Below are 72,089 nucleotides of genomic sequence, written 5' to 3' on the forward strand. Positions count from 1 at the left end.
ATAATTATCACAGGACTAAGTTCTGACAGTAAAGTCTCTAAAAGTCACAGTGTGCCACTGAGACACATACAGGTGTTTTGTTTTGCTTTTTAATATAAAGTACTGTGCAAAGGATTGAGAAAATTAGAATTTAAAAAGCTGTTTATCTGGCCAGTAAGTGTTAATTTGTTCAGAAAAACACTAATATTAGAATAAATACAAATAACATTATTTCAAGTGTGATTTTATGTTTGTCAGTGTGTTTCTTTAAGCATTTCCATATTTCAGGTATTTACAATAATATTTTTAGTTATAATCCAATCCTGGTTTGGCTTAATGAATGCTTTACTGTGCCTGGTTAATAAATAGCAATAGTGCAGTTTTAGTATGAATATTACATAATATGAATAAATATGCATGTGTGCAGGGACAAATGTGTAGGATTGGAGTTAACATTACTATCTGACGTCAACCAACAAGCAAACAGCAGCAGTTTACAAATACAATTCTTAATTCTTGTGGATTTCTGACAATTATAGAGAGTCCAAGGCTTATTTATCACTGTTTCACACAAAAACCATAAAACCAGGAGAAAAATGACAATTGAGTTGGTTTCATTTGAAAGGTGAGTGCCACCTCTTTAACATGCACACAAAGCAAAGAGATAAAAATAGTCAAAACAGCCCAGAGAGGAAAAAGCTCTGCAACTGTATTATTGAAAACACACAATATATCAACAAAAATAACATTTCCTAGAAGTAAAGAATAGAGATATGGAATGAACTGACAACAGTGGTGATGTTCAGTATTATTACTTTGTGATGGATGATGTTGGGTCCACTCAGTAAAGCAGCTAAACTGACTATGAAACTGACTCATCTGTCTCCTTAACATAACCTCACAGCACATCATAACATTCTTTCAGCATCTTTGAGATGTCCATCACCAAAGACGATGTATAAATGTGTAAAATTCTTTCTTACACACTGAAAACTGGAATATTTTCTTTAATTATCAAGTTTGTGATGAAGTTCAGGTTCTTTTGTTTTCTGTCAGAATTCACAGCCGGCCTTGGCATGTAATTACAGTGGAATGCAGAGTGGCTGGGAGAATCCACTGTGGGGTCTAAAGGGTTAATGATTAATAATTAACTGGGTGCAGCCAAAGACAGATTGCTTGGCCTATCTCAAAAAATGACTGAATTTAAATATGTACCTTTTTAAAAAAAAAAAAAAACATACATTTTATTGGTTTTCAGAAATGACAGTGTGTATTCATGAGCAGTGAGCTACCATGTCACCATGAAACAAATAAATGTAACTCCCGACTCCAAACAAGACCATGCTCAAAAAGAGAATAAGGAACAGTTCAAAGAGAGAGAGAGAAAAAATTCCACATTCTTCACAATTCACTAAAACTGGGCAGTGCTGATCCCATTCATTGCACTTCACTTCATTAGATTCTCACATACACTACATACCATCTGGGCTTAGAGGGGATTTCCATTGTAAAGAGTACTGACCTTTTAAGATAGTATCTATGAGTTCAGGAGGCAGATGTTCTATGAATGGTCTGCAAATTTTCATAAATGACAGGTCGTTGCTCCTGAGTGCTGCAGTTAGTCATCCATGAGGAAGTCTCCTAAATATGTCCCTACACTACTGAATAAAAGAAAGGGGCATGTCTCTCAGCCAGTTATTAAGAATACATTTCCAAGCTAGGAGTAGCAGTTTGTCGAGCACTTTGTGATGTTAGACATCCCCAAGCTTGTGTGGCACTTCACACAGAGAGATGAAGTACTACAAAAATATGTACTTTAACATAAGCATGGACATACGCATAGTCACTGCCCTATAATAAACAACTCATAGCCTATCTGTAACTCAATTAAATGAATTTTTAATAACTACTATTGTCACACTGTTATGAATCACTTGATTCAGGCTTTCTGGCGATACTTAATTACCAGTAGGTAGAACAGTCATTGTTCGGGTTACGTGTTGAACACAGGTGGTATGGTTCAGAGGGAACAGCAAAAGGCGGTTAGCTTTTTCCAGAATGTACAACAGTTGTTTTTAAAATTAAAGTGAAAAGGTGGGTCTATTACAACAATTTTTATGTTCTGTTCATTTAATTAGTCGTTCACAGGTGGTTAGTTGGCCAACTCCATCATATGAGCTGCAACAAACGAATTTACTACACTGGTGCTGTCTAAAATCATGTTACTACCAGGGCATGAAACTGACACTCAAAATTAAGCTCCAAATGCAGGTTGACTTTTTGGTCAACACTAAACTCAACTCAGAGATAAAGGTTGACACAGCATAAATGTCTAGATCTTGTCTTGTCGTTGATTAAAAAATAAACAAGATGATATAAAATCTGTTTTTGGGATACTTTTAGGGTGATAAAGTTGTGTGAGTTAATTTAACACCTATAATATCTGTAAACTTTAGTCATAAAATCTCCAATTTCCCAGCTTCACCAGAGGTAAACCATGATTATTAGAGCTAGACCATCAATTTGGGCCACAAACGTCAAAACTCAGGTCACAATATGTGGAAAAAACCCACCACAACAATAAAGCTGACGTCTGATGGCATCCCTATAGGATTCTAGTTGTTTGTTAGCACTAAGCTAACAGTGATTTGCATGAACATTTTCTGACAAGGCTAAATTTAGCTTCTTATTGGAGTTTTCCTTTCCACCTTACCTGGTACAGCAGTTACATTGTGGCAAATATAGGCACCAGAATGTAACTGCTGCAGTGTGTATGGTGGGACAAAGAAATAAAAAAAAAAGTAGTTCTAGATTAAACACATTTAAAGATTCTTAAGGACATCTGATGTTTTACCAAAAGCTTTCAACAGACACATTAGCATATATTTTACCCTGTAGCAGTTTCACAATGACTCTTTCAGTAAGAAGTCCTGATATAGAGCAGGTGCCAAAATTTTCCATTTCTAACAAATTTCTAAATATGTCCCTACACTACTGAATAAAAGAAAGGGGCATGTCTCTCAGCCAGTTATTAAGAATACATTTCCAAGCTAGGAGTAGCAGTTTGTCGAGCACTTTGTGATGTTAGACATCCTCAAGCTTGTGTGGCACTTCACACAGAGAGGTGAAGTACTACAAAAATATGTACCTTTAACATAAGCATGGACATGGCATAGTCACTGCCCTATGATCAGGCTGCCACTCTTTTTCACTCAGAGATCCAAAAGGCCTAGAGTCACGTTCTTTCACACTAAATTGTTCCCACCTATTGGAAATTAAAATGTGATTGGTTGATTCCTCTGTCACTTCGTATTTATGATGATAATTTCATGTGTTTGGCCTAATCTTAAGCTTTTGAAGTCCTAACCAATATAAGACCTCACTTATAAATATCTACCTAGTCAAGTCAAGTCAAAGTTTATTTATACAGCACTTTTTACAACAGGCGTCGTCACAAAACAACTTTACAGAAAAATTAAAACTCCCCAAGAGAACACTAGAGGCGACAGTGGCAAAGGGAAACTCCCTAAGAGCAAGAAGAGGAAGAAACCTTGAGAGTAAGAGAATAAGGTTTTACTATTAGTACAGAATATTAAAAATAAAGAAATTATTGTCCGTTATTGAACAGAAGTGTTTGGATTAAGCAATGATAACTAAAAACTAGATACCACAGATAACTAATTAACCTAGATACCACAGAGAAAAACAACTCATGATAGGCAAATTTTCTGCTTTGCATTTCAATTTAACTCTCTTTTTTTAAATCTAAAGGGGCCCTGATGTTCCTGGGGGTCCCCTTTTAAGCTTTGCATATTGCATAGCAGTGCTTAATTCACTTTAAGAGTAGCCTTTGTTCAAGTACTTTGTATGCTGTTTTTTAAGTACTCTGTTTTTTAGTAAAGTCTGGTTGAATATGATACAGATGAGACAGTCCTGTGAGAACATTTTATCACTGAAATTCACTTAGTGTAATCAGCATAAACATAACTATATCAGTGAAAGGAACTATTGCCTGCTCATTTTAATATATTTAAATTGAGATAATGTTAGAACAGAGGCAATATTTTGTAGATAGTTGGTGGAAGTAATGGGAGGAATTCAAGCCCACCTATTTGCTGTTAGTGATAATGTAAAAGTAGCAACAGATCAAAGACAGACTACATAAGAGGTCCTGCGCTTGTAAATAGAGGTATTCTAGCAGACTGGCCTCTGATCAATGATTTTGTTTTTGCATCAACATTAAAACCTCAGCCTGGTCTAACAAATGGCTGAAGTCTGATTGAGAGGTAAGGTTAGCTTTCATAACATTTCTGCATCTTTCCTCGCTAAGCTTCAAATTATTTTTTTTAACAAATTTGACATGCAATTCACAACTTTCTCTCTCATTTCCATGTTTTACTCTCAAGACCAGTGCAACTAATAGTGTCAATACATAAAACAGCTCCACAAGAGTGAAGCTTTAGTAGACTTATCTTCAAGGACACAAGCGTCAACATTAGTTTTTAATGTTACTAATGAAATATTACCTTCCTAGTTTAATAGAAAGGCTGAACGATCTTGAAAGAACATCATCTGTGTACTTAAAGTGGCACTCTTTAACCATTACTACATCTGCAGTAAACATGTTTACAGTGGTGTCGCAGTTGCCTCAAGAGTAAGATTTTTCTGCTTGTTGGCTGAGAAATACCCTTCTGATGATTTATCTTGGAGGTGGGAGGAACATTTCAAAAACTACAATTGCTTTAGGGATTTTTATAGGGTTGGGCTGTTTAAAATGTGACTAGCTGGCTAATGCAGATGGAACCAGACAGCTAACATTGCTGCTAGAAAGCCAAACATCACGTCTAAGTTTATTAGTTATCACTATATCAGTGGTACACCACTTTACTGTTGCTGGGGAATTGATTTTTTTGTGTAGTGCATGCTGGATATTGTAGTGACAGAATGGTGATGGATGAAAACACAAAAAAGACACAAAATTATGATTCTGTACAACTGTTGAGGCCGAGAGATACAATGCTGCTCTATAGAACGGGACATAACATGACAAATGACATATTAAATGCTAGTTTGAAGACAGAATGCACCACAGCTGCAAGGCTACTGTAAAAGAGGTCTATATCAAAAGTTTCTGGGTGACACAGATCTCCACTGAAAAAACTGAAGAAGCAAACACTGAACACCAAACGTATCTTGGCTGACCAACTACATTTGTGTTAAGATGAAAAAATTGTATACATAAATTAACTAAACTCTTAGATGTCTGGAGTTATTACTGTTGTTTTTCCTCTACTATTTAAATGTAATTACACAATGAACTACATTTATACTCTATATCAGCAGGTTCAACTCTGCACTTTAGACTTGAAACAGACAATATTTCTTTGATTAGACGTCAAGAAATGGCAAAAATGTATGAGATCTATTACCAAATATGGTTAGAATCTACACTTCCAACTGATTATGTCCACTTGTTTCAATGAGGTCCCATCACAAGTGGCTGTGCAGTGTCTGATGGGACTGCCACACAAAATTTGGTGAGCTAAACGTCATGCAAATTAATCCAGTCAATGCAATGCATTTGCATAATTACTGTCAACAACTCAACGTAGGTAAGTGCAGGGCACAACCTAACACATTTTGTTTTTTTGCTAAATAATTTTAAAGGTATCTGAGCAAGATTAATATTTTTATACAATCAACCCTCACATCTCTGTTACAAATGAAAAAGCACCTGCTGATTATGAACAATTCAGCAGAGAGCAGAATGAATGCAAATGTTACTATTTACCCCATAGGGTATGTTACTATTTACCCCATAGGGCCTGGTTGTAACTGTTAAATTAGGATAAATCAATTCAAACAATTAATTCAATACAATTTTATAAGAGATTTCCAACCTAAATACACAAAGAAAAAGCAAACAAATAAATATGATCAGTGAAAAGAGCCTGTCAAATGTGGCAAATTTGTTTTTGACTAAGTAGAACAGTATATAACTGCACAATAGATTTGAAATATATGTTGTTTCTATACAATATAGTGGGTTTTTGATGAATCTGGGCATAAAATCTTCCAAAAATGAACTGTTTTTAATTTCAAAATAGTGCTGAAACCAAGAGCACAACTAAAAATATTACAGAGAAGGTTGCTACAATTGCAAGGGCTCATCAATGGACAGACCTCTCAAACCTGAATCTGTCCACTTTATTAAACTTGTTGAAATCTAATTTAATGATGCACATCAGACATTTTTGGATCACTTGCAGATTTTAGACAGACAGAATTTAGACTCAGCCTGGATTAATTTTAGTGATGCACTAAAATGGAAATTCTTGAACAAAACCAAAATTCAGCACACACTTTGCCAAAAAAATGAAAGAAAGGGTTCTGCTATATATAATTTGCCATTTTATTTATGTTTTTTGAATTCAGGTAATACTGCTGATGATGTTTGAAAAGTGTCACCATTTTGGGACAGAGGACTGAGAGAACTAGAGGGAGTTTAATTTTAAATAGCCTGTTAAATAATACAAATAATTAAAGCTTTAAAATTACGCCAACGTAATACTTCATGGTTTCCCAAAAGCATGTAAAGTTGAATTCCAGAGCTCCCCCGCTATAACAAAGGAAAACATCTCATCTTTAAATATATAAAGAATATGGACGTGGAATTGGAACTCTCAACTAGCAGTCTGAAGTTTCTCCTGCAGAGGATGCTGTTAATATGCAAGTCACTTTAGTATTTGTCCTTTAGAGAAGAAACAGCCACAAAAGTCACCAGAACATTTCAAAACTACAGTTAAAGAAGTCTTTTACCAAAAGATATTCAGCTACTCAGTACTATTTATGTGTTTTCCATTAAATGGCCAGTTAACCACCAGCATAAATAAATCAGTTAATGCTGAAAAAGCATGTCAAAGCTAAAGAGTGCGTATTCATGACCATTTCATGTTACACCTTTTTTAGTGGCATTAAACTCTTCAGACACCTGGTTACTATCACTACCACTGTGAATGATTCTGACTTTGTAAGTGTCTCTACAACAGAGCATTTCAAATCAAACCACTCTGAATGTCTTTTTTCACGGTTAGCCGAAAACCGAAAGTGCCACTTTCGAACATTTTCGGCCAAGAATCTTTAGTGGTCAAAATTCTGAAGCATCCCTACTTAATTTCAATTGTATTTTACATATAACGCCCTCATAGCACTTACAGTGTGGCACCCCTGGTAACCATGAGCAAAACAGGCTGATCCTTTTGATCTTTCATTCAAAATATTAACAAAGATCTAGCCTTTTTTTGAAGTACAATGATGGAAAAAAAACAAATCTTATCAGGAAATAAATATTTTTCTCAACTCTATGTGTGTCACAATTCTTGGCACCCCTTCATTTAACATTTGTACAGCCTCCAGCTCTGAGTCTTCTCCTATATTACTTAATGAGGCTGGAGAACACATGGCAAAGGATCTGAGACCATTCATCCATACAAACCCTTCAGATTCCAAGGACCATACTTGTGGACTCTCCTCTTCAGCTCATCCCACAGTTTTTCTATGGGGACTGGGGTGGTCATGGCAAAACCTTAATTCTGTGGTCACTGAACCTTTTCCTGTTGATTTTGAGGTAAGCTTTGGATCATCGTCCTGCTGGAAGATCCAAAGTATGACCCAGTTTAAGCTTCCTGGCTGAGGCAGTCCAGGTATCTGAATAAGTTGTCCAGGTCCTTTGGAAGAAAAACAGCCCCACAACATCACAGATCCACCACCACACTTCACAGTGGAGATTAAGTACTTTTCTCTTTGTGTCCACGCCAAACTCATCACTGGTGCTTGTTGCCAAAACCTCTATTTCAGGGTCATCTGACCATAAGACATGGTCCCACTGAAAGTTCCAGTAACATTTGGCAAACTGTAAGCGTTTGAGTTTGTTGGTCTTTGACAGCAGAGGCTTTCTTTTGGCAACCCTCTCAAACAACTCATGGTTATGTAGGTAGTATTTGATTATAGTTTTGGAGACGTTGTGACCCCAAGACCTAACTAATGTCTGCAAGTCCCCATCTGTGATCCTTTGAGATTCTTTGTCAACTCAAACTATTCTCCTCACTGTGCGTAGGGTCAGTATAGACATACATCTTCTTCCTGGCAGATTCTTGACAGCTCCAGTTGTTTTAAACTTCTCATAAATTATTGCTCTGATAGTGTAAATGGGCATTTTCAACTGTTTAGCTTTTGTGCAGCTTAGCCACCATTTGTCGCATGTCACTGCTGTTTGCTCTGCTGTTTTGCTGTTTATTCATAGTGATGGATGACTGAAGGCTTTTGGCCTATTTGTGTTTCTTTTTTATGAGTTTATTTGCAGTTTGTATATTCATAAGATACACATATTCACAATAAATGCTGAGAGAGTCCTTCTCTCATCAGCTACACTATAATTAGGAGGAAAATAAGTTTCAATTAGAGCCTTGTTCCTATTGTCATACATAAAAGTGTCTATCACATGTTCTCTGCCACTCAGAAAACAGCAAGGCCTGTTTGGTTTCAACCAGCAAGAACTCAAGAGATACTGCACAAGCAGGAAATTAGCAAATCGATTTTACATAAATTCTGCAGCACGCTGCATAATTAGACTCTGCATACACTTTGATATACATGCTGAAAGGGGAAATCTAAAGGATTATCGGGTACGTGGAGAAAAGAAAAAATTGTTTAAAAAAAAATTGCTAAAGGAAAAAAAAAGTGCCTGTGGAAAAGAGCGCCGCAATCAAATCAACAACAAAAGCCCAACCTGTAGCCTTGTGTCTAAATGGTGCAGGGAAATTGGACAGCCCGTGCAATTTCGCTGTTCTTTAATGGGCCAGACGACAGTCCAGATGAATCCTGCGTCTGATTTCCAACATGTTTAAGAGAAAAACAGTGTTGAAAGCGAAAAGGCTTAAGACCTTGAGAGCTAGCCCTGTGGAAAGCAGGGGACCTGCAGCATATTAACCCAATCTGAGCGTGTGCTGCGCTCCTCATAGTGGGAAGCTGTTGAATTAATTAGAGGCGATTCTCAGAAAGGCAGGGAGAGGTCAGAATGTCCAGGCCTGCAGTCCAGTGGATTCTCACTGTATAAAGCAGTTTGCAAGTTTTCCTTTTTCCTTGATAGCAGGTTAGGGGTGGACGATGCTATCGTTATTGTGATGAATTACATGTCAATATGCTTTTCTAAGTATATCAAGGATATGACCAGTTCTTCTAGAACACTGAACAACTGCATAAGAGCAATCATAGAGAGCCTGTAAACAACAACCACCAGTGTACGGTACCTGTATAACTGAATCAGTACAGTAAGGCCTCTCACAATTATTACATAATTGCCTAATCGCAATTATTTGAGGCGATCGCAATTATTTAAGCTGACTGCAATCATTTTCCATAGTCGTTAGATTTCACACTCAAATTATACAGCAATAAACAAAATGTGAATTGGGTGCATAGGTTGAGACAAATAAACATATATTTAAAAAAAAGCGCATATACTGAGACGTGGGGCTTATGGAAACAAACAAAGTTCTAACCTTTAACTTGGTGCTCTAACATGTTTATAGGACAACACAAAGTAATGTTAGTTTATGTACTTGTTAGTTAGCACACCTTTTTTAATGGGTTTAGCATGTATACTAGCAAAATGAGTGTGTTCTGCTTATATTTTCATTCTTGTAAGAGCATGAAGCCTTACACATACTACACACACTTCTGTGTAACTGTACACATTGTTGTACTGATTTGCCTTTACAACCAGTATTAGCTGCTAAGTAAATAAGGTGACCAAGACCTATTTAACCAAGAAATGGTTCTATGTAGACCTCATAGTTCTAAATAGAACCATTTCCTTTTCTAAATAACCCTTGAAGAACCATCATCCATCCAGGCTATGGGTTCAAAACACCAGTAAAATAGGCCAAAACTGATATATACCAGCAAGCTAATAAACACCCATTTCACAGCCTCAGTATTCTCTTTATCTGTCACAAAAACCACTTGAACACGCACGATAGGGTAACGAGTTCCACCTCATACAAAACTATCGCCTCACTTGCACTTGAAAGCAGCATACTACATACTGTATACACTTTAATGCTAAAAAAACAAAAAGTTCACGTTAAAATTCTCTCGTAAGGGCAGAAAAGTTTGACTGCAATTCTGAAATGAACCACTAGAGGCGTATGTGTAAGGAGCTGATGGTGCAGGTCTGAAAGTGCGGTACAGCAGGTCTGCATTTGGATACTACTAAAATTTTCATGATCGTGACTGCCCTAAGTACAGTACTTGTATAAATCAGCCTTACTGCATAACAGTAAACAGTACAACAAGACTCTGTACTAATTCTGAGACTTAAATAACCAAGATGTATTGAGAAAAACAGACAGCTTTAAAGCATTCTTCTCAGGTCAATGACTTTACCACTTTGAGTGGGCAGTTTCTGACATATAATCCTGAACATGTGCCAGGCATATATTTCATGCAGAGTTTAATAAAGAACCATTTGCTTTGTAAAGCCGTTTTCCCACAGCCCTTTCAAAAACAAGAAATGACTCAAGTAAACTTACGGTTCTAGTTCTAGTTTATTTCCCACCTGCTCAAGAGACAGCTGGAACCATTTATAACAACCATGATTAATGCTTTGATTGTCTTTTTGGACATTTTATGTCACACTAAAGCATCTAATTTGGCTAATTAGCTGCTTGCGAGTTAGCTTACCTGATTAGCTGATATGAAATGATATGCTGATGTCAGCTGATACTCACATAAATATCTATATTTTAATGTGTAGAATCAAACAAAGCTTCAATTTTTCTCTGTGAGAGTAAAGCATGAGCAAACACACTTAACCTATAGTATAAATGCTAATAGTGTTAGCTTCTTATAGCTTATATCACCTTATGTGGAACTCTACAAATTAGTCATTCTCAAAAATATCAATCATCACACAAACCTAGTTTGCAGTCTGGTACACTTATTGGTTATACATTAGCGCTTGGCAAATTCATCTTCATCTGGAAGAGCTCTACGTGCTTCTGACAGCTGGAAAACAGGAAAACTGTAAAATCCACTACTTAGGTATGTTTGACATTACAGCTGCAAACACAACAAGATTTTACTGTTATTGTCAATGTTTTGTCTGTTATGTTTGAATGTAAATTGTGCCCTAAATTAAGCTGGAAGTACGGCCACTGTGAGTAACAAGCAGTTGTTTGGATGCTAGTCCATTATGATATCATCTTTTTTTATTAATTTATTTTTGACCCACTGCTTAACGTTTTTCCTTTTTCATTTTTCTCTTTTTTTGATTCATTATGTCCAATCCAACTTCTTTGCCAAACCTCAGAAAAAAACAAAATATTTTACCATACATACTCTTGAGATTGTGTATCTCATTAAAATGTATCTCGCGTTTCACATGAAAATGTCTTCTAGTATTGTAAGGTTATATTTCTGCCATTTCGTCTACCCTTAAGGCAGGTGGTCCTAATCCACTCGGTGTGGTGTGGGGCATGCTAGTGTGCGAGTGTGTGTGTGTGTGTGCAGTTTAAGCATCTCAACAGCTGTACTGTTTCACAGTTTTACATCCAAATCCAATGTTACAATCCGGTCCTTCAATATGTCAGAGCTTTGCCCACTGCTGCTATGATCCGCCATGCTCCATTTGCCAAGGTAAAAGGGTGATGTGTGTGTGTGTGTGAGAGAGAGAGAGAGAGAGAGAATGGGTCTGTATGCCTCTGCATAGTCCCTGGCAGCGCTTCAGAACATAATCCTGTAATACCCATGTACCTATGCAATAGGCCATAACTTATATCTAATAAATCATAATTATAAGGGCTGTACCAATACATGTATTTTCCAGTTCGATATGATTGGATTTCTGATATCTAAGATTTGATTTCTGATATTTTTATATGGCAAAAATGTCTATGTTTGTACAGAATCTACAGCTCTACAGCTCAATATTGTTCAATATAAGACACAAAAATCAAAGTTATTTGAGCATTAGCGCGTTCATAGCATAAGTCCCGTCCCCTCTACAGCCTCTACTTTTCCAGGGATAAATGGCAGCGTGCTGGCTAGTGAGCCCTCTATCCGGAGCACATTAAGGCTGCACATGATGATAGAGTTTAGCATATGCTCGGGCATAAAGCAGCTTAAAAAACTTGGTCATATAGAATCTAACACAGGGTCACCTAAACGCTGACTGACAAAAAAGGAGAAAGCGGTTTGCTCTCCTGTACTGCTCAACACTGAAACACTTAAACAGCCTCAACAACCTGGTCAGGGTTGCCAGATTGGGCATCCCTTGGGATATAATTTTATGCTACTTTCTATCACAATACTTCCTCATTTTGTTTTCCATTACTTTGTAGTATTTCAAGTTTTATTAATAGTGTTGTAGTCAAGATCAATAGAGGCAGGTCTGAGACAAGACCGAGACCTGGACACAACTAGTCCAGGTCAAGACCAAGATTTTGCAGGAGTCAAGTCTGAGAAAAGACTGAAACCAGATCATTTATAGCCTAAAAATATTATAAATTATTATTATTGTCTTAGTCTAACTTTGCATTGTACCATTTGGAAGCAAATGATGGTTATTCTCTGTCCCTTCTTCTCTACAACTTATTTATAACCACCACTGGAAGTCAAATGAACATAAACCACAGAACATGAATGCGTTTTTATCATTAAATGAAAACATAGCAATAATAACATTTTGATCTGCACTGATAGGATGTTTGAATTTCGGAACCAATGAACATCAACAGACAAATAATAGCTAGTTAAGCCATCATGGAAAGAATCAATTAGATCCTCAACCAGCAGAATATTTTCTATTTAAACATGTAGAGAAAAGATGTTTTATTCTGTTTGAAGGTTTTGTTGATATTCAATAATGACAGAAAAATGGTTCTTTCCTAATTACCTCAGACGGAGACATCACACTCGTCTGATCTCTCAAACAATTTCCGAGTCCACCTTAACACCAGTCCAGTACAAATGATGTTGAGACTCAGACAAAACAGAGACTGTTCATTTATGCTCTCAAATACTGCTCTATCATTCATTAAATAAATAATAATAACAATGATGATAACAATATTAATAATAACCATAATAATAAGAATAAATAATACACATCTTTAGCTAACCTTATTCTTCTAGAATAATAGTCAAGATAATTTTCAATAGAATATTCAAAAATGAAAATATTCGATAGTTACAGCACTAAATTCCATGATTAAATGTGGGTGTGTTCACATGTCTAAACACATGATCCGTGTGTGTGTGTGTGTGTGTGTGTGTGTGTGTGTGTGTGAGTGTGCACACATCTTGGGTGTGTGTCTGTGCACTGGTGAAAGTCTTTCCTGCGTTGGCATGAGCCACTATGCCCTACTGACTGCCAGCTGTCACATAGAGAGAGAGGCAGAGAGAAAGTGGGGGGAGAGAGAGAGGGAGCAACGTGAGAGGGATGGAGAGGTGGATGGGAACGGAAGAGAAAAATGGAGGTGGGGGGATATGTGTGTGTGTGCGTGTGTGTGTGTGTGTGTGTGTCTGTGTGTGTGTCAGTGTGAGGACACACACCCTAAGGCTCCGTGTCTCTCTCCTCTCCGTCTTCTCTCCCTGATGACACAAGCAACATGGCTGCCCGGCAGAGGCTGACAAAAGAGAGGGATGCAGTGAGAGAGACGAAATGAGCATCAGTGTTCATACAGCAAAAAGAGCGAGGAGGGTTGGCGAGGGGGGGGGTATGTCTATGAGCTTGAGGAGGAGATTTATTTCCTGCTCCACTGTCCTCAATAAAAAACCACCAGAGAGACTTTTTTTTCAAAAAATGGGAGAAAAAAGTTCCGCAAGTACTGAGCAACTCCCCATTGTAGTCAGACACAAAAGAAAACTCATCCTCTGCCCTGTTTAATTTCTCATCTGGTACAATGGCATTCAGAAACTGAGGGAAATAAATATTATCCTATATTAAATAAATGTCTCAGTATTAAATATTCCATTCAAATCCATGTCATTTCTGTTTCCTTCTCTGTTCTGATTCATTCATTTGCATCACCAATTTAGTGGAAAACCAAATTTTCCGCTCTTTTTTGAAGTAAGTGTTAAATGCACCACTCAGTCCATATACTTCATTTAAGCTGCCAAAGCAGCCCATTTTCAAGCCATTTTTGTGATGTCACACTTTCTGCTTTGACACACATCCACCTTTTCAGCCTACAGCAGTTTAGCCCCGCCCACTTACTTCACAACACAGGCCAGACAGTCAAAACAGAGGTCATTTATATATGAATCTTAAAGGCACAGTAACAAAAACACTCTGCTTTTCTAAGATATGAGGATTTGAAGACTTCTCTGGTGGAAAAGAACATTTTGTAATGCTGGTTGTGCTTCGGACCCCCTCCCTGGGCAGATGAATCAGATGATCGCGAGGGTGTTGGAAGAGTATTCAAAGAGAACTCAAAATTTGGTGACGTGGCCTCCATGTTTTCTACAGTCAGTGACAGATGATGTTTAATGAAAACTGTTTGTCAAAGTATCCCGAGCCCATGCGGTGATATCCATCACAGAAACACGTTGGTTTTTAATGCACCATCTGAGGTCAGTGCTTTTGCGGCCTTGCCCTTTGCCGCACAGACATTTCTCCTAATTCTCCTAATGTTTTGATCATATTATGCACCATAGGGTGAAATACCTAAAATCCTTGTAACTGCTCATTGAGGAGTTAGTGTTGTTCTTCAAGTGTTGGATTATTTTTGGCACACCTTGACACACCCTTGCTCGTAAAGGACTAGACCTTTCCTGGATGCTCTTTTATATATATATGTATTTTAAACATTTCATAGTCTTAAACTACTGTCCCTGTCCCAAAGTTTTGGAACGCATCACACGCAATTCAGAATGAACGTATTCATAAAAAACAAAGTTTAAAAGTTAAAACAAACCTATCTTTTCTTATCTTTGTACTGTTTTTGTTTTAATACAGTCACAGTGGATTTACATGCCACTGCTTTCTTTTTTAATTTTCATTTAATGTACTGTGCTAATTTTTTTGGAACTGGGTTTGTACTATACTGGACAACAATCAAAAAATATTATAGAGGTGATAAAGATAAACTGCTGATTAAATTTATGTAAAAAGGCCAATCACAACTGATTCACATCTGTAGTCCTACAGGTGTTCACCATCTATAAAAAGGGGTCACTTCTGTTCACAATGGGCAGTCTGTAACAGGCCCAGCACTGTGTAGAAGCAAGAGAGGACATTAGCTGTGATGTGGACAAGCATATGTGGCTAATAATGTTGGTTTTTAATGCAGCACCATCTGAGAGGACGAAGGTCAGTTAGACTAAGCATTTACTGCACACTCTTAAAAAAATGTTTCTTCAAGGGTTCTTTAGTAAAGACAATGGTTCTACATAAAACCATAAACACTCAAAGAACTATTTGTATGTGTAAAGGGTTTTTTGCATTGTGAAATGGTTCTTCAGATTGATGGAGAATGTGTTGTATATAGTTTCATATAGAACCTTTCTGAAAAGTGTTCTATGTAGCACCAAAAAAGGTTCTGCTATTGTTAAAATGTCAAGCTTGTAACAATAGAAGAACGCTTTTTGCTGCTAAATAGAACCATTTTCAAAAAGGTCCTATATAGAATCATATACAACACATTCTCCATTAATCTGAAGAACAATCTGACCATGCAAACAACCACTTAAGCATAAAACGGTTCTACATAGAACTCATGGTTCTAAATAGAATCATTGCCTTTACTAAAGAACCCTTGAAGAACCATAATTTGTAAAAGTGTAACAGTGAGCGGCTAGATTGTGTAAAGTATTTTATACTTTTTTGTTTTTTATCACTTTATTTGTTTCTATACAGTAATAATATACCTGTTTTGTACTGTTTTCTGATGTAATGAGTTTTTGAAAAAAAAATGTTTATATTATCAAGCAAATTATGATTAATTAAATAAAATATTAAACAAAACTACACAGCAAATAACTCTCTTTACTATTTCACAGATTTACATAAAGTAGTGAATCTACCTCAATGTCAACTGTTGTTGGTGTTCTTTATAGGTGACTGTGCTCTGATCGACATTAACACTAATGTTGATGTTTTTGATGGAGTTTATTATGGAATGCAGTGTTCTGGTAGCTCTAGAGCATTCAACAGCAGAACTGTTATGCCAAGCTGCCTGTTTCCACAGAGAATTAAGAATTTAGAAAAAAGTGACCTTGGCACTGACAACCGCTTATAAGCGATTGTAAAAAACTGTATTTTTTGGATGCTTGAGATTGTGCAGTACAATACACTGAAATATATTTTCAGTAAAATCAAAGAGAAAAGAACAGATTCCACTCTGATTCTGTTTTTACACATTTGCACATTCAAAATCTCTCTAAAGTATTAGCAGATATTACAGCAGACATATAGCACTGCAGGCTGCAACTATCCAATATTTTCAGTTTAGAATATTCTACTGAATATTAATGTAAAGCTTAAGATAAGTTTCACTTTATTGACTGACTAATCTTTATTTTTTTTATTGATATCTCATGTTTCGTCATTTGTTTTCTTTATATTTATGCTTTTTGAAAGAATAATTCCACTATTTTAGGAAATTTCTGCATAATTCAATCATTAAGATGTAAACAAAGCAATTCAGAGTGTGTCGGATGTGAAATGGTTCATTGCATAAAAACTTACTGACTCATATTTACTTTATAATGGTAGTGAAAGGAACTGGGGGCTGGTTGCATCATTTGTACGTGAGTTCAAACGTGGGCTAGTTTTACGTGTTACTAAATCAAAATAGGTTGCACCACACAAACTAGTTTTTATGTTAAGCTTATAGTGACAAAATATTAAACCCTCCCTCTTAGCAGATATTAGTGTTGGGGAAACTAATTAAAACCACATAAAAGGCACAAAAATGACCAAAAACTTTTTTTATTTTGGTTAACTAAGATAACAATGTTATTCTGTGATTTTGCTTACAGCTGTAACCACTGCCCTGGTTTTAACCCCGATCATGAAGCTAACACCCACAGCTCTAGCTCAGTAAGACTCAGCAGCTGCCGAAATGTTTATGGTGTCACAAGAAAGTAAGAATAAACAGACAATGGCTACAGAAAATCAGTTTTATCCAGTTCAACTAGTACACATCATTCTAATCTATTCTGGGTGTGTTTTTAAGTTTTAATACTTATTTTTGTTTTACTGTGGGACTGCATTTTGAACTAATCCATTAGAATGGTCCATATAGACTGTATGTATGGAAAAAGGAGACTGTAGACAATCATTTCTCCAATTCAGGAATAAGTGATAGGTAAGACTGTCATATAAAGCTGATTTACACAGTGATAGATTTATTTATTCAGATTGTAAACACAAAAGAACAATGGATTCTACCAGAAATCTTATAAAGATGTGTTTCAAGGCAATTTACTGCACACTCCCATCAACCCAAAAAAAGATTTCACCTGAGATATTCAGTAAAACATTTGTGCTTTCTGAACATGAAAAAGGTGAGAATAACGAACAGTGATGACAAACAGGGGGCTGGAGTCTTTGTCAGCAGAGGGATTTGTAGCAGGGAAGTCAGCTGTTTTTTAAATATTTATACAATGTCACACTTACCTACTGAGACTGTTCAAAAAAACTGTACACTGGATGCAACAGTGTGTCAGCTTAGATTTGGGTTAGACCTCCTTCCACCTTCTGTAATGGACAAGCTATGACTGATGACATGGTGTCTAATTGTTGTCTGAACTTTACTGGAAATTTCTGTTTTATATGTGAGCCAAGGACTGTTTGGGACTCTCTGACACAGTCTATCCCTCTACTGACAAATCAGGCCTGTGAATTGGCATCATCATTTGTTACAGTGCTGCCTTTCCAGAGTCTAGAAAGAAGAAAAAGAAAAATGTTTCTAAATATTTTGGATGAAATCTTTTTGGCTGGTTGAGATTGTGCTGTACATACTAGCTAGGACACAAGACGAGATTCCATTCTGTAATTTTCTCACATTTGGGCACATTCTAAATCTTTGTCCTGTAAAGTATCACTAGATATTACAGCACAAACACTTAAGAAGGCTGAATAGGTACAAACTGAAAGCTGGATGTTTTTTTTTGGTCAGTGTTCAGTGAGCGACAAAGAATTTTCTCAATTTATTGCAAGTTGTAGCGTTGGAAAAGTTTGCCTTTTAAACCAACCCCTGCAATTTGCAGGTAAAATGCTAGGTAACTTCTAGCCTTCGTAACTTCAGAATGGTTTAACCTACAGACATGGTACACATATCAGACCATTCAGCAGACCCAATCTAGCTAGTGTGATGTCATCGAGCTGTGATGTCAGCATCACTGAGTAATTCGGCCCAAGAAAACCACCCAAAATTCTGATATTATTACTCTGCTTTTCGGCCTCATATTCCAAAAATGGGTTAAATCAGTGGCATGATTCACAAATCAGATCACTCATCAGTCACAATCTAGAGTGATTTCATCCACCTGTGACCATCCATCAGCCCGAAATCGAGCTCCAAAATCACCCAAAACCCACTCCTGCCATCACTAGCCAGAATGAACGAAACCAGCTCTAACATCCCATAACCCATAAATACAGCACAAACACACAACCAGATCACTGTAAAACCTGCTATTAGCTCTTCATATGGCGACAAAAGGGTTAATTTAGTGTTCTGAGGGGGTTAGACCACTTTGCAAAGAAGGTGTGTTCTTTTAGCCAGCAAGTTTCTGTTTAGTACTATGCGTTTTGAGAATATGACTTATGAATGGACAAATGTGTTCAAGCAAGAGAAAAACTGTAAAAGGCAGCATTCCAATCAAGCTTCACTGTCATTAAATTGAGAGTGAAAGACAGACAGATAAAAAAAAGAGAGAGAGAATGAGTTGGTGCAAAGTTGATGAAAGAGTGAGAGACACAAATCCAAGCAAGGGAAATTTGCATGTGTCCTATATGTTCACAAACCCACACAGCTGTGTTTAACGTTCAAAGATGAGCCACGAGACGAGGTAATTAGGCCTGTGCGTTTGTAGCTTTGTCTTTACAAAGAGCCCGCTGATTGACCCTTAGTCTTTCGGCGTCAGCCGTTCCGAACGTTTCCTGCTATAATTAGGATAGACTTTTGGCACGAGGACAAGGATCCACTATTTAAACGTCGTCCTGCGCTTCGTTATTTGCCTTTCCAATGATGGCAGCCGAGAGAGAAAGAGAAAGGGGGGTGGGGGTGCAAATGAACGGCTTTATATACAGTACAACTGAAAGGGTATCAGATATATGCAGCTCTATATGATGTCAATTTGACAGTAAATATTTCATATTACGACGGTCCATTTAAAGTAGATCTCATTCAGAGGCCACATTAACAGTCCCTCATTTAGAAGACAGACTCAATGCAGGAAAATAATAAAAATACTGACTGTCATATGGAGTGGACATAAATGATGCATGCATCACAATAATGACAGAGAGAGAGAGAGAGAGAGAGAGAGAGAGAGAGATGTGGGGCATATAGGAGAAAACAAGAGTCAGAGAGACAGATGCTGCTTGTGCTGAGAGATCGTGACAGACCGAGAGAGAGAGAGCATGAGAGAGAAAGAGAGAGAGAAAGAGAGAACATACTAAGGATTCACTATAAGAGTGAGAAAGAAAGAGTGAGAAAGAGCAAGAGCAAAAGAGAGGGAAACAGAGATAGGTGAGAGAAAGAGAGCAAGGGTGAAAGAAAGGGACAGTGAGAAAGACAGAAAAGGGAAAACAGGAAAGAAAGAGGAGGATAGAGCAGGACAGAGATAGAGAGAGGGAAAGAACAAGAGACAGAAGGAGAGAGAGGGAGGGGGGAGAGGGACTGTATATATGGGATGTATAGGAAAATGAAAGAGATTCTGTGTTGGGAGAGAGAGAGAGAGAGAGAGAGAGAGGGGAATTGGTCACGTGCAGTCATGTTGCATGTTTACAGCTAAGAGAGAGTCCCTCGGTGTTGGAGGAGCTGAAAACATGATGCAGTCTTCTGGGAGGAGAACTAAAGTGAGATGTGCAGAGAAAGGACATATACAGGTGAAGAACAACAAGCTGAAACAGAGAGACTATTCCATCAGGGGAAAAAGCCACACACTGCTGAGGGAAAAAAGAAGGGACAGAAGGAGAGACAGATGCAAAGAGAGAGAGAGAGAAGGAGAGAGAGACACTACTTAATGAAAAAACAAACCCATCCTTAACTATCGGCACGAAAAGCTCAAATCCAGCATTGGGATAGGAGCAGGTGTTCTTTCCACATTTTGATATAAATGTGCCATTCAATTAGTGACAAAAATGATTCAGTCATTTCCATTTCTATAAATATTCATAATGAAAATATGACAGAACACTTCAAGCCTAACCACTTCTGTTGAGCCTGTGTGCTAAAGAGAGAGAGAATGGCAGAAATTTCCTGCTGTTTACTGTTTAGTTCTGCTCTCAGGGTGTGAGCAGTGGTCACAGTGGACCCCAGATACATGCTATGGACACACTGATCCTTTGTTGTGTGCAGCCCAACATACAGCACAAATCTACACTGCCGAAAAAAGAAAAAAGGATATTTGTCTTTTTGAGATATTTTTCATTTTTTGAAAAAATGTAAATATTTGATATTGTGTGAAAATTTCATGATGAATGGACTAACAGAAAAGGCACAAAACTCCATAGAATAAAATCTTTTTACATTAGCTTGCACTGAACATTCAGAGTGTTTTTTCCTTCTCCTATAAAGTTACCATTTTGAAGATACAAGATATTTGTCTGACATCTTAACAAATATTTAACAATTTTGGATATTTTTACTTGTTTTAAGTCATTTTGTCTAGTGAATTGTCTTGGTCTGCTCACAAAACAGGCATTATTTTAAATAACCTAAATTATCTGTATTAAAGCAAAATTATCTGCCATAGAATATGACAGTTTCTCTACATAACATTGTTAAAACAAGAAAAAACATCTAGAAATAAGGTGAATAACCATATAACCAATAACTAATAACAACACTTACATCTAATAAAAGGAAATATTAGATATACTGACTAGGTTTAAGATGTTTAAAATTGCCATGATCTCACTTTTACAGTTTATTGGATCTACATCTGGCAGATTTGTAGGTTTGACCAATATTTTAAACCAATATTTGACTATATATTTATTGTACTCCTGAAGAGCAGAATGTTTAGGGAATGTGGGGCCACTGAGCTTCACTGTGTACATTTTACTAATTTATAACTCTATATGAATAAACATTACTATTTATCAGTGTTGGCCCACAATTCCCATATAGGTGCATCTCTCCCTATGAGGAAAGGATAGTTTTGTTAGCATATCAAAGTAGCTTAGTAGACATCTGCCTGGACACCTAAGTTATGGCAGCTTGCTGAGAAAAATGGAGGCAGCAACACTGGGAGAGGCTAAACTCCTCATATGTGTCACAGCTCTGTTTTCTTCAACACATACTTGAGTAAAAATGGCTCAGAAGCTAGGCCACAAGGTAGGCTAGTCATTTGTTAGCTAACAACGTAGTTCCTACACACTAATGTGTGCCCAGAACTGCACACACTCACACGCAATTACCATCCTCAGCATCCTGAAAGCTCAAGGCTAAGGCAGGCATTAGTCAGTTGAAAACAAAGTGCCTTGTCACCCCTCAAGGTTTAACTCCCAGCAGCTAACAGTTAGCTAACTTCTCCTGTGTAGCCCTCAGGTGATGTTTTACGTAGCCGTTACACTGAAGCTCAGCCCTCAGCTCCTTGTCGAGCTAAAATCGACCACAGCTTCCCCTATCGACCATACCTTGTCGCACACTGCCTCTGGAAAGCTCAGATAAGAGGATAAAGGCAGTGGAGGTTAAAAGGGAATTCCACAGATATTTCAACATTTCTGTGTAAGTCAGGTGTTGAGATGTAAACAAAGTCATTCAGAGTCTGATGTGAAATGAAGCACCGTAGAGAAACTTGACTTGGATTTCTTTACAGTGGTGGTGATAGGGGTTGTGATGTGTACAACACAAACACACCCATTTTATTTGCTATGTAAAACAACCAGTGGACATACACATGTCTGAGTTTTTAATAACAATATAATGCTAAAATAGCAGTAAATGTGAAAAAGGGTCTTCTTGGGGTACTATTTTACTATAAAAAAAAATACATTTTAGACCAAAACTTTGTCTCAATACTATAATAAAACTATATCTAAGGCATCAGGCAGTATATTCATAACCTTTTATTGGAACAACTTTCTGTGAGGCAGCTTTTAAAGGCATTCGGACGTCTGGTTCCTTTCACCACCACTGTGAAGAATTCTGAGTCTGTAAATTTGTCTAAAAAGGCACATTTCACGTCAAACCACTCTGAATGACTCTGTGTACATTTTAACCACTTAATTATGAAGATATTTTGAAAAAATTTTGAAATTCGTCTTTAAGTCAGAAGTGCTGTCACCTCAAAACCTGTTCACAGTGTAGCCGTGAAAGCTATTCGCCTTCATTACTTAGAGCAGCACGCTTAGCTTTAATCTGCGATTTCTCCACAGGCGAAAACAGTACAACGACCACACTTCAGCACCTCATTTAGCCATTCACAGTAAAAAAAAATACTCAATATCACACATACTTCACATAAAAAGAAAAAATGTGACTCATGCTCATTTTTTTGCCACATTCATAACTTATGCGCATATGTTGAATGTTCCTTCACTGCATTATGGGATGGGCTGAATGTTTTAAACCGCACGGCATCAGCAAAAAACAGAGCTAAAGGGAGAAGAGGGGGAGTGGTGGCAGGTGCTTTATATTCCATACTTGTTTCCTTATCATTAAACTGGGGGTGGGCTGGACGCTGGCTGTTATATCAGCTCCTTTCACTCATTCAAACGCCCCGACATGTTCACATAACGGCAGCACAGCGACCAAACGATACATGAATCAGAAGCACATACGTTAACTCGACAGATAAACGGGGCTGAAGTTATCTTCGTGTTCGCCAGCGTCTCACTCGAATTATCCGTTCCATCTTAAATGTTGCAGCAGTTGCATTTCGGCGCTTGCACACACGCCATTTAAGGTGGAACGGAAATTTCGGAACAGAGGCTCAAGTTCAGCATCGCGGGGACAGGCGTGTTTGCGCTGCCTTACCTTCTCGGTACTGAGCTCTCTCCCTCTCTCTCGTCCGTCTCTCATCTCTCCGAGACGAGCCTGTGCTGTCCTGTCCTTCACTGGTTCTCCGCGCGGGCAGTAAGTTCCACCGCTCGATTCCGTCAATTTGGCGGATAAAGGAGACAGCAGCCTTAACTGGATTGTAGTCCCAAATTAAGTCGCCCGTCCAGCGCAGCCCCGTCAGTCAGCCTCAGTCATCATCATTACAATCATGTGCCAGCCTCTCTCTCTCCCTCTCTCTCTCCTCCTGCTATCCAATAGCCTGTCTGTGTGAAAGAGGAAAGCCACCCACTGCTGCGTAGCACTAAAACACTACACTAAATTAATAATGGGCGCGTGGCGGTTAAACCGTGATTAGAATGTGGCTCGCATAACTTCGCCGCTTCGTCGTTCGTCGCTGTTTTATCGAGTCCTGTTTTCCTTTTTTTCTTCTCAGAACCTCTCTCTATATCTCTCTATATAGGTATCTCCCGCATCCTCTGCCATTCTCTCTCTCATTCTCTCTCTATCTCCTTCGTTCTCTTACGTTCTCATCTCTCCCAATTCTGTCTCTCTCTCTCTCTCTCTCTCTCTCTCTCTTTCTCTCGCTCTCTCTCTCTCCCTCTCTTATTCTCCCCTGTTGTCTCCTGTTCTCATTCTCCTTTTTCCTCTCCCCATTCTGTGCCATTCTCTCTCTCTCTCTCTCTCTCTCTCTCTCTCTCTCGGCGTTTAGTGTTTGAATTTAAACATTTAAACACGGGAGTGGTAAATTAAGGCAGAGCAGCAGAAGAGACACGAATGGTGTGTGTGTGTGTGTGTGTGTGTGTGTGTTGTGTTGAGGGGGTTTGTGGGGGGGGGTTGGTTAGTGGCTCCCAGAGAGGAAGCCTTTGTTAGCCTGTTAGCCTGTGTGTCACAGCTTTAACCAAGATAAAGATGTTACGCGTGTAACTCCGACACACCCTCACCTCCATTGTATTCTCCCCCCTCTCCCTCTCTCACACACACACCCACCCCCCAAAACTATCTATTACCCCTACTGGGGAAACAGTGGCAGAAGAGGGAGACAAACCATATAGCCATCCATCAGAACTCAATACCTCAATTTCTCTTACTGTCTTTAGAAGACATTTCTTGGTAGTCAATTGATTAATTTTACACCATCAATAAAAGCAGTGGTTCTATTTATAACCATGAGTTGTATATAGAAACATCTGTATGCTTGAATGGTTCTTTGCATGGTGAAATGGTTCTTGACATAACAACAGGGGAACCTTTTTGGTGCTATATAGAAGCATTTTCAAAAAGGTTCCATATAGAACCATATACAACACATTCTCCATCAATCTGATGGAGAACCATTTCACCCTGCAAAGAACCATGTAAGCATGAAATGGTTCTATATACAACTCATGGTTCTAAACAGAGTGTGAACTCCAGCCATCTTGATGCCAACCATCAGGCCTGCTCGCAATTACTCCAGCCACAGACAAATGAACACCACAGCCCATAAACTCATCTGCAATCATTACATCTAACAGCTACCTCATTAATTCTGTTAATGTAAAAATTATATAGCCTATCTGCTTGAAGTTCGTCCACATAAATGTCCTGACAAAGGCATTTAGGTGAACTAGAGTTAGTGGAGTCTTTTAGCAAGACTACAAAGAGTGAATGGTCTTATCTAAACGCTGTATGTCCAAAAGTATCCGGACGCCTTCTTAAATGATTGATTTCAGTTATTTTAAACAGGAATTCCACATATTGTTTAAAAACTTCTGCATAGTTCCATCACTGACTTAAATAAACCCATGTAGAGTGGTTTGATGCTAAATAGTTAACTGTGGGAAACTTACCAGCTCGGATTTCTTCACAGTGGTGGTGATAGGAACCAGGTATCGCAATGTCTAATATAGCTATAATGCAAATATAGCCATTTAATTTTTATATGTAATGCTGATAATGGTAAAATACTGGTAAATCAAAGAGAAATATGCTTTCTTTGGGCACTATTTTGCCGCAGAACGCCCTGCATTTATCTCGCCATGAGTATATATTTTTTAAAATACCTTTTAGGCCATTATCTCAAAATAGGCAACATATTTGTAACATTTGTACAAACTTGTAATATTGTACTGTCAGGTAGCTTTTAGAGGCACTTAGCACTTTGGACGTCTGCTTCCTATCACCACTGATGTGAACAATTCTAACTCTTTCATGTCAGACCTCTTTTTTTTTCTCAGACATTTTGAAAATACTTTAGAATTCCCTTTCCTTTTAAACTGCCCATATCTTACATATTTCTCTTATTTATTTCCCCTGATGTTGATTTACAACATCTGCATAGTTTTATGTACCAAAAAAGGCCATAATTCATTTTATATGACCATTTTCCAACCTCTCTTTGTCCCTTAGAGCAGTGTTTCGTTATCCTGCTCCTGATGACCCACTACACAAAAGGGCTCCATAATCAGTTAATGAGCTGGATCAGGTGTATTGAGTCAAGGAAAAATACCGATACATGTAAATGAATTCTCTTATGATTGGCAGCTCTGTATTGTGCCTCATTCAAAAAGCACTCTGGGCTGAAACAATATTTTAACTTCAACTTGAATGGATGGGGCTAAACTGCTGAATAGATGGATATATGTAAATGTGTTGGTTTTCCAAGACAAAAATGAGTTGTTTTTGCAAATGGGATGTTTTGACACTTTAACAATATCTTCATACTACATTAAATTCTTTTATTTAAAACTAAAAAAACAATGATAGTTCAGTGATCTATCATTTTCAGTTTAGTTGCGCACACACAGCTTGTAAAATCTCTATAAAAAGCATTAGGACAGAATGTGACTCTCTAGTGCAGTCACACATGAGCCTAAGGTCAGGTCAGGTTGGCTAGAGGGGTACAAAGCCCACTAGGATAGGGTTATGGAGTAACAGAACTGCATTAGTGATTGAGAGCCATCCAGTACCTTTGGGATGAGCTGGAGAGACATTTGTGATCCAGAATCATTCAACATCAGCAGCTGATCTCACCTGAATGCAATCAAATCTTCACAGCAATGTTCCAGTATCTACTGTAGAGATTTTTTTAGAAGAGTAGAGGCTCTTGCTGCAGCAAAGGGGACAAACTCTCTACTAATACACTTAATTTTGGAAGAAAGCAGGTGTCTACAAACCTATTTAACAAATAGCGCAGTTCAAAGTGGCTTTGCCTCTTATACTTACCAGTGTCCTTCCAAAAATATTCACAGGTGGCATTTAACCTCAACATTATATATAAATATACACAGGGAAAGGATCAGATGGGTGCCATTAGCCAGCTGCTAAAAGATATCTTCAGACCACATTATCATTGATGGACTGGTCCCATATGGTCTCAAGCATGAACTGGAACCAGCTGCCACTGACTATGAAGCCATGTAGTCATAGAGCAAAAAACTGACCCAAGGTCAGCACTCTTACAACTTACTTAAAACACAATGACTGCAAGCGTATATACGTTGTTTGCATGCTGATGATGAATTTAATTTGATTTATTTAGCTTTTACAACCACGCTCACGATAACTGCACTCAGAGCTCAATGTGACTTTCTAATTACAGTCCTATTGACAGTAGGAGGTATATATTGACCAAAGGGCATGGTCTGTCTGTTCATGGAATGAGCTATGCAGCAGCCTCTTTCTCATTTGCCACTGGCATGATGGGTAGTGGAGCTGAAAGCTAGCACTAAATCATTGCCAAAACACTGATAAGAGTGCTCCTATACGCTCCACTGTATTAGTATGAGTGCTTCTAGAAGAGTAGAACTAATATTGAATGTCGAGATGTAGTTTTGAGCTTCTACTGATTACATGTAGAAATAGCTGCTGTATTATGTGCAAGGCATCCATGTAGGCAAGGGTACGAATTTGGCCTGTCAAGTGGCAGGGACCAATGTTGGGAGGCAATAGCCAACATACAGTTGGCCATTTTGTAACCCCTTCCCCAACAAGATGAATCTGAGGATTACAAGCATGTTGAAGGAGTATTCAGGTGAAGGATGTGTCTTCCAGGATGTAAGTGAATTCTGTATATCTGTCATCATATCTTCATCAGTATAATGTTGATTTGCATTTAAGACCTATGCATCGAGCCGGACTTGTCTTTTTGAGACTGTGAGTGTGACGTGGTCCAAAAAACTCCTGTGAAATACAACCAGATCTTCTGCCTTTTGAAGTATGATTTCAGGCTGTTTCACTGAAGTATGATTTCAGGCTGTTTCACTAAAGTATGATTTCAGGCTGTTTCACTTAGCAAGAATCTGGGCCAGATTAAATAAAAGCACTACCAGATTTATGATGATGATAAGGGCAATTAGCGTGGCAATAATGCGCTTGCTCATTCATAAACAAGGATTACCAGTGTGTACACTTTTTTTACACATGTATAAATAAAATTTTTACTAGTAAAAAAACTTGAAATGTTAAAACATGATACTTACAAGTTTTTAGATATTTAGAATTTTAAAATAAATTTCTGAGATCAAGAAAAACAGAACACAAAAGCTAAAATGGCTTGCCATACCATGAAATTTCAGCATGATTTTAATTGTGCGGAAAAAAATTCTTAAACATATATTAAACTTTAATTTATGTTCATACAAATTGTTGCTGCAATTATTATGAATTATGAATGGGAAAAGGCTTGAATTTTTTACCTCAGAGAAATAAAATATTACATGCTATTTAATCCTATAATCAAAAATTAATTTTAAGATGCTATAATTTTTATACATCGTTTTTTGTAGTATTGACAGCATTTTCTGATAAGGAAACATTGTTTATTGATTAAAAGTTAAATGCGCCTTCACCAAACAATTTACTGTCAATTTACCAGCATTTTTTCCGTGTAAAATATGTAGCTGTATTTCTGAGAATTTTATTTTCTTTATTTGTTTCGTTTCTGTTTCTTTCATTGTACCCATTCTGGAAGCCAAAATGAGCCTGACTTGGCATAGGTCTTTAATTTGTAAGGCCTCATTCACATGACAAATTTGTTTGGCTCTTGTCTAGGACACTAGAGAAAATACAGCAGCATTAAAAAGATAAACGCGCACTAATCACTGCCACAGTGATGTTATGAAAGACACTTATTTACCATGCCACACATTTTGTGTGGTGTAGCGATGTTAGTCGAGATTTATAAATTTGGTTTTTGTGTCTTAAGTTCTGTTGAATTACGATATGAAGTTCAAAATTTTAAGGCCCCCACAAAACTACATTTTATTAAGTTGAAAATGTATAGGAATAATTGGAAATGCTTGACGGCTCTTTCCCAACTCTCCCAATTCTGAATGACATTATCTGCTTATAAACAAGAAATAAGTAATAAGCAACAAATATGTTCTCTTGAGGTAACTGAAGGTTCTGCTTCAGATGGCAGATCTTTGCTGAGAAGCTAGCATTCTGTATGTGTACGCTTCTTAACATATACAGACAATAATCAGGTAATGCTGGTAAAATCAAAGCTAGCTGTTAGGCTAGCTGCTTAACACTGAGTGTGTTTACATGCACTTAATAATCCAATAACTGCAGAAAATCAAATTTTGTCTGTAATCTGATCAACACGTTTACATGCACTTGAGTAATCAGATAATGGGGAAACTCCGGGTCTACACAAGTCAGGCAGTAATCAGATTTCTGCTTTGCAACCAGTGAATAAAGTCACAGAAGAAAACACAACGTAAACAAAACTTAGAAGTTAAACTTCATGCCGCGGCTTTTTTTTAAACATCGCGCCACGTTACCTGAAAATATGAACATCAAGAAGATGAAGAATGTTCAAATCCTTCATTTTGTCAAACGTGTAGTGCAGCTCCAAAAGTGTTTTGCTGCATCTCGCAACACTGCTTGCTTATTTCCAATACCACGGCCTGTTTCAGCACATGCGCAGGCATAAAAATCCAAAAGAAATCAGAGTAAGAGTTTACATGCACTAAGAGATCTGTTTACGGAGCTAAAATCCAGCTCTCTTCATCGGATTTCTAGAACTTACTCCGAGCTACAAAATCAGAGTATGCTGTTTACATCACCATTTGAATAATCAGATAATTGCAGCAATCTGATTATGATCAGATTATTGAGTGCACATAAACGCATTCACTGATTCACACTTATTTAAACAAAACTTGCACCATGCATATCCAACAGCCAGTCTCTTTTATTTTGCAGTGACAGCGCAGTTTTACTGATGTAGGAGATTTATGTAAATGTCATTCTCAAAAATATGTTATTGGTACCACAAGCTATGTAATTTTTTAACCATTTTTAAATCATCCCATGATCAACCAAAATTATCTCAAGTAATCTTCAATAAGTAGGAAGGACATGTTTCCCCCTCTCCTCCCCTCCCCCTAATTCTGCATTAGTGCATGCAGGATAAACAGATAATGTCACCTGAAGTCAAAGCAGCATTAACCTTTTACATTCAATGTACGTTCTCCATTAATATCTTTACATAATAAGATATTTTTACATTCAGTGACCTTTTCAAGGAGGCAAGGAATGCATGTTCGGAAATCTCTGCTGTTATGAAAGTAAGTGGGGTGGGTGTGTGCGTGTAGGTGTGTGCGCGTGCATGTGTGTGTATGTGTGTGTGACGGCATTCACGTTTGAGAATGATAAATGCCTTGTCATTTTCACCATTAGCGCATTTCCATTACGCTAGGCTAGTGTGGCTGTCAGTGATGTATGGCTGGATGTTGAGGCAGAGGCTGCATTGTATAGGATATTAGTGGAAGTTGCCCTTTACACCAATCTGAGATCAGTTTTGCTGTTTCGCTTCCAATACTCAGTGTTGGGCTGTCACAACGGGCTCAGATTATAAACCAGTCCCATATCAGCAGGAAACAAAACCATGAGAAGCTGTTCCTTCACGCTGTTTTTATGAAGGGGTGTTGTTAGGCACTGAGTTAATCCCTGTAAACTATAGTAAACTCTGTAAAACTGTAATGCACAACTTCTAGCATCTTACTGTTTTTGTGAAATGACAACTATATATATATATATATATATATCGCTGCTGTCAGAAGAAAACCTCATATCTCCATTTTTGTTGTTTTTCAGTTTTTGACATTATTTACATTGTGTGTGAACTTCATGCTGAATGGACCAAAAGAAACGTCTACTTCCATTGACTTATATTAAAAGTAGGTTTTTTCCTTTTCCTGTAAAGTTACCATTTTGCAGCTATGAGGTTTTCTTTGGATAGCAGCGATATATATATATATATATATATATATATATATATATATATATATATATATATACATATTGTTTTTGTCAATTCTGACTTTTTGCATAGTATGAAAACACTTACCCTTTGCAAAATGTCATGATGACCACACCAACAGAAATAGTCTAAAATGACTAGCAGCAAATCTTGTTACATTACCTTCATTACAAGTTAAGACAGCTTTTTTCCTCCTGTGAAGCTCCTAAAGTTGCTTTTTTTGGAGAGATAAGATTTTGTTCTGTGACAATTTATTCATACTATTCTATATTATATAGTAGTACATAATCTATTATGGTTTTAACAGCTTACAATTAGGGTTGTCAATGTTACTAATTATTTGTAAATGCTGTTAACACATTTTCCTAGTTTCAAACTAATTGTAGTGTGGGCTGAAGCCCAGATGTTCACTTGTATGTTGTTATGTTAGAATTTGTGCCCTCTTGTTCAAATGTAGTATTTAAATTAATTCAATCATTTTACATAACTACGCTGGACAGTGCTTGTCAGAGCCCTATGGATACATAAGTGAACAGCGAACTAACAAAAGAGGAAATTTACAGTTCACCTTGAGCACCTCCACTGTGACAAGATGAGCTGTATGAACAAGAACAAAAAACTACGATGACGAAAGAGCTGGAACCACTGATTGTATTCATGGCACATGATATATACACTCCTTGGTTGGGACATGCAGCCACTGTTGCTCTCAAATTTGATCAAATTTTGACCAACCTTCATATACGACTGTATAGGGAATGTGAATATATTGAATATACTGAATGTGGCTAAGCCAATCAGATTTTAGCTTTTATTTTACAACTAGAAGAGTAAAGTTTGTGAACAGACTTTCAATTCGTCTGACAAAGCGGTTGCTAAGGTGTTGCTTTAGTATCCCAGGTGGTTGCTAAGGTGGTGTAAGGCCATTGCTATGGCATCCCAGGTGGTTGCTATTATGTAAGTATACACTTACCACGCACTTTATTTGGAACACCTTTACACCTACTCATTCATGCAATTATCTGATCAGCCAGTCATGTGGCAGCAGTGCAGTGCATAAAATCATGCAGACATGGTCCAGCAGCTTCAGGTGATATTCACATCAGCCATCAGAATGGGGGAAAAATCTGATATCAGTGATTGGCTATGGCATGATTTTTGTGTTGCTAGTCACACAACAAAGATTTTCACACACAACAGTCTATGGTAACTCATAAGCACAATTTTGGTGAGCATAAAAGCATCTTAGAATGTATACCACATCAAACCCTGAGGTGGATGGGCTACAACAGTAGAAGACTATGTCGGGATCCACGTCTGTCAGCTAAGAACAGAAAGCTGAGGCTGCAGTGGGCACAGGCTCACCAAAACTGGACCTGGGAAAAACATAGTCTGGTCTGATGAATCTTGATTTCGGATGAGGTACACAGATTTTTTTTGTGTCAGAATTTGGTACCAACAGCATGAATCCATGGACCCAGCCTGCCTTGTGTCAATAGTCCAGGCTGGTGGAGGTGGTGTACAGTAGATCTGCAGCATGAAAGTGCATCTGACAAATCTGCAGGAATTGCATGATGCAATTCTGTCAACATGGACCAGAATCTATGCCAAAAAAGAATTGAGTCTGGTTTGAAAGCAAAGGGAGGCCCTACCTCATATTAGTATAGTGTTCCTAATAAAGTGCTCGGTGAACTTAAATATGTGCAAGTATATATGTGAGTCTGTATGTAATGTTTATAAGCGTCAGTGTGATTTTGCCATTCAGTTCCTATGGGAAAAAAATCCCGTTTGCACAAAAGCTGTGTAAAAACTGTACATGCAACTGGTCCCAAAGCACAAGCACAGTGTACCTGTACAGGCTCTACAATCCTGCAAATACTGCAAGCCAACCTAATTAGGTTTATAGATCCAGTTTTACCAATGGAGCTGCAGTTTTACTACTACTGCTTCACTATTGCGCTCATTTAGCATGTAGCCATCAATGATGAATTGTTGGCTTTTCAGATGGAGGCCATGCTCTATTCCCTACAGAGAGACATACTTAATATTATCCCTCCTTAAGAGCTCATCTGGGCGTGAGTGGGGATGTAAACTAGCTTTGCTCCCAAAGCACATTAATGATTTAGTACAGGTACTTAATATGTCACACCGATACATTCACCACAAACAAAACGTCCATTGAGAAGAACACGTACTCAGGCTTTCATCCGTACATCCGTCCCCTCAATCTGTCTGTCTTCTTCCATCTCTTCCTTCTCTTTAAACACATCTAGAGTTTTGTTTGTTGCTAACAAAAGACAGATAATGCGACAGAGCACTTTAAAAACATTTCCTCCGTGCTAAAATAATTAAGAGGGGGAATAGGCAATCAGAAGTAATTATAGCTACATAAATTACAGAGGTGCACAAATGATAGGAGGCTGAGAAGGAGAATGTGGGTTTCAGAGAGAGACAGAGAGAGAGAGAGAGAGAGAGAGAGAGAGAGAGAGAGGGAACAATAAATAGCTGGATTTTCGAATATTACATCACATGTTTCTGACAGTCTCAGAGGGGAGAGTATTCTGGAGGGAAGAGAGACAGTGAGAGAGAGAGGCAGACGGTGCTGTGAGAGTGAGGGCCGTTCGAGCTGTGTGAATACTCAGTGGGACTATATTTCTGGCATAAACACAAAAAGCCAGGATGTTTTCTCCTTTAAATCTACACGTGTTAATAGGAACATTTGCAAACAGACAAATGCTAATTCAAATACTTGTTTTTCTAACCAGAACCAGAATGTGCTACGTACTGCACACTCGCTATATTCATCATATGTTCAACAACAGATTCTAAGCACATATTTCCTGTTTTAATTTTTTTAGACCATTTGAAAACACCAGCTGTCCTTGACTTCATGTGAATATCTTATTATGAACAGAAATGTAACAATATTTTTCAGAATAAATCATCACTGTCATATCAAAACCATGTATCTCCATTTTTTTTATGTTAATTTTGTACATCAATAGAACACAGCAGCTGCTATTTATACTGTGTGGATAATGTATGGTAAAGGGAACCAATAGAAATGGTCCAAAATCTTGTTAATTTATATTAAATAAACATATTAACTTGTATTGTTAACCATCTAATGCATGTATTATAAGAGAAGTTTAAGGAAAATTCTGTTCACTTTTCTTGCATAAAATGGTCCTTGATTCATTTTTTTGGATTTGATTATTAAATTCCAATACAATAAAAAAGTGTGTTGCCTTGAGACAACATTGTATGACAACTGTCGCACAATGTTGTTTCTAGGCAACAAACATTTCTACAAATTCTCATAACAAGCAAACAAAAGATACTAAATTTAAAAAAAGAGGTGCCCACTAAGGGATAGTATGACCAAGTACATGTTTGTTACTGACTTACTCAAACTGTTCCCTTTATTGTTAATCCTATTGTTGTTTTTAAATATGTGTAATGTTATAGTAAAGTGAGGAAAATGAGTTTGTTGCCCTGAGGCAACATGGTGCAACAGAGGGTTAAGAATGTTTTCGCCTTCTCCTGTGAAGTTAGTTTTGGAGATACAGCAACAAATTCACTATTTCAAAAATTTGAACTGCACAAATAGGACACTTGTTACACTTTATCTTCATTAAAGTTAAGAACACCTTTTCTTTCTTCTGCTATAAGGTTGCCATTGTGGAGATATGAGAATTTTTTAGTATGAATAAGAATAAACTACACAAACTTACATGATATTTTACTCTGGTCCTTATTCAGAGGGAATGCATTAGCAGGTTGGTCTAATGCAGTGTGTTTGGCCCACAGTGCAGGACAGATTGAATTCCTCCGCCTGAGGTACAAACATTAACACACACGTGCATGCTTCCTTCCTCCTTCCACTTCGGCTCCATCATCTTTGACCGTCAGACCATTTGTACTTTTGCCCTCTCTCTCTCTCTCTCTCTCTCTCTCTCTCTCTCTCTCTCTCTCTCACTCTGTCTCTCTTTATCTCTCTTCCACGTTATCTCCCCTTTTCATTCCATTCACTTTTTTTCTTCTCTACCTTTCTCCACCGTTCATGCCTCGTTCCCTCCATGGACCGGGAGAGAGGAGGGTAAGGTGGTAGAGGGGAGGGGGGGTGCCACAGGAGAGAGATAAAGCTATCGCCCGCCTCTTCATAATTAACTGGGTTTCGGTAACTAGCCTTTGGGCTTGCCGTTGCTATGGTGACCTCCTGTCCACAAGTTTCGTTTTCGCCGGAGTCTCTGACAGCGTGTGTGCTTGGATACACTCCAGCTCGCCCTCTTGCTCCCGTTTGATTTCTGCGCTCCCTCCTTCTGACACCTCTCTCTCTCTCTCTCTCTCTCTCTCTCTCTCCCTCTGCTTCACTCTTCAAATATCTCTCTTTGCCTCTCTCATCTCTCTCTGTCTGTCTTTCTGGTTCCTTGGTTGCCTCATTCATCTCTCTCTCTCTCTCTCTCTCTCTCTCTGTCTCTCTCTCTCTCTCTCTCTCTCTCTCTCTCTCTCTCTCCCGTGGTTCATTCTCTTTCTTTGCCTCATTCTTCATCTCACTCTGTTTCTCTCTCTCTCTCTCTCTCTCTCTCCCTCTCTCTCTCTCTCTCTCTCTCTCTCTCTCTCTCTCTCTCTCTCTCTGTGGCTCTTTCTCTTTCTCTGCCTCGCTCTTCATCTCTCTCTGTCAGGCTCACACTGTTGACGTCCATGTAGGCCCTCTGAGCGCTTTCATAACAATGCTACACACATCAGATTTGGGAGTTGGCCTTGTGTTCGGCCCCACAGTAGCGCTTCTGATATCTCTCCAAAGCACTGGCGGGTCAGTGCGAATCAAGCACGCTCACTCACACACCGGCAGCACACTCTCTAGCTCGCCCCACGTGAGCTTTTTCAACCCTGCGCAAGCACAACTTCAAACCACCACATACACCTTTATCATTACCCCCACAGAAGCAGCTGAAGTAAACAGCTGCACACTGAAGCCACTTACTGCAGGAGCTGTGGGGAAGGAGGGGCAATGCTTTCGCAGTCAAAGAGGGGACTGTCTGTTCCACAGTCTACAACTGTCTAGAAATGAGTTGAGGCTTTGTAACAGCATTTTTGGTCAATACCCATTAGCTGCCAAATGATTACTGTTCAAGTGACTGGAGCCAAGGGCAGACTGGGCCTGAGGGCTCACAGACTGCAGATGAAGGCTACAGTTTTGGCTGGATTAACCCTTAGACGTCAGAGGTTATGACTTTCATTGTGCTGTGCTATTCAAATGTAATTATGTAGTTACATTTACATTGAATGTACATTCTGTAGGTTCTGTACTCCTGACCTTTTCCTGTTTGTTTTCATGCTAAAGGGGAAATCAACCAATTTTTCAAATATGTCCATAATTAAACCATTAGGATGGAAAGTCAGTCAGAGTGCTTGGATGTGAAATGTACCATTCTAGAGATACAGACCAAATCAGAATTGTTCACAGTGGTGGTGATAGGAACCAGACATCTTAAGCATTTAAAGGCTCTAAAAGCCACCTCCCATAAAGTTATTACAGTTATTATAGTTTTGAGATAGGACATTGGCCTATAAATATAAAATAAAAAAAATAAATTCCTATCACCACCACTGTAATGATTCTCTACAATGCTTCATTTCATATCAAACCTCTCTGAATGACTTTGTTTACATCTCAACCAGGGAATTATGCAGAAATTTTGTAAAATTGTCAGAATTCCCCTGTTGAAGTACGTCTTCCGTCTGCAGAACAAATGTCTACACACAATCAAAATATATTGCAAAATATAAAATTATAAGTACCTCCTCTACTTACCATCAGAAATGTGGCATGGATTAAAAGAGTACTTTGAACAGAATTCCTCAGCTTGTTTCAATGAGCTACTAGTGAGAAATGATTATTACTGAATTAAAATACGCTTTTGTTAATACCAGCAATGACTGCAACTTCACAAAGAGACAGATCAAAGCTTTGATTTAGTTTCTAGGTGCCCCTACCCCAGTTTCCCTTTGTATTGAACCTGCAGCATCAAACCTAAGGCTGGCTTTACACGGTGCAACTTTCATGCAACTTTAGCTGCTAGAAGCCTACATGAAACTAAACTGCACTTGAGTTGCATAAGGTAAAGCTCCCTGCAACTCATTTGAAACTCAGTTGCAACAGTTACAAGTGTCTCAACTGTGTGGAACAAGTCTCATGAAACAGCCAATCAAAATGTAGATAACGCATCACATGATCACATCAAACGACATACTTTTAAACCACTGATTTCACCGGAACAGACAAGAAAATAAAGAGAAGAATGGGCGGCTGAAAAGGAGATAAGTAACTTGTTATTTCAAGATAACAATTTAGTTATCTTGAAATAACAAGATAAATAACTCATTATCTTGAAATAACAAGTTACGTTTCTTGATATCTTAAGATAACAAAAGTTGTTATCTTAAGATAACAAGTTAATTATTTTGTGATCACAAGATAACAATTTAGTTATCTTGAAATAACAAGGTAAATAACCCGTTATCTCAAGATAACAAGTTTGTTATCTTGTGATTACAAGATAATTAACTCGTTATCTTAAGATAACAACTTCTGTTATCTCAAGATAACATGAAAAGTAACTTGTTATTTCAAGATAACAGTTTTGGGACAGCCACATCCCAACAATTTTGAGACAACCACATCCCAACAGAGAATACCCTATAAACGATGTTTTTGTATATATTTAGTTTACTACTATCCCTATTACTGCCTTGGGTTAAAATAGATCATATGATAATCTTTGTAAATATCCAAGATCTGAATACTTCATTGCTTTTTAAATACTTTTTTACTGTGGGACTGCAGGTAACTAATTCAGTTAAAAGGTCCACATATTGATTAGAAAAAAAAGAATGGCAATGGCAGCTGGAAAAATTATACAAATATGATAAAAATCCTATAAATATGTAAACTCCACCTCATGGATGACTCTATAGTGAGAACTATATGGTGTATCCAAAAATATGAGCTGCTATTTTGCTAATGGAGTACTTGTGTTGCATGCAACTTTGTGTGAATTGCTTCATGAAACTGTCAAGTTGCATGGAAATTATGTTGCAGGCAACTCACGACATGCAACTAGTTGCATGAAAGTTTCACAATGTAAAGCCAGCCTAGAAGAACTATTCTGAACCAGTCTGAAGGTGCCCCTTTTTGTCATACCCTTCAGGCGTACTGGCATTGGCAATGCATGCCAAACAAAATCCTTTCTGAGAAGGCAACACTTTCATTTTCAGAAGCAGTATAAGTGGTCATTTTTCTTGTTATCCACTGAAACAGCCTTATAATCCATCAGAAGCACACTGGCCCAGGTATAAAGTGGACGAAAGATAATGCTCACTTCGGTGAAGAAGCCAACTGCCAAGCCAAATAAAGTGACAGCTCTTGCATTTCTGGATGGTATTATAAGGCTAAGCTATCATGCCTGGCTCATAGGCTTCCAAATGTTATTACACTAATAGTAATAGTCTGTATTACTTATCCTAATCTACAGTCTATGTGATCTAATCAGCAGCCGTGTAGGCTTTATTAACGCCATTTATTCCAGGAGAGAAGAAGAGAGGGGAAAGGAGAGGTGAGGAGACAAGGCACAGCAGACAGGCCTCTGTCAGTAAACTGGGAGAAAAAGTTATTAAAACGTTAAAGAATGTGAATATTCAAGGAAGTTTTTTTAACGTACCTGAGCTTATTTGTAGGCTGAAATTGAAATATTATGTTCTCTCGCCAACATTTGAGAAATGGAGTTGGGACAAATTTGTGTTCAGGGATTTGTGTTTAGTGTTTTTATTTGGTACCCATCACAACTCACATACTTTTTCTTCTTTTTATATTATGACGGGCCTGCACCAACAAGAATTAATGCCCCAGGGAACCTAAATCTGAGTTCTCTTTCTAATTAAGATAATCTTGTTCCTCTGGGCCCAAAAAATAAATAAATAATATACACTGATCAGGCATAACATTATGACCACCTCCTGGTTTCTATGCTCATTGTCCTTTTTTCAGCTCCACTTACTATATAGGTGCACTTTGTAGTTCTACAATTACAGACTGTAGTCCATCTGTTTCTCTGCATGCTTTGTTAGCCCCTTTCACTCTGTTCTTCAGTGGTCAGGACCCCCATGGACCCTCACAGAGCAGGTACTATTTGGGTGGTGGATCATTCTCAGCACTGCAGTAACACTGATGTGGTGGTGGTGTGTTACTGTGTGTTGCGCTTGTCTGAGTGGATCAGAGAGACAGAGAGCTGCCAATCAAGCAGCTCATTGGCCACACCCAGATAGCAGTTTTTAAGCCATGTTCTATCATATTTACATCTCAACTTTGGTGGATGTTTAATATAACTCACATGTTTAGTATCATACAAACAATTTCAATGTTTTGCTTTGTGTTCCCTGGGACTTTCACTTAAACTGAGTTTATACAGGCAAAGAAGAAATTGCAGACATTTAAATAGTCTTAGCGTTATTAGACCCAGAGCTGGGCATCATGTGGAGCAGTTTAACCAGCACTGAGAAGACTTCAAATCAGGATTGTCAAACTGGGGATCTTCCAGGCCAAAGCGCTGTGGAGATTAGTGTTTACCCTCATCTAACACTCTGAATTCAGTTCATAAAGGCCTTGCTAATTAGATGATCAGCTGAATCAGGTGTGTTTAATGAGGCAGTGTGCTGAAGTCTGCAGTGTTTTTGCCCAAGAGGACTGGAGCCTGACACATGTGCTTTAAATATACCACAAAACCTTTTGGTAATTTCAGTTAAAATATTTTAAATCCAGACACTTTGTGTATTATTCTGTAAGTTGCAGTTTTACAGTAAAAGTTCCATAAATACTCAAATCTAAAGCTTAACTCTGAATATTATTAGAGTAGCCTGTTAGCCTGTTAACTGCCAAGCTGTTCACCTTTAAGTATATCTTCAGCCGTTTACTTCATATTCATATCATTTTTACCTGTAAATATACGTGCTTTACTGAGATTCTACTCGTGTGTTTTTTCTTCTATTTCAGTGATGCACACAAAGCTACTTGAGTGCTAATAGCGCCCCCTTGTGGGGAGAATCGTTAGCCTGTTAACCATCAGTTAGCAAAGGTGTGAATTCCAAGCTTTTCTGAGATACATTGTATACAGTTTTAGTTAGATTTTCTGTGTAATTAAATGGCTAAGATGTAAAGTAATTTAGGGAGTTTGATGTGAAATGCTCCAGTCTAGAGTTTAATGCCTCTAAAATCAGCTTCAAAGACAGCTCTTACATAAACCGGTTACAAATATGCTGCTTGAAGTCTGAGAGTGATTCACAATAGTTTTAAGATAAGATGTTCAGCCTTAAAAACATTATTTCAAATACATTCATGGTGGAGAGGTACATGCAGGGCATTGCAAGGTAAAACAGTCCCCAAAGAAAACATATTTTTTAAAGATTTTACCATTATCAGGATTATATGTATATATATATGTATATGTATATGTATATGTATATGTGTGGGTTCACTGGTGGTTTTGGATAGTAAATAAAATGGATATATTTATGTCGTTAAGTTTCTCAGTGAAGCATTTCACATCAAACTACTCTGAATAACTTGGTTTACATTTCAACAAGATAACTACACAGAAATCTTGAGGAATCTGTAGAATTTCTCTGTAACTGTAATAAGTACTTAAAGTCTTATAAATGTGCTAGGACTAGTGTGGTAGTTACTCTCAAACTGTTATAAGAGTACTTTGCTTATTACTTAATGGAAACAGTAGGGGTGGAAAGAGTACTGAAATCTCTGTTTAAGTAAAAAGGTACTGATGTCTCACATTTTCATGTCACTACTGAAACACAAACAGTTATAGTCCATAGGCAGAGCCTTATTTTAGCCACACCCCTGCATTTTAGAGCAGGAAATGAGACTGCATCCCTGTTTCTCATGGCCACATGGTGAGCAGTTAGATCCCATTGTTGTGAAGTAAATGTGCCTAAAAGTCTGACAATCAGTGTGTAACATAAAAAATTGCAAGTACCGAAACACATATTTTCAGCAATTAAGTAATTGTTATTAAATTTAATAAAAATATATGGGTTTTATTTGTGTGCAAAGCTGTTTTTGTTAGTCATGTACTGGATAGCATTTTTATGTTATGTTCAAAATTAGCTAAAATTGTCTCTACCAAAATATTTGGTAAAGTCTGGTAGTGTTACGATTGTTCTTACCTTTGTTCTCACCCTTGGGTGGGGGACACCTGATCTCCATGTAGTGGGTTAAGATGTCCCTAAACAAGATTGTTATTTCTCCCTATGAAACTAAAACTGGGTGCTGTTCTAATTTGTTTCCCTAAACTGTCTGCATGTTTCTGGTTCATCATCCTGTAAATGTTAAACTCACAGATATGGTTTAATTTTACAGTAAATGGTCCATCGAGGGTAAACATTTTCATGAGGGGGCTTCTTCCCCCATTTTCCCCATTCTCATATAGGCTATAAGAGCCATATTAACAGGACACTTCATGTCTTTCTCCTCTGAACCCTTCTTCTGAAATGCAAACCATGGGTTTGAAGTCTGTATGCATGTGTTGGGCATAAAAATGAGCCAAACGGCAAGATTTGAGTATTAGAGCTATTGTCTTTACTTTCATAAAATCACTAGCTAATACAATTTGCTCAATTATAGTCAAACTGGCTGTAAGGGAGTCCAAAATCTACCAAATTCATGATTGCACACTCATACTTTTGATTACGATTATTAATTTGAGGCGCTTCCTCTCTCCCTCTATCTCTCCCTATCTCTCCCCTGCTGTCTGGGGTCTGGTCCCCATGCAGAGAGCAGAAGCAGCCGAAGGCCCGTTCAGCAGGTCTCCAGGGGGCTTTCTGTTGGGAGAGAGAGCAAGCAAGCTGTAATCAGGCTCCAGCATCAAACAGGGCCACAGCGCTCGTCCTAATGGGTGCTGTCAGGAAGCCGCGACTTTCCGTCAGCACCAGTCACCAGCTCCACACGTCAACCCCAAGAGGGCTTTATGCAAATCAGCTGTCAGCATGGGGGCGTCTTGGCTCTTGGTTGAGGAGTTTAGAATAATCACACTTACGTGTGCGTGAGAGAGAGAGAGGAGAGAGAGCGTGCATCTGCATGTGCTGACTATGAAGAGGGACCATGTGGCAGGGAGCAAGCGGCGCCCGGCGGAAAGAACCGGAAAAGTGCCAGGGCATCATCTTTTATGTCTGTGCATCGGCATGTTTTATGTGCGAGTGGGGGTAGTTATAGACGAATTTGCATCCGTGCATGTGCATGGATGCCAGAGTAAATGCATCAGCAAGTTCTATTGCTTCTATTGTGTACATTGGTGTAAATTGTGGCTGTGTGTGTGTGTGTGTGTGTGTGTGTGTGTGTGTGTGTGTGTGTAAATATTCATTTTTCTCTGTGTTGACTCAGTGCTTGGTGGGGGATGTTAAGAGCTTCTCTGTGTGATAATCAATACAAGTGATGAATCTTTCCTGCTAATTCCAACTCATCAAAACATTGGCCTTTTCCTCTGCCTTCCCTCTCTCTCTCTCTCTCTCTCTCTCCCTCTCTCTCTCTCACTCTGTGACCGTCTCGTTTTTCCTGGCCTGTCACGAAAGCACATTTGTATTCCTTCAGAGTGCCTTGTTTGCCAATACGCACACACGGCTTGTCACACCAAATTTAACAGATATGCTGAGAGCAGCGGCAACTCCTTCAGTCGACCTCTCTCACGCTCCAGCAGACCCACCTCAAAAAAGGATGCCTTAACCCTGCCCCCTCCTGTTCATCAATTCGACATAAGTTCAACAAATATTTGATCGATTTGACAATGTTGAAACTCAAATATTTTCCATTTGAATAATCCATAATCTAACATTCTGGTGTGACCACCTGAGGTGGAAGCCCCTCAAGCTGCGCTGACAACAACCCCCAAGTTCAGAAATAAAACACAGGGTTTAAAAATATTACATAAATCTAATACTTTCAGCAAAGACATATAGTGTCATTGACGCAAAGCACCACTCTTACGAAGCACTAAAAGCTATTTAAGTGCTAATAGCTCCCCCTTGTGGAGAATCTTTAACCTGTTAAATGTGAGTGAGTGAGTCACAAGATGGCTCTATGAGATGCTTTGAATTTTCTAATAAAATATTTAGCAACTACTTGGTAAAAGCTTATCAAGGTGCACTGACAACTCCTTCTAGTTCATAAATTCAATATAAGTTCAACAAATTTTAGTCAAATTTGATAATTTTGATTTTCCATTTGAATAATCTATAATCTGACATTCTGGTGCAACCACCTGAGGTGAAGTCATCTCAAGGTGTGCTATCAACCTACCTCTAGCTCATAAATCAATGTACATTCAACAAACATTAGATACATTTGATACTTACAGCGAGAAAATGCAGTATCATTGATGCAAAGCACCACTCTTACCAAGCACCAAAAGCTATTTGAGCACTAATAGTGCCCCCTGTGGAGAATCTTTAACCTGCTAAACATGAGTGAGTGAATGCATTTACAAGCCAGGTCTATGAGATGTTTCGTATCTGCAAATAAAATATTTGGCAAAACAATTCAAATAACCTATAAACTACCATCTTAGGTTGACCATCTGAGGTGAAAGCTCTTCTAGGTGTGCTGACAAACCCCTCTAGTTCATAAATTTAATGTAAGTTTAACAAATATTAGATAAAATTGATACAACAAGAAAACAAGGCCACTGATGTGAAGCACCACTCTTTTCAAGTACCAAAAGCTACTTGAGTGCTCTGAAACAGAGTCAGTTCCTAACTGCTGTGCTTAACATGATTTTGTATGTAGAGCTAACTAGCTTTGAAGATAAGCTAACTCAGGCAGCTTGCTAAAAACACTTAGTTAACCTTCCTGTCATCATTAGCTAGCATATTAACTATTTTTCATGTCAGATTCAGATATTATTAACACTTTTTACTCTAACTAATTGTAGTATATATCACTCTCAGAAATGAGTTTTACACAACTGCTGTAAAGCTTAAAACCATTCATTTTTGCTGGTAAATAAAATGTACGCTTCATGTAAAAATGTATAAACCGCTTTTAAAATCCTTACTAACATACAACAAACTGAAATGGTAAAGTTCAAGTTTTTGAAAGTGAATTGTATTTAAATGAACATATAGCCCATTATTTTGGAAAGGGTTTAAATTTATTATTAGTTGCTATTAGTTATTATTCCTAAAATATTAAGTAGTAAATTTGTATGAAACATAAATTGATTTTATTAGGTACACCCCCCCCCTTCTCTGGGTTTGAACAAACTGTTCGACTAAAAAAAATAACACATAAATTCATTTAATTCATGCATTTCTAACGGTCAGACGAAGGCTGAACATTTTTTTTTTATGGAGAACTCTACCAGCAGACAGCAGTGAGCAACGTTTTGTCAAAAGGTCTATGTTCCCAACTTTTGCTGTCAATGCAGCAGTGAAAAATATGAACCTGAAATGAAAGCCAAACGTCTCATTGTTGAATTCTAGACAAAATCAGTATTAAATGACAGAACAAACAACACCACCTTAAATAACATACACTGCTAAAGCTCTCCTCTGATAATCATCCATTTTTGCACTCACTATGCCATTATTTGCATGGCTTCATACTCCCATCAGTCACGTACCACTACAAGACATGGACCAATAATTTCACACAAATGTGAACAAGCTGTTTTTTTCAGCCGGGTGGACCGCGATGTGTCGTAAACGGACCACTTATCAGACTTTGTCTCTAATGGGCTACAGCAGCTGAAGACCATGTCGGATGCCAAGGTTCACAGAGAGGTACAAGAAAGGGCTCTAGTAGACACTTAGCATTAAGGTGCGAAAAAAACTTTCCTGAACAGACCAAACCAGGTTCCGTACAGGCCGGTGGTAGCAGAGTGATGATGTGGAGAATATTTTCCTGGCACACATTAGGGCTCCTGATACTCACTGAAAAATGGGCATGGCATGTAGACATGGCATATCTGAACATCGTCACCAACCAAGTGAATCTTTTCATGATTACAGTTTATCTACACTTGGAGGGAGACGTCCAGCATAATAATGTTCCATGTCACAAGGCATGAATTGCCACTGAATGGTTCCAGCAACATGACACTGAGTATACATTGCTTCAGTGGCCTGCAGTTTCCTGATCTCAACTTCATCCAGCATCTTTGGAATAAGGTGGAAAGGGCTGTTGGCTGCAACACGATGCATCCAGAAGGTAACAGAACCCATGCCCAGATGATTTTGTGCTGCTCTGAAGGGCTAACACAGTGCTAGACCCTAGATAAGTGCATCTAATGAACTGGCAACTCAGTGTAAAGGAGTTATGTAAAATGGGTTATTTTCCCACATAGAAGAGCCTTTCATATTTGTAGTCTACTGCTGAAATTCTACTCTATAGTCTACTCTATTATTAAACCAGATTTAAAATGAAATGCATATCTTTTTGAGTTTTTTTTATATGCAGAGACGATTCAAAAATTCAAGACAATGTTTGCTAGAATATTTGAAAATGAAAATATCCAGTAGTTGTAGCTCTAAATTCCTTATCACCATACCGGGAATTATTCAGTGCTCTTAATGAGCCCAGTCAATTGGAATGGAGTGAATGTGGGATTTTTTTGCTGTGGGGGGTTTCTGCTCTTGTTTGTGCTGGGGGTGCAGGAGCAGACCGAGGAGAGGGATAAACTAGAGCCTGGCACAGTTTCAGCTCTCTCCGGGGATGCTTGGGTGCTTCCGTGCACTGCAAATGTAAGAACTCGAAGAGCTAAATGTAGCATTTGCTTCCATAGTACAGATTCTTGGGACGGTCTTTTCGCGCCGCAGGCCGAGGCTGGCATTAACCGGTTTGAGCTGCTGTATACAACATATCCTATTCAAGCGTTTAAATTCAATAAAGTGCCTAGTCTGATCTCCTGTAAATTTGGCCTGTTACAAAGCACTTTTGTCTGCTCATCATTCCCATCAGTCTTCCATCCATCTATCCATGCAATGGCTGGCTATGTTTATTTTCTTATTCCTTCATCATCTAACCATACATGCATCCATCCATCCATCCTTCATCTAACTACGCATCCATGCATCCAGCTGTATTATGTTTATCTTCTCAGCTCTTTATCAGCTGACCGTCCATCCCTACAACCACCTGTATATAGTCATCCTCTCATCTATTCATCTCATGATCATCCATCCATGCAACCACCTGTATATGTATCCATGCATTCCCCTGCTTATGGCTATCATCTTATTCCTGTCTCCATCCATCCATCCATCCATCCATCCATCCATCCATCCACCCACCTCACTAGTTCATCCTCTAATCTCCTCATCATCTGACTTTACATGCATCCTATCCACCTTTCTATGTTACTTCTCTTATCTCATCATCTGACCATCCGTCCATCAGTTCATGTCTATGTTCTTCCTCTCTTTCCTTCATCATCTGACCCGTCATGCATCAATCCATCCATTCACTCACTTATACTTCCTTTTTCTGACAATCCATCCACACATTTATGTTTGTGTTTTCATCCCCTGATCTTCTGACCATACATCCATGCATCCACTGGTCATCATTTCATCCATACATCCATCCATACATTCCTTCTTCATCTGACCATCTGTCCATGCATCCACCTGCCAATGTCTATCCTCTCGTTCCTTCATCCATCTGACCATGCATACATCCATACAACTACCTGTACATGTTCATCTCATCCCTTCATCGCCTTACATACATCCATCCATCCATCCATTTACTCATACCTTCTTCTTAAGAGCACCCATTCATGCATTCAACTGTCACTCCATCTTCTTATTCCTCTGTCCATTTAGCCATCCATCCATCCAAACATCTGTCCATGCGCCCACTTACTTCATCTGACCATCCATTCATCCATGCATGTACCAGTCTATTTATCTTCTGATCCCTCAGTCCATCTGACCATCCAGCCATAAAGACTGCGTGCACCGTAGCCTAGATACCTGCATGCATACCTAGCACTTCTCAAAGGTTCAGTGTGTCTGTACGTGTTTATATCACTGCTTATGTAAGGCAGTCATACAGGCGAGGGGCTGACATGTCATATCTGAATATGTCATATGCCAGCAGTCGCCGAGATGCTCTTTGTCCCAGCTGTATGAATGCCAAGCAGTTCAAGTGTTTCAAATTCTGTATTGAAAGGGCTGGAAGAGGGCTTGACAACTGGGTGCCAAAACATTGACATTAAAATGCAATAACAACAGGTAAGAGATGTGTGCAAGGTGGTTTCATTTAAAGATATGCATTTAAGGGCATTTTCATTTCATCGCTAAAAAGGTCCATTAAGCGTACTGTAATATGGAAATGATTGTCTGTGCAAATGCTGGTAGTACTTAAATCTCAATGACTCACCTCTCTTTCCTTCTGTCCTTTTTTCCCTCTCACTGCGTTTGCTTCTCTCTTGCCTGTGTCCTCATGAGAGTTTTGGAGAACAGACAAGCAAAGAACCTTGGAGTTAATTATTGAGGAACTGCGAGAGAGCGAGTACAAGAGAGAGAGAAAGAGAGAAAGTAAACGAAGCAGTTTCAAGGTCAAACCAACACTTACAGAATTGAACACAAGACTTCCGCCTGTTTCATCCGTTTCAAGCTGACTAAGACTAATATCATTCTGTCTGATCTTTCAAAAGAATATGACATAAAACTTAGATGACATTAAACTTGAATTAAAAGGATAATAACTTTTGCCAGATGATACATTTCCTCTTGTTTATTCTGCCAATGTCAAGATTTCTGCTGGCTCACAATAGTGTTCAATGCCAGAATGAACTAAAAAACAATGATCTATCATTGAATATAGTGAGCAGTACTGAGTACTGAACATACTTTGTTCTACATAAAGAAATGGCAGTCTAATCACAATATAAGACAACACATCTGAAAAGATTCAACCCCCCGCCACCACCCCCCAGTTCTTGGTTGAATTCATCATCTCCCTGAATTTTTTTTTTTACAACTTGACCACTGACTGTAGATGATCACCAACATTTTCAGCATGTATAGCTGAATATTCAAATGGCCACCAGAAGAGCGGTCATCAAAACCCTCAATTGATTTGGTCCCCGGAACAGCGACATTAGCTGTTAACCTCTGATGAGCACTTCTCAAATTTCACAGTGAGACTAAATACCGGACTATAAAAATTACTTGAGCGTCTGCACTTGGGCCGAGCAAAATGGAGCCATTTCTCGCAATAATGAGATTGATATTAATGAGCGTGGCTCCTGTCCAGGGACTTCCTACCTACCAAACAGATGTGCCATAATTGTTTTGACTGATAGCACAGTACAGAGGGCTTCCTGTGTTCTCCCCCAATCACAAGCTTGAACTTTGTCAAGGTAGCCAATCAGAGAAAGATGTTGTTTAGGTGAAGCCAATCGACTAATTAAGTATTCTACTGTTAATTAATATGCTAATCTGTCTGCTGTAATCTGTCTTTTTACATTGCAAGCTTCTTGTCATGTGTTTCAGAGTTTGTTAATATGTCAGTTGTCACATATTGTAGTACAGAACAGAGGATTACCAAATGTTTTTAGGTTCAGGTGCGTATCCTACATTTTTCTTGTATCTTATTTTCTCCCTGAGGTCTGCATATAACATGTGTGGGGGTTTATGTGCCAAAAAGAGTCACAATTCATTTTTATGTGAACTTATGTCTTAGAATTAAACAAGCTGTTTTTGTTGCTGCACCTCTAGACTGACATATCGCTGCTGTTGGAACAAAACCTCGCATCTCCATTTCATTTTTCAGTTTTTGACATAATTTACATTGTGTCAAAATTTCATGATGAATGGAAATAAAATGATACGAACTGAGGAATAAATGGTACATTTTGAAATGCTGGCAGTGCTTACATACTACATCAAATGTCGAATAAAAAAGTGAGGAAGACTCGAGATTACACGATATGGGCCCTGTAAACAGTGAAAGAGACAAGGAGAACTAAATGCTATTTTCAGAGTGACATTACTGACTGTTAATGGCCACAAGAACAATGCTGCCTAACAGCAGCAGCAACTCACATATATTCTCAGATGGTATGTAATATGACTGCATGAATGAATTGTTTAGGTGTGAAACCATGTGTTCACCCTGCCATATGCCTTCCTCTATCTCCGGGTTGTTGAGTCTTGTTAGAGTGTTAGCACTGGGGCTGTTTGCACCTGCTAACGAGAGGTGCATGAGTGTGTGTGAGGAAAAAGGAGGAGGTGTGGGCCATGACACCAGAAAGCTGACACTCCCCAAGGCCAGCATTTCTCTCTCTCTCTCTCTCTCTCTCTCTCTCTCTCTCTCTCTCAGCTCTGTAACTCACTCTGTTCACTGCATAGTCCTCAATCAAGAAAGCTCTAATGTATCTACTTAGCACCTCTAATCTCTCTCTCTCTCTTTCTATATTCTCCCTCATTCTCCCTCTGCCTCTCCAACCCTTTCACCTTCCGCCTTCATTTATTCGTTTTTCTCTCATCAAGTCTTCCAACAAGGTTTTCATCATTCCAATCAGCTCGTTAAATGCCATTACTACCATCCATAGTCCATGGACGTTTGATTGATGCATGAAGACTTCACAGAGACTCACATTAAAGAAGATTTCTCTCTCTCTCTCTTACTCTCTTTTTCTCTCTCTCTCTCCTCCAGCTGATTTTCCCTTGCTTCGAGTCGTACTCCCCAGCTCTAAGCTGATTGCTGATTGGGCAGTTTGAGTCTGATTGTGTTCTTTCTCTGATTGCTTTGATGCTCTTGAACTAGAGAGGCCATGGATATTGACCCAGAATAATTGCACTAACCATAGGCTGAATGACAGAACTTTTCTTCATTTACTAACCTACTGTAAATGGCTGCACCTTACACCCTGTCTCAGATCATATAAATACAACAACAGATACTAAATTTAAACAAATTGTCCATATTGGGGCTTTTTTTTTTCATCCTGAAGGTTAAATAGCAAAATAAAATGTCTCTAACCAGGTTGTTTCCACTCTACATGGGTGTCATTCATATATATCAACTTGACCACTTCAGAATATGACCGCATGCACTATATGGACAAAAGTATTGGGACACCTACACATTACACCTACAGGAGCTTTTATGACATCCCATTCTAAATCCCTAGGCATTAATATGGAGTTGATCCCCCTTTCAGCTATAACAGCTTCCACTCTTCTGGGAAGCTTTCTATAAGATTTTGGAGTGTGTCTGTGGGAATTTTTGCCCATTCATCCAGAAAAGCATTTATGAGGTCAGACATTGATGTTGGACGTGAGGGCCTGGCTCACAATCTCGGGTTCTAGTTCTAGTTCGTCCCAATGGTGTTCAATGGGGTTGAGGTCAGGGCTCTGTGTGGGCCAGTCAAATTCTTCCACAGCAAACTCACCCAGCCATGCTTTTATGGACCTTTTATGTGCACTGGGGCACAGTCATGCTGGAATAGAACAGGGCCTTCCCAAAACTGTTCCCACAATGTTGGAAGCATACAATTGTTCAAAATGTCTTGGTATGCTGAAGCATTAAGATTTCACTTCACTAGAATTAAGGGGCCTAGGCCAACACCTGAAAAACAACCCCATAGCATTATACCTCCTCCACCCAACTTTACAGTTGGCACAATGCAGTCACTCCACAGAATATGTTTCCACTGCTCCAGACTCCAGTGGCAGTGCGCTTTACACTACTCTCCCCAACGCTTGGCCTGAAATTATAATTAATTTTTGTGAACCACATGAATTTGAGATCTTTGGAAGAATGAAACAACAGAAAAAGAGGACAGGTTGTGGTCTCCTTCTTCTGGAAAACAAAAAATGGAGAAACTGCTAATTACAATTAGCATTCCATGCATTCATTGCCAAAAAATCTAGCTAGCTAACATTAGCTGTTCTCTGCAAAAATCACTTTACACCAGGATGACCCATAATTGCCTAAATTTTGACCCACCTCCACAAAGAAAATGGTGAGTTTTGAGCCTGAAACTGACCTGAGCCTGACAGGATATTGTCTGAAACTGACACGAACAGGTCGGTTAACATCAAACATACAACGAGTAAAACCTGAAGTTATTTCGGTTGTATTTTTTTGCTGGCGAAATACTGTCCATTTCCAGTTTTCGAGCACTGATAGTAACTGATTAATAAATCTTCTTATTTTATAATAAGACTTAATATTCCAATCTCATCTACATACTGACCCATATGAAGCACGCCTCTCTACAGTCATATGCAAATGCCATTACTGCTCTCTCTCTCTCTCTTTCTCTCTCTGTCTCTCTGTCTCCCCTTTTATTCTTATCTCTCTTATTGTTCTTTTAACACCTCACTTCAATCTGTTCTCACTCGCTGTCGTCATACCCCTGTTTGTTTTCTCTCTCTCTCTCTCTCTCTCTCTCTCTCTCTCAGTGGGAGTGTGTAGTAATTAGGCAGTCAGACTGTGTTTACAGATGCAAAAGCGCTCTAATTTATTCCAACAGTTAGCAGTAATTCCCCACTTTAATTTATGGCTCCCCCACCCCACCATGAGGGAACGAGAGAGCGAGGGAAGGAGAGAAACATAGACTGAGTAGTTGTGTGTGTGGTTGATGGGTGGGGTGGAGAGAGAGGGAGAGAGAGAAAGGAAGAAAGGAAGAAAGGTTGCACTCTGTTATCGACCCAGGGCAGCACAAACTGGACCCTTCAAACCCTCACGCAAACTCCCCACCATTCACTCTGGTTTATTCTGCTTTTGGACGCCAGCCATTGATCCGGCTGGCCTGTTCTATTGAGAGGATTTGACGTGCTGGAAATTGGTACAGATGTGACCTTTTTTGGTTAGGCCAGAGGGGAGTACTGGAATGAGTCTGTGTCTGAAGCAGTGGGTGTAGTCTTTTCTGTAGCAGTGGGTATGCTGTGATTAGCCTAGACTACCCTTGTGAAAAAGAAGGCCTCTTTTCCACTGTACAGCCCAAGGCCTTACTGTGCCATTCTGCACTGGTGCAGACCCGTGAGACCGGACCGGACTTTTTTTCATCTGCTGTGCTGCCAAATCAGAACCAGGAAATACTGAAGAAAAGCTACACAAAAAGGGTAGCTAACTGCTAACAGCCTACCCTGCTAAAAAAAAAGACCTTTACAACCTTTAGGCTTAAAACCTGATGGTTTTGCTTTCTAATGGGAAATGGCTTAATAGTTACCGTTACAGACCACTAGTTTCCTGAGGGACACCTTTAGATCCCATTAGGAAACCATCAAATGCATCTGGAGTCAGTCCCAGAACATCTGTTAAACCATTATAAACCTCTAAACTGTGACATCAACCCATCAGAAAACACAAAATACTATTAGTGACTTCTGGACACCAAGTGGAACAAACAAAAACTTTTAAACGTGCTATTTGAGCATCATTTCTTAACACTGAACCTGTACTGTGATGGGTTTCATCTGTAGCCAGCTATCTATGCTATTAGTATAGCCCAGCTTTGTTGAGTACAGCAGAGTACAGTTCAAAGCACTACAGAACAATTATTTTTTGGTCTTTCTGTCATTTCAACATCAGACATTTGAATATATGATCTCAGATATGAGTCTTCATACTCTAAACCTAGTTCTTTAAGCATTGGGGCATCAATGAGGGCATCATATACTCACATTAGCTTAGCCCAGCAGGCTATATCTTAAAACGTTACAGTTCAATTTCGGCTTTCTGTTACCCCAACACCAATCATTCGACTTTGCTCTCTCCGATATGAGCTTTTATCGTCTATATTTGTGACAGCAGAACTAGTTAGTGGAACTGAACCTACACCATGCTGTTTGGATCTGTAGACCACTAGCTAAGCTGGCTAGGAGAGAGAGCCAGCAAGCATCAGTTTACCTAGGGGGTTACAGATCCAAACACCACAGGACAGGTTTAATCTCAGCTTTTTAACACCAGACACTCGACTTCACTTCCTCAGATTTGAGTCACTATCATCTAAACTTGTGGCAGTAAAGTTTCTTATGGTCGGAATCAAACCTGTTCTAAGGTCAGCAGAATTGATAGCATTCTAGCTATGCTAATGCTAACCAGCTGCTTTCTTCTGGTTAGGGCTGTGTAACATTTATTAACTGTTGTTAGATGGAAACTTTGGCGTTTATTGAATGGTTTATTGAATTGTGCACTGCATTCATTTATTTGGTGTCTGTGTGAGCAAACTTTATTTGGTTAAAAGTTATTTGGTTGCTTTCAGGTTTGAAATAATGCAGGATGCAGTGGCACAATACCGACATAAACATAGAACCAATCAGCCAGTAGCTACGTCATTAAGTCATTGAACTAAATGGTTCTGTGGACCTCAGCATGGGTAGCTAACCATGTCAAGAAACTTGCACTGAGCCTGGTTTTTAAGCATTCTGTGTCAAATTGTGTCATGTGGCAATGCCACTGGAACTGCTCAGAAACATTCGGCCCTGCAGTGGAAAAGAGCCCTGAGTATATCAGTAATATAATTGAAGTATATAGACAATGCTAAAAGTACAGTACCGTGCGAAAGTCGTAGGCACCTACACACATTGCTTTAAAACAATTTATCTTGGCAATAAGCATGTTTTTGCTAGAAAAAATGCCATATATCATTAGACTAGAAGGTGCAAATAAACATAAATACTGTTAAAAGGAACAAGAAAAGTAGCAGATGTCTTGTGAAGCAGGGTGAAGTTCGGTTCCAGATTTCTCTTCAATGCCCCCAGCTGTCGCATGAATTTCTTAAATTCCTTCAGCGGCAATCTTTATTTAACATTATGGAGCACCGATTAGCCAAACCAAGTATTGGATGATAACCACAAGTAATGCTAGGCTTCCTCAAGGAGAGGTTTGGAAAGGGCTGAATGAACACACTGACACATAAAATCACAACTTACTGTATTAATGTTGTTTGTATTTATTCCAATATTATTATTTTTCTGAGCAAATAAACATTTACTGACCAGATAAATCACTTTTTTATATGTAATTTTTGAACACAAACACACGAACGAATGGATTTTATGCTGTGCTTTAATCACAATACCATCCACACATTTCTGGAGGCAGCCATTGACCATTTTTATCTAATTTTGATACATTAAAAACTCATAAGAAAGTGAGAGTGGGACAAAATATGCATTGCTGAAAGGCAGTGGCATGTGCCCTCCCCACATATTATGGCTCCTATGCCTGTGCATATGACTTCCATTTGCAGAACAGGTAAAGGTTTTTATTCAGTTTGTCAGGTAGCTTTTATTTCCATGGCTGCCCAGAATTGAGTTCCAATGTTAAGTTAATACTTTTCCTTTCAAAATTTAATGTACACGGGTAGTAACGGGCAAATATGACTATAAATTTTATGTGGATATAATCATAGTGGTTTTCTAGTGCGTACATGCAATATACTTGCGTATCAGGTACACCTCTGGTGAACCCTAACATAAACGCACTCTCACCTGCAAAGGACTGTGCTCGAGGTCGTAGAGTATAAGAGATCATTTTTTGATGTTGATAATAACTGTTCCAGGAGCCAGGATCAGAGAGAAATGGAGCACTAGTTTAGCACCATTATGACTCTCTATAATTACCAATGTATTCACAAAATGACTATCATTTACTGTACGTCTCTCTCTCTGTCCCTCTCTCACTCTTACTATCTCCCTCAGATAAATGGGCCAGGCCCGGATAGAGCAATACAGCCGCTTCTATGTCCGCAGTACTATCATTTAGACCACTCACAAAGCAGAGCCTAATGGCTTATCGATACCAAATGGCATAATCTTCAGGAGCGACAAGAACGACGGGACGCAGGATGACATTTCAAAACATCTCGAGGGTTGACGTCAACAAAACCACATTCACACGAGATCAATAGCCAGTGTGTGGGCAGAGCAGGACGGCATCATCCCAGTGATCATAAAGCTATAGTTTAGTCAAAAATCCAATTACCCCTTATCGAAAAAAGTTGGGCGGGTATGTAAAAATGCTAATAAAAACAGAAAGCAGTGATAAGTACATTTTCCTGAATTAAATTAAAATAAATTGCACAAAATTACAATATTTGATGTTTCACCCTTTGAACTTTTTTGTAAATATAGGCTTATTCCAAATTTGATGCCTCCAACACGTTCCAAATACATTGGGACAGGAGCATGTTTACCACTGTACTACATCACTTTGCCTTTTAACAACACTTATTAAACCATTAGGGACCGAAGACACAAACTGATTGAGTTTTAAAAGTGAGATTTTTGCCATTCTTCTGTTGTACAACTCTTCAGCTGAGCAACCATACAGGGCATTCATTGTTGTATTTTGGGCTTAATAGGACACATATTCTCAATGGGAGACAGTTCTGGACTGCATTCAGGCCAGTTTAGCACCCTCTGAAATCTCATCTGAACAGACCGGTAACACTTTATTATGATGATAGTTTATAAGACTATTCACGAACAAATGAGGTATTCATCATTAGTTAACATTACTTTGTAAGACATATATAAAGCATTACTTGATTGTGGTTAATGACTTATAAGTTATTTATGCAGCTCCTAATCTAAAGTGATGTTGCAGTGCCCTGCTCCTGGCTCCACCCTATCCTATCTTCTCCGTGTGGCCCCGCCTCTTTATTAGTGTTCCCACCTGTGTGTACTTTATTAGCCCTCCTTTCCCAGCTGTTTCTGTTCTTGTCTTTGGTATAAGGAGCTGTCATGTTTCAGTCTGCCTTTGTCTGGCATCATGTGCTTCATGTTTTGTTTGCAGTGATTGTTTTTGACATAAGTTTAATAAAATCAATCAACTCACACCTACATCCTTAACGGTGGTCTGGTCTTCTGTCACAAACGGGGGCATCAAGACAGGATGGAGAGGAGTGTTTATTCTTTTAATGTAAAGAAGTTTGTACAAGACTTATGGGCATTCATAGATATTTCTATAAACTGAATTGTTTTCACTTTAGATTACAGCCTACATAAAATGGTGCAGATATTAAACTGTTATGCTGATAATAGAATTTATATAACTTTATTAACCTTAAATTTAAAAACTTAAAAAGGTATATATAACTTTATGACGCCAGATTATTATTCTTTCAGACGTCTTTTGTAAATAATAACAGTAATAATTCACATAATAAGTGAATAATAAGTGAATAATTCACTAATGGTGGATAACATCTGAATTTCTGATTTGTTGTTGATTATTATCATTATTATTTATTATAAGGTAATACAACAAAGTAGGTATACGTAGACTGTTACTTTTTTGATTAACTGCTGGCCTGTACACAATTTGTTAATTATGAAATAGAAGCTGTGTTTACTGTGATTGGCTATTTCTTTCTAAAAACATAACTGAAAATGACCACTGGGCTTTTCCTAGTACTTTACGGTTGTTACAGATTTATATGGATTTTAGAGCATAAGGTAGAAGTACAGTAATGAGTAGAGAGTTTACTTTTTTGAGGACGTAATAAGTAATCCCATTACAGTTGGGAGAAGTACTTAGTCATTTGTAATTGATTACTTTTATTGAGTTACTACCCCTATATCATCACATACTTGCCTCAAACCATGCCATAATGAACACAAGTATGTCACTTAAAACAGCAGCCACCTTGAAAATAAAAAAAAAACTTGATGCAGTTTTAGGAATATCTGCTATGATTTAGGCTATTGCTAATTACCTGTTAGCTATATTAGCCTCATAGCTCATTGCAAAACTATAAAATGCATACTTTATACACCAAAAGGGGGAATCTTTAATTTTTCTGGCTGAATCATCACTTTACCCCACACTGCAGAACAACACTGTCAGCCATACATTCCCACCAGATGCTCCAAAATAACACATTTCAAGACGAGTGCTCTCTTAGTAAACAGAGCAATAGGCTAGAGGCTTTAGGGCGAAGGTGCTGATGAAGACACAATGGCATATCGACATGTTGGTGGTGATCAATATGACCCCCAAATAATCCATTTGCTCTAATGCTTAGTGCTGCTGCAAAGCTTTTGGTGCTCTCTCCAACTCTCTCTCTCCCTTTGTTTATCTCTCGCCTTTCTATCACTCGCCCTCTCTCTCTCCTCTTTCTGTCCCCGTCTGTTTCTGTCTACATATACATGTATATGTGTATATAATATATATATATATATATATGTGTGTATGTGTGTGTGTGTGTGTGTGTGGTAGATAGACTCTCTCTCTCATTCTCTCTCCCTGTCTGTTTCTCTTTCTCTCTTTCTTTTTCTTTCTGTCTATATTTCCCTCAGTCATTCTCTCTCCCACTCACTCTGTCTTTCCCGTTCTTTCTCCCTATGTATCTCTCTTCCTCAGTCTCTCCCCTTCTATCTCTCTCTCTCTCTCTCTCTCTCTGAGCTTTAAGTGAAGTGGAGCATGCTAAGCACAAGCTTTTTAGCATGTTGTTGATTCTCTCCTACAGTGGATGGGGATTTCAGAAGTAACTGTGTGTGTGTGTGTGTGTGTGTGTGTGTGTGTGTGTGTGTATGTGTGTGTGTGTGTGTGTGTATGTGTGTGCATGTGTGTGTGTGTGTTTTTATCTTCTCTGTAAGTGTTTTTCCATTAAAGTTAGATCAAGCTGTGTAGAGTCTATGTGTGCATGTGTACGTGTGTTGCATTAGCAGTAAACAAACAAATCGACCCGCGATCCACCTCCACTGTTCCATCTCCATCACATCAAACTAATCCTGCTGTCCATGAACTCAAAGCCCAGCTCTCTCAGTACACACCCTACTCACACACACCCCTTCTACTCACTCACACACACCCTATTCACACACAAACCCCACTATACTCACACACACACCCCACTGTACTCACACACACCCCACTATACTCACACACACACCCCACTATAATCACATCTCCCTTTTCTACTTTGACTTCACTACCCTTTTCACATCACTTGCTAAATATTACCGCACTTCACTACAGTTCAAATCTATCTATCTATCTATCTATCTATCTATCTATCTATCTATATATCTGTCCGTCCGTCCGTCCATCCACCTCTGTATATTTGTATATCTTGATATTTTGTTGTCTTACTGCTGCCTCTCTATTGTGTATGATTCCATTCTACATAACTCACCTTTAAAAGTGTTTTACTGTTATTAGACTTATTTATAGTTATTATTAAACATTAAATGTAAACTACATCATTATATAAACAAACAAATTGTATAGCTATATAATTACAATATAAATTGTGACTCAATACAATATGCATTATGACTATATCATTAAAATAGCAATTATGACTATATAACTATACAATATATAATTATTTGGCAACACAAACTGCACTGATGTGAAGTATTCATGTCAAAATTACATACAACTTTGAATGGAGTAATTTCAGTGTGTTACCGTTTTCAGTGCTCAGTGCTCAGTCCTCCCTCACCAAACCTGTGTACCAGCAAGACGTCCCGTGAGGATTTAGAGTGGGAGTTAGATAGACAAGCTCACCCCAGGCATGTGGGGACACGCACAGAGCTGAGAAGCCTTAAACAAACAGTAGCAGTAGAAGAGATTAGTCTTACATTCAGCTCGGCCCCTCTCCCTGCTGTCCCCCGTCGCCCGGGCACTGCGCCCTCTGTGTCTAATTAATATGAGTTAAACACACACTGTCCAAAGAAAAAAAAGAAAAGAAAACATCAGTCCCCACAAGCTCTGTCCTTTACCCTCTGTCTGTCTCTCACCCTCTATCTCTCTCTCACTCTCAGTCTTCCTGCATCATTCTGGCTCTCTCTTGATTTCTCACACCTTTACCCTATACACACTACTAGATCTTCACTGTTGGGACAGACCTTGTATCTATATTTTTGCCATTTTTTTATTTGCAAACACCAGCAGCACTTTACATTGAGTGAAAATTTCATAATGAATAGAGCAATAGAAATGATACAAAATTATTACCATTTTGGAAATGAGATTTTGTTCTGACAGCAATGATATTATAAACTGATATAAGATTATGTCATCCTACCAAACCAGAATGATCAAGTCAGAGTTGAACTTTAACTTGAGATTAAAATCCTTTTGACAACATTTTACCAAATAACCATATACAGTATAACTCCACTAGCCAGTACATGACTAGCAAACACAGCTTTGAACAGGTGTACACACATAAAATCATAATGTTTTCCAATAAAACACAAGAAATGGTATTAACTGCAGAGAAATTTGTGTTTCGGTAGTGACAGTTCTTAATGTTACACACTAATTTTCAGACTTTGGGACACATTCACTTCATAACATTGGGATCTAATTGCTCACCATGTGGCCTTGAGGGACAGGGATACAGTCTCACTTCCTGCTCTAAAATGCAGGGGTGTGGCTAAAATAAGGCTCCGCCGTCTTTGTGTTTCAGTAGTGACACGAACATGTGGGACAGTATTTTTTTTTAATAAAGTTTTTCATTTTAATTTAATAATACTGAATATTAGGATTACAGTTTGAACTAATTTGTAAGAATGGTCCATATACTGATAGGCACCACTGTTCAAAAGTTTGGAATTACTGATTTCAACAATATAAAACTAATATTCTTTGAGATACACATTCAAAATTTATCTAACATTGAGGGTTTCGAGGTACTGAACACAGCCTGTCGCACATTTACAATTTATTCTTAAGCCCTTTCTGCAGGCCTCCTAGAAATTAAGCAACTTTATTGCCATCATACTTATTCACTTGCACAGAACAGCAAATTTATTTTCTTTGCAAATCCTAGCTTAAAGTGCCATAATACAGCACCCTGGGAACAAAGGGGGCTAAGCGCCTTGCTCAAGGGCCTAACAGTGGCAACTTAGCAGACCTGGGTATTGAATCCACAACTCAGTGACCACAGCACTAACCACTAAGCCACCACCACCACCATTGTGGACAGGTTCGCTACAAATATCAATGAATGCTCTGGCCTATGGCACACCCGGCTGAGAGCCCTCGTAATACATTAGTTTGAACCATAAATTTAGGAGAATATAAAAAAATGACACTCTAAATAGATTCTATATAGAACTTGAAGGTTCAGTCCTCTGTAAAAGTAATTTAGAAATCATATATTTTTATATGAATGCCAACAAATGAAATATTTTCCCTGTGATTTAACTTTGAATGAAAATATGAAAATTACATTTAATCAAAAAAGGTTAATGGCCACCATGGATGAATTAATTAGTCTACATCCAACTCTTGTAAACATCTTGGTTCAGCCCAACTTTTTAGACTAACTAAGAGCAAAGCCGGCATTGTGTACACATGTAACTACTATGTAAACAGTCTCTTTCCATTCCTAGGGGAAGTGCATGAGTTAGTGCTGTTTCTGCTTAGAAACACCTGACCCGATTCATCGGCTAATTGGAACACACTTTTTGAGTTGAAGCAGGTGCAGGGGAAACTCCGCACTGCAGGAGTCACCAAGGACCAACACTGAGCATGGCACTGACACAATCAAACTGTTTATACAAGAATAAGGCCACTGAACTCTGTGGTGTCTGTAGGCCTTCACTTCCTCTCCACACAACACAAGCAACTGATTTCACTAATTGGCTTCCTTTCTTTGTTAAAAGAGGGGGGAGAGCTCATTAGCAGAAGCAGGTGGTTGTGGACAGGTTCGCTACAAATATCCACAGATGCTCTGGCCCAAGGCTGACCCAGGTATTGAACCCTTTTTGAGTTCTTGAACTCGACCTTGCTTAAGGCTACATGGTTAACTGTGCATTCTGGCTTAAAATTAGATTTCAGTATGTTATTTGTCGTGCTGTGCAGTATGTAGTATGCATAGCACATCCCCCAGCCTTATCTGTTTGACAGAATTCACAATTTGAATCATGTTTTTGCGTATCAGTGTTCTCTAACTGCAATACTCAGCATGCAGTATGCAAATATATCAGACAACAATCGTGACTGCCGACTTAGCCACTGAGCTAAAGGCTAATGAATACAACCAAGCAAGCATTAGTGTAACTGATACCATAGTCATCAAGAAAGAGTTTTTTCTTTATCAAAGATTAGGGCTGGGCGATAACAATAATTATTGCGACAACTTTCCTCGATAGAAATGTTTTTCGACATGATTTGATGAGGGAGGGGGGAGTCTAAAATGGGTTGCCAAATGTACATAGACATAAACGTCTGAACTGTGGGGTTATGCCTTTCCTGTTTGAGTGACTGATCAGTGATCTGTTTTCCTGTGACCAAGTGTGAGAGAAAAGATAAGTGGCATGTATCTGTGTGTACTTTAGTATTAGTGCATTTCCAAGCAACAAAAGTGAAACACAGAAGTGGGGTGATGCTAATTACAACACTGATTTAAAAAAGTAAACTGAAGATGCTGCATGTGTGGCATGGGTGAGTGAGAGAACGCTAGGCTAGCTGTTTTTAGCAGCTGGCTAACTAGAAGCAGCATGGCTGAATTGATGTTATTGTAGTGAACTACAGTGAAGAAACAAGACAAAAAAGACAGACCTCGTGGCATTTACTGCAGTCTGATTCTCTCAAACCAGACAAACAATGTCTTCCTTTTAGGTACAATGTTGTTTGTCTGGTGTGAGAGAATCACACTGCAGTTAATGCCACCAAGGTCTGCCTTTCACACAGCAAGCATCAGATATATTGCAGTTCATCCATCCTTCAAACTACTACGACAGAACAGAGAAATCTAAATGTGTGCTAGCTTGTGTTTGTATACTTTGACATAATCAGATATGGATGTGGTAGGAGTGAAATAAGTAAGGCAGTGATCCATTTTTGGCTAGCGACTCAGCTAATGTTTACTGTTCATATTAAGCTGACATTGTTGAGTTTAGCACCTGTAACCAGACAGCTATAAATAATCTGTTTTTTATTTAAATTATGAATATTACTAGGAAACTTTCTCCCACTATTCCCACTATCGATATCGACTGATATGAAAATTTTTATCCTGATAACATTTTTGGCCATATGGCCCAACCCTATCAAAGACACAATAAAACTGAGGAATGCCTGCAGAGTGTAGTAAACCTGGATATGGAAAATATACCAAACTAAGGAAAGGTATCCAGCTTACCAGCTAGCTACCTTGCTAACTTTTAACTTATCTACCTTATGACAAGTCATTTCTGTCATTTGAGTAAACATTCTCTCTATTAACATGACGACTAGAGGTCAGTTGCTACAGTTGGGTTGCAATAAGATATTTGGCTTTGTATTAGCATGTTAGCTATCTAGCTTTCCTCTGCATTCAGGGAGAAAAAACACTTCAAACAAACTGCCAACAATAAAATCCACCCCAAAGTAGCTGTAGCTTTCTCCCACCTTTAACATTTGTCATCATTAGAGATTTTTCCTAGTCTTTAAACTGGAAAATCTGACTATAGAGATTACTGTGGCACTGCTACAGGCTGCAGATAGGTATGTTATGATGTAGCATGTTGGCATGTTATAGTGTAGCAATGGTTACATTTTTTATTTTGGCCAGAGTGAGACATTGCATAATAAGGGTTCAATGTATTATTATTATTATTATTATTATTATTATTAATAGTATTATTATTATTAACAACAACAATAATAAGGGCACATGATCAGACTCTTCCATATATCAGAAAAAAAACAGTTATATCCAGTATTCAACTGCTGAGTTTCTTTCTGTAATGAATTAATGTGGCTCCAAGAGAGTCTGTGTGCTTTGCTCAAAATAAATGACTGTTCTTAAACACAGCAACCTCAACTGTTGGTCCCTCATCTGTTCTTTTGGTCAGAGTGGCCCTCTGAAATTTTGTGCAGAACACTGCAGTCCCACATCTCAGCCTAGTACGCCCTCTGAGGAGAATAAATCTCCAACGATGGCCAATCAGATTAAATTTTTAAGCTAAATATGCTGTGTACCCTGACAAATAAATCAGGTCTTAAATCAGATTCTGAGCCACAAGAACATGCGCCAGGGCGCTTTCTGTCCTCCCTTAATTTGAACGAATGTGTTCTTTTCGGGCCCCGCGCTGGCCCGCAATGTCCATCCATTCGACTTTGTTTATTGAGTATACGACAGCCGTTGAAGGGGACGACTATTGATATTTTTGGCACACTCTGGTGGGTTTTCACATAGATAAAAAGTCCCCCGTTCCTTCAGAGATGCATTACGATATTGAATTTCTCTCCGTCGCGGCGCACTCTTTTGTCAGGCCTAATGCCTCAGGGCTAAAAAATCTCAACGTAAACGCATTAAAAACCCTCACCATCACAAAAGAGTCTGGTTTTGCATTCATTCAGACACAGCTAGGAGAAGAGATAGAGGGAAGGCAAGTATTTAGGCCCGCAGACAGACAAGGAAAAGGCCAGCCAATCCGCCCCTTTATCATTTTAATTACTGCCCTCCTTTCCGTCCATCTATCCCAAGTGTCTTTTTCTGCAGAAAAATGTACAGTCTTCCTTCACACTGGGCACTTTAAGATGCAGAGGGAGAAGAATGTATGGGAGGACAGGAGAATGGAGGAGAAAAGGGAAGAAGAGGAGAGAGAAAAACAAGGGGAGAGAGGAAGAGGAGAGTAACGAGGGAACAAGAGAAAAACAGCGAAAGGAAAAAAAAAAGTGGCATCTGCGGCCTTGCCAGTCCTGGCCTGAGGGCAAGAGGGGATGCTGAGACTGCGCATGTGTATGTATCTGCCTCAGTAAGCATGACTGAGAGGAAGAGGGTGGAGGAGCTTTAGCCTTTTCCCAGCTCGTGCCAGATGATCTCTCACCATGCAGGTAAAAGAAAGAGCTATACATGCATATATATGCCTTCATTTATGAGGCTTCCATAGACCTTACAAACAGAAATATTCATTACACATTCCCATAAGGGCATACATATTCAACACTGAAATATTTAAACACAAAACACACCACACATACACACAAACAGTACAAGCAAACACACACATACACATTGCTTGCAAAATTAATTTGCCTTTGAGATTCTTTGATTAAAACTGGAGCAGGTAAATGCCTCGGGGACTGAAGTAGTTTCTGTGAATAAAGAATCGAATTAATCAAATGGCTGACTAAATAACATTATCTCACCCCTCATCCTATCTTTCTTTCTCTCTCCCTCTCTCTCACTCTGTGATTTCCACTCTCTCGTTAGTATGCCTTTCCGAGCCTTGGCCCCACGGGGCGTGTGTGTGCTGACTCGAAATCACCATGGTCCCTGTGTGACGTCTGTTCCACTCCCCCCAGCGCGATAAGGGACCCAGACAGACCCGCAGGGAGAGGAGAGTGCACTCATAAGAGTGAGTTATCAACCACAATGCGCTAAAATAATACCCATCGCTTGATCTCATTTCCAACCCGAAATCCCTCTTGAGGAACTCCGGCACCTTGGGGCTCACAGGCTGGAGTCCGAACCTGGTGGAGGTCTGAGACATAGCCACTTGAGCTGGCACGGTAAATAACATTCCAGTAATCTGGATTATACACAAGATTAGGGGTGTCAAATAAAAATATAGTGCTGATCTTTATGATGATCTCATTTGGCAGGCCTCAAATCTTATTGATTTCAGAGGAAATACAATGCGATAGAATAGCTTTCCTGATGTTTTTTAGATGTGAAGCACATCAGGAGTTACAACCTGTAACCCAGTCACTCACGTTTAGTAGGCTAAAGATTCTCCACAAGGGGGCGCTACTAGCTGTGTGCTTCATTAAAAGGGAAGAAACCGGCATGAACCTGCACTAGCATCTGGGATCTGAAGAATGCATGCATGTTCACAGTCACAAGCACATCTCAAGTCATTTCAGAAATCAATTAGAAACTAACCTCTCTGGACAGACCTACAGGATATAGGGGAGTGGGAGAAGTGTCAAATCAAGTAACAGCTGGGGTCCTCCAGGGAACTGTGCTTGGCCCCCTTTGCTTCTCATTTCACAGGACTTCTCTAGAGTCAATCATCTACTTGAGGACTCCAAGCTATACCTGTCCTTCCCTCTGAATCACCTCATGATCTTGATCAGAATCTGAACTTGGGTGAAAGTACACCTTCAACTCAAGGTGACGACCCTTTGAGTAGCCTCAAAGACATCAATATAGCATCTGTAGTTCTATGAGGGGTAGCTTTCATGTAGTTGAGTTACTAGCTTAGTTTGCTACATTTTGTAAGTAGCTTGTCCAACACTGTGCTCAATATCCAAGCTCATTGTCCTCTTGTGGAATTGGAAGTTCAATTTTAGATGAATGAATTTTATACTGTCCAGCAGAACTGGGAATTGTCCTTCTGAGTTTCATTCCAGGAAAAAGAATTTCCCAAAAAAGGTTGAAGACAGGGATTTGCTCACCTCACTTTCCAGGCTCTCCGAAAGCTTTGACTGGGAGTTTGTTTGATGAATCTATTTCTGTTTAAAATGTTTATGTCTACTAAGGCAGTGGCTCTCAAATGGCTCCTCAGGGACAAACAGGGATAGAGCAACACATAGGGATAGAGAAAAAGTGGACTGTCTGGGGATCCCTGAGGACCAGTTTGAGAACCACTGTACTAAAGCCTAAGAATTTACCACTCTTTTAATTAACTGCATTTAGTTTATTTTAGTTTCTTACCATTTGCGCTGTTAAGACAAGAGACTTCTCTCAAAATGTCCATCTATGTGAGTAATCTGTGTGTTAAAATTTTAGTGAGGTCCATTTTGCAGAAATGTGACCTACATCTCATAGTGAATAAAAACACTCCCAAATATGAGTATTACACCAACCGTGAGCCTACCAAATCATTGCTCATCATTTGTTCCTTCCCCATCCCTCCATTCTTCCATAAACTGCTATTATTCTTCCATAAACTGATTTGACTCCAGTTGCCCTTTTTAAATTTATTTAATTAATCATTTAAATATGTTTATTTATATGTTTATTTTCAGATGAAAAGACACACTTTAAACATACGTTACAAAAGGCTGACTATATCAAACCCCAGACAACAGGAGCTAATGAGACAAAATACAACCTAATGTACCTGCTGATTTCTTAATAATGTTAGTTACATGATGCTACACCATCAATACACTAGTTAACAGTAAACTTTCTCATGCTGGCTGTAATATGCTATGTGCAGGCAACACAATATAAATTTAACTTCTCATCTAATCACTAATATTACCTACTACGGAGTCTTTAGCCTAAACTGAGCAGCTGCTGGAGCTAGACTAAAGCATGCTGATTTAGCCAGTAACATTACAAGGAGTCCAAACAAAAAAATGAAAGACAGGCTTGCATTTTACAATCGTAATGTGTTAATTGCGCTCATAAACTCTTAGCTAGCTACATTTTTACCATAGTTATGTCATATGTTAGCCTATAGCATGTGTGCTGCATACCTTAACATCTCAAGAAGTCAAAGTAACTCTGGTACTCAGGGCAGCGTAGCATCTCGTACAGAGACAAACAGAGCAGGCAGTTAAGTCTAGGGCCAAACCACAGCTGTTCTGAGGTCAGCTGAGACCCTCTCACTGCTCACTTTGAAGTTTCATCGCTTATTCCACATTGAATCTCATAAAACACTTCAGTCCTGCCACACTTCAGAAACTTCCAAGGACCTCAGTGTCCTAACGCTAGTCACGAACAAGACAGTAAGCAATTGCGGCTAGTTACATTTGTTGAACAGTGATTGGATGGTTGAGGAAGATAAGGCGGAGCTTGGCAGATTTTGATTGGCCATAATACAGTGACAGTGCTCACATAAAACAAATCAAATTTCACATCATAAAAAATGATGTATTATGAATATTCTGGGTGGGCCTGTGACCCCGTGGCTAAGCCGCTGGGTAGACTACTGTGTTATGATAACAGCACTGTTTGTAAATTTAATTTTATGGATAGAGAAAAGTGAAAAAAAAAAAATCCTTCTGAAACTACCGAGGTCCAGACCTCTGTGTCCTCATAGCTAGTTATGGCCACGGTGAGTAGCTAGACTGAGAAAACGAGGTGAGGTACATAAGCAATTTTTAGAACTGTAACGAGAGTAGATGTTTCATGTTTTGGGTATTAAACACAAATTAGTGCATTTCTGGTGATACTGGCACTTACTGATCTGCATGAGTACTTACATTGCTTTCGATACAAGTGTCTGCCAAACGAATAATGGAATGTAAATGCAAACATAGAAGGCCTGAAAGATTTTCTATATAAATACACAAACACAGTATACATTCTGCTGCTGTTTTCACTGTACTGTTTACTGATACAGCAAACAGTCAGTCTATCACACTAACAATGCTTTATCTAGACTGTGCAAATTACCACAGGCAACAAAAAGCACCAGAAGTATGGAAGAGTGGTGCTCTGCAACAATGAAACTGTAGTTCCTTGTTGTTGTTGTTTTGCTTGGTGACTAGTGCATTGTGGATTGAAACTCCCCTTTAGACACTTCTTTAGAATCTGTCGCTATAATTTGCATACAAAATCTGCATCAATATAAGAGAAACAGCAAGACTGGCCTTGAATCAGTGCGAATGGGTAACGTGTTCACAGCATTGGCACTTTATGGGCGGCAGTGACAGGTAAATGAGTTATTAGGGCGGGAAATGGAAGGATGAACTCTTTCTCTTCTCCAGTCTCCTTCTCCGCCCCTCTTCCGTGTGTCCTGCTCTCCTGCCACCACTGCTTTATTTACTGCCTCATTCCACTGCTGTTTACAGCATCGATTGGCTCTCTGTTTGTTTTACCTGTCGCCAAGCCCATATATCAACACAGAGTGGCGAAGGAGAGCGAGAGAGAGGGAAGAGAACGTGGGAGAGGTGATAGAGAAAAGAAATGAGGGAGAGTGCAGAGGGAGCAAGAAAGAGAGAGAGAATGAAAATGAAGTATCCAAAAAGAAATAAGAAACAAAGAGAGAGAGAGATAAGCACTCTGCAAAAAGTTGTATCTTCGAAAGTGAAATGATCTTAAATCTAGTCTATGTGTAATGTTTCTCATTTTGAGATTGTTGTAAGATTATTATGAGACTATTTAACGTATTTCTAGACATTTGTTTTTACTTGCTTTAAGTGATTTTATTCAGTCAGATTGTCTCACTACATAGGCAGATCATTTTAATTGTTTTAATTGTTTCAGGAGTATTTCTTACAACAAGCTAAACTGTCTGCCAATATCATGAGATAATCTGACTGAGAGAGAGAGGCATGGAAAGATAGAGTGCTATGGAGACAGAAAGAGAGACAGCAAGAGAGAGACGCATGGAAAGACAGAGAGTGCTATGGAGACAGAAGGGGAAAGGCAGCAAGAGAGAGAGAGGTATGAGAGAGAGAGAGATATGGAAAGAGAGACAACACTATAGAGACAGAAAGTGAGAGAGATAGGAAGAGAGAACAAGGCATGGGAAGAGTGAGAGTGCAATGGAGACATAAGGGGAGAGACAGCAAGAGAGAGAGAGACATGGAAAGAGAGAGAACGCTCTGGAGAAAGAAAGAGAGACAGAGATAGGAAGAGAGAGTGAGGCATGGAAAGAGAGACAGAACACTATGCAGACAGAAAAAGAGAGATAAGAAGAGAGAGCGAGGCATGGAAAGAGACAGAGAAACATGGAGAGGGGGTAAGCCAAGACAGAAAGAGGCACAGAACAGAGAGAGAGGGGCATGGAAAGAGAGTCAGAGAGGTAAAGAGAAAGGACAAGAGAGAATGAAGGATCTGTAAATGAAATCAGAAACAGAGAAGGAGAACAGCTTGATTTAAAGGCCTCTCCCATTCATATCTTTAAGCAGGGCTCATGGCTCAGTTCTTGCAACCCAGCCTCCACTGTGAGAGAGACAGCTAAAGAGACAACTAAAGCTGCTGTGTGCTTCTCCTCGGTCTCTATAGACGAGTGAGTGAAATACCTAATCTCACAATTCGTCTTTAAAACTCCCAATCACACTGCTCATTTTCCCCCTGACTGCTTCACGCTCCCTCTCCTCCTCCTCTCGCTATTCCAGCTCCTGAGTGGAGGAAGAGTGGAAGAGGAGCATGCAGCAGCGGAGGAGAAGGCTCCTGGAGTTGCCATAGATACGTATGGCTGGAGGTGCAGGGCATCGTCTGGGTGGAATACATTAGAGAAAGAGAGATAGAGAGAGAGAGAGAGAGAGAGAGAGGCAGCCTTTGCAGGATGACTCACTGAACCCTTGTGGATTTTGCCGTAATAAACAGCACGCTGGTAATGAAACTGCCACACAATTACACATAAGCCTGCCCAGCCTCCTTCCACAGGCTTTCTCTTTCTCTCTCTGGAAGCCTGTTAACCATGACTGGATTCGCAACAGGAGTCTCCCCTTCTGAAAATAAGCACCTGTCTCTAGCACCATGGACAGGACACGTGAGGCTAAAGGTTGAGTTAGCAATTCAAATTGAGCCTGCACTCACACTAACACTAAAACCAGACTAGTTTGTTACTAGCACTTGCTTGGCGATGCTGAGGCTGACTGGTATAGAAAGACAGCTGAGAAAAAATGAGCCTTAATGTTCATTGAGAAGGAGAAAGAGACCGACCTGTCAATCAAATAAGCAACACTTATTTGAAAGGTACTAGCTGAAGGCAGATGGTGTAGCCTGAAGGACGGAACCATCTGGATTTGAAGCTTTTAGATTTGTAAGCTTTTAGCACAGTGTTTCTCAGTTTCAGTCCTGGGGCCCCCTGTGCATTGCACAGGTTAGCGTGCCGAAACACACCTAATTTAACTCATGAAGGGCTTGATAATTAGCTGACAAGTTCACTCGGTTTGCCTGAGTTGCATTAGAGCAGGGAACTTTCAACTGCAGCGCTAGCGGCTTATAGGATTGGAGTACAGAAACTATGCATCATCATATTGAAATAAATTACATCACAATGTGCCAAAATATGCTTTTCTGAACATATCAATACTGAAAGAATTGAACGTCTCATATAAAGAGAGCTTAATATGTCCTGTTTAATTGTATGTAGTGCAGCACAATATGTGACATGCTAAATTAAAAAATCTTTGTATTTATAGTTTTGGTAGTATTTTCTAAATGTGGCACTACTAATGCAACAGTAGAAACAGTCTTGGTAGTGCTGTGGGTACTAGGCACCCAATATAACATGCATGTACTCTAGTGAACTGTATCAAAAACCAACCCATTAAAGGTTTTACTAGCTAGCAAGCAAGCATGCAAGTTAAGAATCAGATTGACATGGTTTTCAGATGTAGTCAATCAGCCAAGACACATTTGGTGTCCAATTTTGGTTCCTTAGTTTAGCGCTGAGCTATGGGGCTAATGTTGCTAGCAAACATTCAATGTCAGTAGACCTATTTAATGTGAACACATGGCCAAAACCAACTCAAATAGCTCAAATCATATCCAGGTCTTCATTCAAATCACATAAACTTGTCAATGTGGTTTGAAAAACATCACTATGTAGCTGAATGCAGTGGGCAGCCATTTTGGATAACATTAGACAAATGAGAGGGTGAACAACAATGGTAAAGGTAGCTAGCAACCTAGCAACTAGCTAACTACCAAAATAAATTTACCATTTAATGCAAGGGGATAGCCTCCACTGTACATACAGAGAACACTCTACAAAACTAACCTAAACTACATAAGTTAATTAGGTGGCAAATAAACTTACTTTCCTGTCTGCTTACCTCGATTTTGCTTGATGTGGTAGCCATGTTGATCCACTAGTTCTTGCCAGCTCTGCCAATATGTTCAGTGAATCCTTGAGATACAAATCAGGCTAAATCGAGGAAAACAGACAGGTGAGGACATTATAATAAATTATTCAGGTGCAGCCATTCTCAACAGTTAATAAATGGGGTGGCCTGCTGTAGGAGTATTCAAAATGTCTTCCTGACATGCATTTTAGTGTTTAAAATTATTTAGTTTAGTGCATGTCATTTTTATGAACCTCCTTCTCCCAAACCTTTTTTTTTACTTCCTTTGGGGAGTTAAAATTCTTAATTAGAGGGGCCAGACCCACTCCAAACCCCTTATAATTCGTACATCAACAGCAAGTCTATGCTAAATGCAATAGATAGCACTACATAACACTACCAACCTTCAGGTCTTACACTGCATTATACTGTGATAGCAGGAAAGAAGTTCAGACTTGGTTTACTATATTTATCAGTATGTGGGCGGTAGCAGTGAACAGGAGCCAAACTGGCATTACTAACCTTAGCAAACAACTGCTTTCCAGCTTCAGACTACTAGATAGATATCTATCCACTCATGCATTCTTGGATAATCCAGTGACAGTTTATGTTTGTATCTGGTTAATACAGTTTATAAGACCATACTTAGATCTTAACTAATGTAATTTAATGTACTTGGCATAGACTGAACTCTGTGTTTGGTCAGCCGCTAGAAACCTTCAAAACTGGCAACACTGGTGCACAGATCAATTTGATTCAATGAATCTTCTTTGAGAAATCTCTGGCGTTCTCATTGATGCCCTTCAATGAGGAAAATTAGTTGGCTCTAATTGAATTTGCTGGTGTACTTTACTGTTCTTACCAGAAATAGAATGCCTTCTATTCAATGTCAGGTAAAACAAGAGTGACACTGTAGCAAACTCAATTGTTGTGACCCTGCAATGCACAAATAACATGAAAACCTGTGAAATATTTTCCACTATCAGAGTATGTCTTTAGGGGCTTCTAAATCTGGATAAATATATACACTGGCATTTATTCACTGAAGCTGCTGGGAAATTAGTGCAGATAAGTGCATCTGAAATAATGAATGAACTATACTGCATCTTATTCATGAAACTGTCACATGACATCAAAACAAGTGCTGATGATTTGAGATAAATCAAAAGTGAATTGAGATCAACTCATGAATCAGCTTCATCTGGAAATAAGCACCTGCCCACTAGTTCTTATTTACAGATCATTTGCCCTCATATATGTATGTTTTGCATCAGACACCCTAATTCATACAGATATGAACCAATAAAAAGAAAACATTCAGTAAGAATGCTCATATGCAAGTGTAGCATTGAGGTCTTCTGGAGTGTTATACGGACAGGATTAATTTAACATGGGGAGGTGGGGTCATGTACAAAGCCTAATAAAAGCATTCAACTCCCTTAGAAGTCATCAGATTTATCTAGATTACAGGAGACACTTTAATATTTTGCAGTATGTTATTTTAAAAGACAGACCCTAAAACTATTTATTTTATAGTGATATTGGTTTCATGTAAGAAAATTTTCTGTGACAAAAATTGCTACTGAAAAATGCAGTTTGCATAAGTATTCAACCCTTGTGCTGAGGAAGCTCCAAGTTTACACAGATATTGCCCTAACAAAGGCAGAAGACTCCCTTAATTCAGTTACTGCTGGTCAGATTGTGAATCTGAAGGAAAGCTATGAAAATGAAGACCAATTAGCATTTTAGGGAAATTATAGATAAAGTTATAGAAGTGCACAAGGCTCTAAAATAATATGCAAACATTGGACACTCAAGTGAGCACTGTTGGATCAATTGTGAGGAAATGGAAGCTGCATCATACCACCCAAGGCACTGCCTAGACAGGTCCATTTTTCAAAACTCAACCAAGAATTCTGCATACAATTGGCCTGTATGG

The sequence above is a fragment of the Colossoma macropomum genome, unplaced genomic scaffold (assembly GCF_904425465.1).
Source record: "Colossoma macropomum unplaced genomic scaffold, Colossoma_macropomum, whole genome shotgun sequence".
In the NCBI taxonomy this organism is placed as follows: domain Eukaryota; kingdom Metazoa; phylum Chordata; class Actinopteri; order Characiformes; family Serrasalmidae; genus Colossoma; species Colossoma macropomum.